At 40.0% G+C, this 72,089-nt stretch overlaps 2 long non-coding RNA genes across 2 annotated transcripts; both read right to left on the reverse strand.

The window, feature by feature from the left end:
* Positions 1 to 9,968: 9,968 nt before the first annotated feature.
* On the reverse strand, positions 9,969 to 22,148 carry LOC142741538 (uncharacterized). The gene is made up of 3 exons (XR_012881176.1): positions 22,100 to 22,148; positions 10,515 to 10,589; positions 9,969 to 10,093 (listed from the first exon to the last, which is right to left on the reverse strand). It is a non-coding gene; the product is annotated as an uncharacterized LOC142741538 (long non-coding RNA).
* Positions 22,149 to 48,928: 26,780 nt separating this feature from the next.
* On the reverse strand, positions 48,929 to 49,842 carry LOC142741539 (uncharacterized). Its single transcript, XR_012881177.1, has 2 exons — positions 49,765 to 49,842; positions 48,929 to 49,044 (listed from the first exon to the last, which is right to left on the reverse strand). It is a non-coding gene; the product is annotated as an uncharacterized LOC142741539 (long non-coding RNA).
* Between the last annotated feature and the right edge of the window lie 22,247 nt (positions 49,843 to 72,089).

The following is a 72,089-nucleotide window of genomic DNA, read 5'->3' on the forward strand; positions in this document are numbered from 1 at the left end:
GCCTGGACATGCTGGGAGTTGTAGTTCTCTCCTCTTATACCTCCTCCCTGTACTGTCCTCCGATATCCCATAATAACAGCCTGGACATGTTGGGAGTTGTAGCTCCTCAGAACTAAGCAAAATTTTTGTCTGTGATAGTCACTTTACTAGGGGGGCTGATGGTCACTTTACTGTGAGGGGGGGCTGATGGTCATTTTACAGGGGGGCTGAGGCTGATGGTCTTTTACTGGGGGGGCTGATGGTCATTTTACTGGAGGGGGCTGATGGTCATTTTACCGTGAGTGGGATGCTGATGGTCACTTTACTGGGGGGGGGGGCTGATGGTCACTTTACTGGGGGGGGGGGCTGATGGTAATTTTACTGTGAGTGGGGGGCTGATGGTCATTTTACTGTGAGTGGGGGGCTGATGGTCATTTTACTGTGAGTGGGGGTCTGATGATCACTTTACTGGGAGGGCTGAGTCTGGTGGTCACTTTACTGGGCGGGCTGATGGTCATTTTACTGTGAGTGGGGGTCTGATGGTCATTTTACTGTGAGTGGCGGGTTGATGGTCATTTTACTGTGAGTGGGGGTCTGATGGTCATTTTACTGTGAGTGGCGGGCTGATGGTCATTTTACTCTGAGTGTGGGGCTGATGGTGTTTGAGTGGTTTTCGCCTCTGACCTCCCATTGAAATTAATAAAAGGCAGAAAAAACCTGCGGTTTTTGCATAAACTTCAACAGCTTAATAAAAATGTGGGCAAAAAAAAAAAGCATCAAACAACGCTGTCAATTCAAAATCTGCCAGATTTGTTTATTCTGCCTTACAAATAAATGCTGTGTGAACATACCCTAAGGCTGGATTCACACGACCATGTTATGTCCGTAATGGACGGAACGTATTTCGGCCGGAAGTCCCAGACCGAACACAGTGCAGGGAGCCGGGCTCCTAGCATCATAGTTATGTACGATGCAAGGAGTCCAGGCCTCTCCATGGAACTACTGTCCCGTACTGAAAACATGATTACAGTACGGGACAGTTGTCCTGCAGCGAGGCAGGGACTCCTAGCATCGTACATAACTATGATGCTAGGAGTCCGGCTCCCTGCACTGTGTTCGGTCCGGGACTTCCGGCCGAAATACGTTCCGTCCAGTACGGATGTAACATGGTCGTGTGAATCCAGCCTAAGAGTGCAGTGTTTTTTTATTATTCCAGTGTCAGTCAAAAAAACACATTGGAAAATTACTCCTATTTGGTGTGTATAGTACTTATTTTCTACTTATTGGGTTGGGCCCCTACGTCTGCACCCACGTGAAAACCTAGTTTATAATATATTACGTCAGTATAAATTGCAATATTTAAAATAAATTCATAAAGTACAACATAAAAGCATATACATCATAACAGACCATTCCCCAACTTTGTAAATTGACACTACCTGCCTTACAGTCCCGATTCATGTTTTGGCAACAGCTTCAGCAGGGCTCAAAGATGCAATATTAATATTCAATATTAAATAAATATTAAATAATAATAAGTGAGCAATCATGAGATTGATATAATTAAAAATAAGAAAATTTACAAACCCAAAGTAATTTGAAATGTAAAATTTGCAATATGTTACAAAGTGACATTGACCAGTAGAAAGGGCCGACCAAATAGAACTTTTAATACATCTGATTGGTTTGAAAGATTCTACTCCATGGACTTTAATAGGAGCTGGGTAGTTTTACCCATTTGGCCAACATTCAAGGTGCATTGGGCAATTTTTCTAGCATGAATATTTCCAATCACTCCACTGCAATGGAGACACAATGGACAAACTGACTTAAAGGCTATGTACAACTTTGAAAAAGTTTTTTTTAAAAAAAAATGTGTACCAGTATGTTTGGTGCAACTTTCTAATTATTTTTTATTAAAAATTACTTTTCCTTTTTGAGATACAGCTGCTTTGTATTCTGTATACAAATCAGGTGTATCGTGCGCTGAGACCTGATTCCATCAAGTCAGTGGCACTAACGGGTTTAGTGACTGTGGGTCCTGCGTGTCTCTGAACTTAGATTTCATCGGTAACAGCTTGATCCTGCGTGTCAGAGTCACGCAGGACCAGCTGACATGGAACCCGTCAGTCCCGCTGACCTGAAGGATTTAGGTTGTAGCACAAGATACATCTGTTCTGTATACAGAATACAAAGCAGCTGTATCTCAAAAAGTAAAAATAATTTTTAATAAAAAGTAATAACAAAGTTGCATTAAACACACTGATACACAATTTTAATAATAAAAAAAACTTTTTCAGAGGTGTACATAGCCTTCAAACTGAATGACCACTAAAATATGTTTACATTTTTTAATTCATCTTTATTAAGTTTGATTCAATTGACTTTCAATAAGCAAACATCACATGGTTCCATAAATATTACTTAAAACAGTTTTTAAATAGTCACTACCTTTTAAACAATTTATGCTAATCTAATAGTATATGTAGTATAGAACAACTTTGTAATTTATTTGTTGTTACAATTTAGATGTTTTAATCATACAAGTTCTGTGTGAAGTTACTGCCACTAGTTGTCTCTCTTCCTGTATCCTGCTGTCCACCCCTTGTTGTCAAGCAAAGTCGATTCCTGGTTACAGAACAGAATTGACTGACTGCAGAAGGTGGGGGTGTGTCTCTTCAATGCCTGCCTAAAAAAGTATATGGAATGGGGAGGAGGCAGCAGGAGGAAGTAGCAGAGAGAAAAAGAGTGAGTCAGCAACAAACATGCTGAATGCAAGTCTATGGAATGGGGAGAGGTTAGCAGGGGGAGGATAAAGAATAAACACACAGACATGCTGGTAAGATTTCAATGTCACCCCAGTGCTGGATTCACAGCTACACTCCTAATTACTGCTGTATAATCTCCTCCATGCTGCTGCTTTTATATATATATATATATATATATATATATATATATGTTATAGATAGAGATATGAGAGCAGGATTCTGCTCTCCTATGTGTGCAGTGTGTAGAAGACATGATAGTCGTTAGGCTCTGCCCACTAACTTTGAGACAACTGACAATTAGAGATTGAGCCTGTAGAGAATGCAGAATAAAATTAATATAAAGGCCAGAAATAGTTTTATTCCTCATGTACACACATATAACAGCTTATTTTGAAAAGTTAGGTACAGTTAGGTATACTTTAAGTATGTTGTACTGCATATTGCCTTACTTTCATCATTGTGACTAAATATCTGAATATTTAAGATATGAAAAATACAAAATATATAAAAAGTGGCAATAATACTGAATATCGAAAAAAAAATAATCTAATTTTGATATTATAAAGATAACCTACAAGGTGTACAGGGAAAATAAATCAATCTAACCCAGCACATACAACCTTAGATGTCATACAAATAGTCTGTTCCAAGTACAAATGTAATGAAAAAATAAAAGAAAGGTATAACTGCATTATAGATGCAAAGTGCCTAACTTCAGGACAGAAAGCAAACAGATGCTGAAACAAAATTAAAAAGATAATGGAATGTTCACAATGTTCACACAATACATTCAGGTTTTTTTTTCTTTTTTCCATGAATGATTAAATGGAACCAACCTGAATATAATAATATAATAATCTGTTAGCTTACTTTAACATGCGTTTTAACCCCTTCCCGCTTTGGCCACTCTTGACCTTCCTGACAGAGCCTCATTTTACAAATCTCACATGTTTCACTTTATGTGTTAATAACTTCGGAATGCTTTTACCTATCCAAGCGATTATGAGATTGTTTTCTCGTGACACATTGGAATTTAAGTTGTGGCCATAAATGGCTGTTTGGACACAGGGCAGGGCTTAGAAGGGAAAGAGCGCCATTTGGCTCTTGGAGGTCAAATTTAGCAGGAATGGTTTGCGGAGGCCATGTCACATTTGCAAAGCCCCTGAGGGGACAAGACAGTGGAAATCCCCAACAAGTGACCCCATTTTGGAAACTATGCCCCCTGAGGAAATTATCTAAGGGTATAGTGAGCATTTTAACCCCACAGGTTTTTTGCAGAAATTTTTGGAAGTAGACCGTGAAAATTAAAATCAAAATTGTTTCTAATAAAATGTAGGGTTAGCTAATTTTTTTAAATTTCCACAACGACTAAAGGAGAAAAAGCACCACAATATTTGTAAAGCAATTTTTCCTGATTAAAACAATACCCCATATGTGGTCCTAAATGGCTGTTTGGACACACGGCAGGGTTTAGAAGGGAAAGAGCGCCATTTGGCTTTTGGAACTCAAATTTAGCAGAAATGGTTTGCGGAGGCCATATAGCATTTGCAAAGCCACTGAGGGGACAAAACAGTGGAAACCCCCAACAAGTGATCCTATTTTCTAAACTAAACCCCTTGAGGAAATTATCTAGGGGTATAGTGAGAATTTTGACCCCACAGGTGTTTTACAGAAATTATTTGAAGTAGGCCGTGAAAATGAAAATCTAATTTTTTTTCAAAGAAAATGTAGGTTTAGCTAATTTTTTTTCATTTCCACAAGGACTGAAGGAGAAAAAGCACTGCAACTTTTGTAAAGTAATTTCTCCTGAGTAAAACCATACCCGATATGTGGTCATAAACTGCTGTTTGGACACACGGTAGGGCTCAGAAGGGAAGGAGCACCATTTGGATTTTGGAATGGTTCCTGGGTGCCATGTCACATTTGCTGAGCCCCTGTAGTACTAGTACAGTGGAAACACCCCAAAAGTGACTCCATTTGGGAAACTGCACCCCCTGAGGAATCATCTAGGGGTATAGTGAGAATTTTGATCCCAAAGGTTTTTTGCTGAATTAATTAGAATTAAGCAGTGAAAATGAAAAAAAAAATTTTTTTCCAATAAGATGTAGTTTTAGATCAACATTTTTCATTTTCACAAGGAATAAAGAAGAAAAAGCACCCCAACATTTGTAAAGCAATTTCTCCCGAGTACAGTAACACCCCATATGTGATTATAATCGGCTGTTTACATATATAGGAGCATTCAGAAGAAAAGGAGCGGTATTTAACTTTTGTAGCGTTAATTTTGCTGGAATGGCTTGTGGACGCCATGTTGCATTTGCAAAACCCCTGATCTACCAAACAAAAGTGACCCCGTTAGAGAAACTACACCCCTAAAGGCATTTATCAAGGGGTGTAGTGAGAATTTAGACTCCACAGGTGTTTTTCAGAAATGAATACGCAGTGGATGATGCAAAGTGAAAATTGCAATTTTTCCACTGATATTCCTTTTCACCGCACAATATCTTGTACCCAGCTTGTGCCACTGGAGAATCTTACCACAAAAATTGTTACGCAGGTTCTCCCAGGTATGGTAAGGCCTTAATTGTGGACATAAATTTCTGTTTGGGCACACTGTAGGGCTAAGATGGGAAAGACTGCCATTTCGAGCATGGATTTTGCTTGGTGGTTTTGATTGAGTTTTAGGGTATGTGCACACACACTAATTACGTCCGTATTTGACGGACGTATTTCGGCCGCAAGTACCGGACCGAACACAGTGCAAGGAGCCGGGCTTCTAGCATCATACTTATGTACGATGCTAGGAGTCCCTGCCTCACTGCAGGACAACTGTCCCGTACTGTAAACATGATTACACTACGAGACAGTTGTCCTGCAGCGAGGCAGGGACTCCTAGCATCGTACATAAGTATGATGCTAGGAGCCCGGCTCCTTGCACTGTGTTCGGTCCGGGACTTGCGGCCGAAATACGTCCGTTAATTACGGACGTAATTAGTGTGTGTGCACATACCCTTACTGGTACTTCAGTTTATAATGTGGTGGCATATGTAATCTGTGCAGAGTACATCAGAGCATAATAAGAGGGTATAATAATGGGGTAAATAGAACAATTATCCATAGATATGTGTTACGCTGTGAAGCAATCCGTTATGCGCAGGTCGGTGTCACACTGATAAACGGTTTTCTTTCTTATCCCCCTTTTGTAACGCTCTGCAAATTTTGGGGACTTTTTCTCCTTTGTAGTTTGGGAAATTTTGCTGGGAAAGTTTTGCGCTGGTATAATACGGGAGCCTTCGCTTCCAACAGATGTGCTATAGCCCTCCCCTTCCTGGTTCCTAAATACTAGTAGGGCCCTGAAACTGAAGGAATGTTCCCCTCCGGCCTGCGCATTGAGATGTTTTTTCATCACAGCATTACTAGTTTGGAGTTAACTCAGATCCCCGTTGTTTAACCACATAGATGCCGTTGTCAATAGCAACTGCAGCATCTAAGTCATTAGAAATAGGCAACCATTTCCCTGTTACGCGATCGTGCCCTGCAGATGGTTGTTATGGCAGCCATGAGACTTAATGAAGGCCCCTTTGGTCTGCCATCTTTCTGCACTCTGACAGGGCTTACCAGGAGCCGGTTCAAAGCCCAAGACACTGCAACACATAGATATTGCAGAGTATAGTACCAGAGATCAAACGATCACTTGTTCAAGTTCCCTGAGGGGACAAAGATAAGTTGAAAACAGTTAAATAAGGGCAATTTAAAAAAGAACATAATTAGTATTTCTGCATATGTAAAAGTCTGAATTATTAAAATATCACTGTATTTAATCCCCCAGGGGGAATGCAATAGAAAACTAAAAAATCACACTGTCAGAATTGCTGTTTTTCGCTTCCCCCAAAAAAATTAAATAAAAGGTAATCAAAAAGGTTTTTGCACCCCAAAATAGTACCAATAAAAACAACAGCTTGACCTGCAAAAAACAAGATCTCACAATGCTCCATTAACAGACAAATAAAATGTTATGGGTCTCAGAATATGATGACATAAAATATATATTTTTTAATAATAATTTTTTTCTTTGTAAAAAGAGTACATCATAAAAAAATACCTAAATTTGATGTCTCCTTAATTGTATTGACCTGCAGAATAAAGTAAACATGAAGTTGAAAGCCGTAGCAACAAAACCCAAAAAACAATGGAAAAATTGCCGTTTTTCACCAATTCAACCCCATGGAGATTTTTTTTTCAGTTTCCTATTACATTATATGTACTTTAAATGCTGACATTAAAAAGTACAACTCGTCTCACATAAAACAACCCTCATATGGCTATGTCAACCGAAAAATAAAAAGATATGGCATTTGGAAGGCGGATAGGAGAAAATAAAAATGAAAAAATGAAAAATGGCTGCAGCGCAACGGGGTTAAAGACAATCTTGTGACATTAACCAGCCTTTCAGTAGCTGCACTGCTGAATAGATAGATAGATAGATAGATAGATAGATAGATAGATAGATAGATAGATAGATAGATAGATAGATAGATAGATAGATAGATAGATAGATAGAATACTATACATATATAGATTGATTGATACAACAAATGATAGATAGATAGATAGATAGATAGATAGATAGATAGATAGATAGATAGATAGATAGATAGATAGATAGATAGATAGATAGATAGATAGATAGATAGATAGATACATAGATAGATAGATAGATAGATAGATAGATAGATAGATAGATAGATAGATAGATAGATAGATAGATAGATAGATAGATAGATAGATAGATAGATAGATAGATAGATAGATAGATAAATAGATGTTTTCCATCTAGGCTTAAAATAAAGTAGTAGTGTTTCTGAAAAAGTTCTTAATTGAGATTTATTTGTCTTTTAACAAGTAGTCCAGCAGTCTAGTCTAGCTGCACAGTAGCTTTAGTGCTTCACACAGATGCTGATTAAAATGTGCATTGAAGTGGGAAACAATGAGAGAGAACTGTCTCTATCTCTCAACTCACATATCCAGTACTTCATTAGAGAAAGTTTCCAGTAGCCCTAAGCTAACCCTGCAGTCCTCCAACAACTCAGAGGAAATCACGACAACAGGACTCAGAAAAGTCCGCTATTATGTAGATTAGTGCAGATTTCTGAACTGCCTCAAGTTACATCTAAGCTTCATCTGTCTGTTTCAAAAGTATTTGGAAAATGGCTTCACACAATTTTCTCTAAAACAGCAAAGCTGTGCAATCTTTTCTGCCCAAAGAACAAGCTAATTAGACGGTTTCACCTCCAGGGAGGATATCTGTAACAATTTGTGAATAAACAAGACTGACATTTTATTTTAACTACATCCTCCGCCACGTCTTCAACGAGCACAGTCCAATACTTAAGAGGTTTTTTTGTTAGCAGTTGGTGTGTTACGCTGTAAATGTTATGGTAATGAATTAAAGCTAAACTCGGCAGTCAAAATGTATTTCAGCCTGGAAACGATTCCCCTGCTAGGTCTCATTTATTCAACGGAGATCTGGACATTATCCTCCAATTAATGCAAAGTTTTGGTAACAACTTAAATTTAAGAGTCCATAATAAATACACTTATTTGTAAAATTGGCCGCTCCATATTTTCAGATAATAACCTATGACCTGCAAAATCTTCAAACTGTTACTAGAACACTGAGCAGTAAGCAATTGTTTCATTATCTGCTTTGTTCTCTGTTTCTCATTGAAGAACTTTATAAACTGATGGGTATTTTGTTGCCATGCTATTAATTCTCTGTCTAGTGGGATTAAGCGCACTGGATAACTGTCTTAATTATTAAACAGGTTTTCTGACATTTTTAAATACACTTTAACATGACGTAATCATGAAAATAAACCAGTTTGTAATATGTTTACCTTAGTAATTGTATGCCATTCACACACCTCCAGTATCCACCTGTGCCCAACTGTCCCCAATCCCTCTGTTAACCTTCCTTATTTGATGATGTCACATTCATGAAGGGCCGGTCTTAGGTTAAACGGCACCCTAGGCAAAAAAAATGTGGAAACGCCCCAACCATCATTGGAAAAAATAAAATAAAGAGTGATGTAAACAATAATTTTAATCGAATTAATAAAAAAGTATTACTATATATTATAATCTCCGTCAGTCCCATTGATAGTGAATAGAGTGGTAGTGTGCATGCCTGATTACTGCTCCAATCAGTCGAGGAAACAGGACCTTCATTCTCATGATCGGTGGGGGACCCAGCTGTGCGATCCCCAGTAAAGATACATTTATCACCTGTGGATAAGTGATAAAGGTTTTTCATGGGCCAACCCATTTAATTTGACCCCAGACCAGACCCCAACATTTTCTTACCGCTCCTTGCTGGTTTCTCTTTACCCCCAGATGCTGGCCAGCTTCAGGACTTTGTGTTTGGCACTGGACATGTAAGGACCTACTGTGATGGTACTTTGAGGTGGAGAGGAGCGAAGAGCAGTAAGTGATGGTGGCCATTATCAATTGGATTTGATTTGCATTAGTTCTGCAAATCAAATGCAATAGATTGCCAACAGTACTGGGCTCTTTTGGTAAAGGTACTTCTATGGCTTTGACGGCACAGTCCTTTAGAATACATATTTGCACTTAATCTATATGTGATGGATAATTTGCTAATGCCAGTGTTCTGATAAGAGCAGCTCTTCTGTGAAGAAGAAGAAGTATTTTTATGCAATACAGAGTGAGGAAAACTGCTGCTGTAATAAAGAATATCCGAGAGAGAGAGAGAGAGAGAGAGAGAGAGAGAGAGAGAGAGTAGTCTTGAGTGATATTCAAGTATGTGAGCCTGCAGGAGATCAGCAGTTAGGTCCTGGACTGTTAAAGGTAGGCCCAGTATTAAATGCTATTGCAATATAATTTAGCATTAAAAATTCATTTGTTTTGTAATTTATATTATGTCACAAAAAAGCTCTAGTTGCAAGATATTCCTTTTACTTCATTATAATGGCGCCCCCCTAATGCTAAGTCTGTATACTAATGTGCACGTCCTCCTACTGAGCTGAATGAGGGAGGATGTACATGCTTAGTGCCACCAGCCAATATAAAATGCCTTCCCTGCTTGTCAGTAAAGAAGTAGAGAAGAATCTTTTATTCAGAACACAGCTAGTAGTGTGGATGGAGACTAACACAGTAAGAAACACACAGGAGAGCCAGCAGTTTATTTAGATGAAGAGAGAGAGAGAGCCAGCATACAGCATTGCTTACATACGGCATTGAGCTCTACCTTCTCCTGCTTCTCCTCTCACAGTGTGTAAGCTGCCGGCTCTCCCTCTATTTGAGTTGTGTAGGGCTGGGCTCTCCATCTAAAAAGACATGTAATGGAAGGCATTGTAAAGCTTCTTCTAGAGAGGAGGCAGAGGCAGTGAAACACAACAATCTACCTATACAAGTTATGACCGAGGGGGGAGGAGCTGCAGCAGAAAAGACATGCCCCCTGAGCTGCCAGCCAGAGGAATGGAAGCAATGAAAAGGGAGATCTCAATGTAAGATACAGGGCTGGTTCTCACTTTGTTAGAAAGAGATTGTCATGGACTACATTATGTTTGATTTCTTTTTTTATTAATTCTAGAACAAACACTTAAAGCAATAGATTGTGGGAAGGATAAATGGCTGACTAATGGCATAATGGTGAGATCCAGCTGTCATTTACTCTGTTTGGATTGTGAAACTCTAGACCTTTCTTGACTGTGTAAGACTCTTGTGTAACAAATAATTCCACCTTACCTGGACATGTGTCTAAAGACACTGGATGACTAAAAAGCTGTTGTATGACCTTCATTTGCTGTCAGATTATAGCCACTAAAGATATAGGACAAAATATTACATGTTTTTATAAAGAGGATATAACAAAAATCTGCATTGCATTACTTATTGAGTCAAGTTTGCCTCTTACATTAGAAAGCATCTTTTGTGAATCACATATCTATCACCTTGTACTACTTTCCAAACTGACAAACTACTGTATGTACAGTATATTCACCCAGAGAAAAGGTGTTAGGTAAAGGTAAACTATTAGAGCACCTCAGGGATCAATAGAAAAACGAAGGAGGGTGGATCCAGCGCTTCTGTAGGTAAAAAGGAAACTTGTTCCAAGTTTAATTGATCATGTTTAAAATAGGATCAAACGAAGTGATGTCCTATAGTGCGAGGAGAGGTTTGCAGAAATGAAGGAAGCCTACGCGTTTCAGATGCTTCCTGCGTCCTTATTCATGGCTGAAATTGACTGACTGACTTGTGTGTCTGGTATGTATATGTGGTTTCACATGTGTGTATATTGATTGCGTTCCAGGTGGCCAAGATCTCCTGGAACGCAACCAGGAAGTGAGGATTGTTCCGGGCTCTGCCTTGCGGACGTGCCTTACTCGGAGATGGACTGGTAAGTGAATATAGTAAATGATACCATTATTTGAGGGGGGGGAGTGGTGCCAGTGTAATTTATTTAAGCCCCATGTAGATTTAAGTATTTTAGGAGAAGGGAGCTGAATATGACTACTGACCAATACTGGGTCCGGTTGGAGCTGAGGTCACTTCCGGTCTCTCATGTGTGTTGCTGTTTGCGTTTCAAGATCACGTGGATCATGTGGAGCGCAAGGCAGGAAGCAGAGCCGCATATGGTCATTGGAGAACGGGGCCTGAGCTTGCTTGGAACCGATTGGTGAGTATATTGTATTTTATATTAGTAGACATGTGAAATAGTTGTGTTTCAAAGAAATGGAAGATATATATGTTTCTCTATATATGCGGAAACACAAATTGCTATATGCTAAAATAGCCAGACTGATGGTAAAATTGAAATTTAGTTTTTTGCTACAAACATTAGCAATTGATTATTTGTTTGAGTCGTCAATAATATTGATTGGTTGAGGCCAGATAGAAGTAAAAGGTGAGAAAGAAATAGATAGTAAATAAGAAATGGGTGGGCTAAAAAACTTATACATGTAAGAAGTATGTATGATGAACATGTATAGTTAGTTTGAAAGATAAAACGAAGAAATGCTTGGAGATCAATTTAGTGACAATAATCATTAATGACCCTAGTGGTAATATGTAAATAGTGTACCCTGTCACTATGAGTATGGATCAGTTGAGGCAGAGAAGAAACTTAATTGAGTATCCATTTAATTGTTAATTATCTATGAGATAGAAATCTAAACCAAAGCTATAAGCGGGTGTTTTGGTGAATGCCTGCTGTTTAGAGATAGGAAATATTCTTAGTGAAAAATGCTCGGATTTAGTGTCTTGTATAATTGGTAAAAGGATGAGGGACCACTATTGGCGGAGTAAATACCATTGGAATTATTTAGTAGTGGAACATCAGTTCCTTTTTTAGGTTAAGACCATTAGGGACTCGGGTGTTGAGTCTGTAGATCCAATATGCTTCTCTTTGATGGATCTTGTGTTGCAGGTCACCGCCTCTTTTGGGGGTGTGGACTTTTTCTATCGCGTGACATTTTAATGATTTTGTTACTCTGTTATGATAAAAGATTAAGTGTTTAGCCACGTTGGAGGTATTGCTGATGTTAGGGTTTCTGATGTAACTTAAATGTTCCAAAATTCTGGTTTTGAATTTTCGACTGGTGCATCCGACGTATTTTAGATTACATTCAATGCATTCAATTATGTAAATAACTGATATGGTGTTGCAATTGATATAGTTTTGTATTGTGAAAACGTCAGAGTTATTTGAATTCGAAAAGGTTTTTGTGGGATGAACATAGGAACATGTTTTACAAGGATGTTGTCCACATCTATAGAAACCTTTGCTTTCCAGCCAGGTCGTCTTGACTTCGTCCGAGGTGAAGAGGGAAGGGGAGAGAATGTTACCAAGCGAGGGTGCCTTCCGGGCTACTACTTTGCAGCCCCCTGGAGAATGGAGCGTAGCCCGTCGTCTTCCATCAAGATAGGTAAATATTTAGTTACGATTTGTTTAATTTCAGAAAACTGATTGCTCTGTTGTAGGACTAAGATGGGTACATTTAAATCTAGTTTTCTGTTTTTGTTAGATTGTTTTAGTAAGCTGGCTTTAGGTATCTTGGTGGTGATGTGGTTTGCTCGATTGAGTGACCAGTTAGGGTATCCCCTATTCTGTAGTCTGGATTGTATCTGTTTTTGTTCCGTGGTGTATTGTTCATTTGAGCTGCAGTTTCTTTTGGCTCGATACATTTCACCAACAGGGATGGCTATGATGGTCTTTTTTGAGTGGTTGCTGCTAGCGTGTAGTATCGTATTAGCAGTTATAGGTTTTCGGTAGGTTTTGGTTTCTATAATTGACCCTTCCTTCCCTTTCAATTCTAAGTCAAGAAATATGATGTTGGTTTTGTCATAACTATGAGTAAATTGCAGATTGTATAGATTATGATTCAGAAATTCTGCAAATGTAGGGATACTTGAGATGTCTCCACTCCAAATGAATAGAAGGTCGTCAATATATCTTCCATACCATTCAATGTGGTCTCCGAAGGGGTTGTCAGTCGAAAAAAATGGAGTGTTCCTCCCACCATGCCATGACTAAGTTAGCTATGGAGGGGGAGAATTTTGCTCCCATTGATACACCTTTTAGCTGTAGATAAAATTTTCCGTCAAACTGAAAGTGATTGTGTGTCATTAGGAACATGGGTATGTCTAGGATGTAGATTTGGAAGTTTTTACTGTAAGTACTGTGGGTGGCTAAATGATGTTTTAGTGCAGCATGAGCAACTTGGTGGGGGATAATTGTGTACAGTGCGACAACATCACATGTGAGCCATACATCATTTTTATTCCAGATTCTGTTCTGAAAAGAGACCAGAAAGTCTCTTGTGTCTTTGAGAAACCCCGGTGTTCGTTGGGCTAAGGGTTGTAGCAGAGCATCTAGCCACTCCGATAGTTTTTCCAAGAGAGAGCCGATGCCTAAGACAATAGGTCGCATTGGTGGAGGATGCTTATTTTTATGTATCTTCGGAAGAGCATGAAAAATCGGCATGATTAGTTGTTCAATAAAGATGTATTCTGCTTATTTTTGATTAATAAAGCAGCCTCTCACGCCTTAATTTAGAAGTTGTTTCATTATATTTTGAATTTTTTCTGTAGGGTTATTGTCTAGTCGTTTATAGGTATTTTCATCTGACAGAAGATCTAGAATTTAATTCTTGTAATCGATTTTGTTCATTACGGCTGTGCCACCTCCCTTGTCAGACATTTTGATGATTAATTCTTTATTGTTTTTGAATGATTTGACGGCATTTTTTAGGCGGAGGGGAAGATTGAATTCATGTTTGGTTTCCTTGAGTCTATCAGATAATTCTTGGAGTTCTTTTTCAACTGTTGTCTGAAAACAGTCCATGGACTCCGTCCTTGATTTTATAGGATAGAATTTCGGATTAGTTGTATGGAAATTTATAGAATTATTGATAGATATGTCCGGATCTTCTGTACACAGACTTTCTAGACAGACAATAGTTTTTTGCTCTTGGAAGGAAAAATTTGTTAATGATTGTTGAGATTCTTCTCGTGATTTTTCAGTAGAATCCATTAATCTGTTTGTTTTTGGAGATAATTGTGCTGTATTATCTTGTCCCAAGGTCTCAGGTTCATATGTGAGAAAATGCCTCCTAATGGTGAGATTCCGAATGAATTTATTGATGTCAAGGAGAGTGTTGAAAGGATCAAAATTATTGTTTGGAGCAAAATTGAGTCCTAACGAGAGTGCTTCAGTTTGTGTTGGTGTAAGGGTATGTTCACACGGCGGGGGTCCGTAACGGCTGAAATTACGGGGATGTTTCAGCCTGAAAACATCCCCGTAATTTCAGCCGTACCGGCATGTGCAGGCGCTTGAACGCCGCGTCAATTACGGCCGTAATTAGCGCTGCTATTCATTGGAGTCAATGAATAGCGGCTCCAATTACGGCCAAAGAAGTGACAGGTCACTTCTTTGACGCGGGCGTCTAGTTACGCGCCGTCATTTGACAGCGGCGCGTAAATATACGCCTCGTGTGAACAGACAAACGTCTGCCCATTGCTTTCAATGGGCAGATGTTTGTCAGCGCTATTGAGGCGCTATTTTCAGACGTAATTCGGGGCCAAAACGCCCGAATTACGTCCGTAAATAGGCCGTGTGAACATACCCTAAGAGTGAAAGATCACAGGTTGATGACATTCAGATCTAAGACTGGAATTTGCGGGATCGGAGGTGACGGCTTTGGACCTGATCTAGTCGGTCTGTGTTTCCTACCGCCCCTCCTTCTTCGTTTTTTGACGTATATTGGATGTTGTCGTGTCTGTAGTTGGGTTTAGCACGAGTCCTGGTGAAGTCATCTTCTGAAAATCCGTCAATTGAATCCGGTTCTGTTGAGCAGAAGCTGACTCTGTTAAAGGTGTCTCTGTGTTTTTTGTATTGGCTCAGCTGCTTTAGAATAGGTTTTGGTCTTGTTCGGCTTCTATCTCTATTATTCCAATTATAGACTTCGTTAGAGTTGTAATCTCGTGTGTCTCGTTGGAATTTTGTTTTTTTGGTTTCAGCTATTGCTCGATCTAATTTATCGATATATTGTGAGGTGCGGGTGTTAAGAAGTGCAAAATCTGGTGAGCTGGGAAAACCATCAAGCTTGGATTTAGTCTCAGATATTTTGGCTTCCAATTCTATCAGTTTGATTTCTTCTTGTTTGGTGATTAGTTTCATAAGTTTTATGGAGCAATCTGACAGGGTTTGATTCCACTCTTGATTGAAGGCTTCTGAGTAGTTAAAAGTGGGTATTTTCCTTATTCTCAGACCTCTAGGGATCATATTCTTGGATATATAATTGTTAAGGGTGGTTAAGTCCCACCAGATTTTGGCTTGTTGTGCCATGTGCTTCTCCAGGTTGTGAAACAAATCTTCTAAGTCATGGTCATGTATAGAAGTGCTGTCTGTATTTCCAAAGACCTTGGCGGCCATTTGGGCTCTTGTTAATTGTACTTCATGGGTCATGTTTATAAATTACGTGTTTTCTAACACAGATAGTGTCTCCAAGTAAAGAGAATATTTAGTGAATTAAAACCAAGGATAAGAAGTTTAGCCACTGCATTTATATATGAAATAAAGTTGCGTTGTTGCTTTTACTTATAAATGACACACATTAAAAGTAACTCTCCTTAGGCACTGTGATACGCAGACAGATATTTTGGTGCATTTATTATTGGATGAGAAGATGTGATCCTGATGGTAGGTGAGCACGTGAGGTACAAGCCGGATATGTATTAGAAAAAAGAGGGGGAGACGAAACCTCCAGCTCACCTTTTGCGTAGATTTGCACGAATGGCCCCGCACGGATCCTCATGTCGGCACACGATGTATGGACAATAGAAAAACAAAGGAGGGTGGATCCAGCGCTGCTGTAGGTAAAAAGGAAACTTGTTCCAAGTTTAATTGATCATGTTTAAAATAGGATCAAACGAAGTGATGTCCTATAGTGCGAGGAGAGGTTTGCAGAAATGAAGGAAGCCTACGCGTTTCAGACGCTTCCTGCGTCCTTATTCATGGCTGAAATTGACTGACTGACTTGTGTATCTGGTATATATATATGTGGTTTCACATGTGTGTATATTGATTGCGTTCCAGGTGGCCACGATCTCCTGGAACGCAACCAGGAAGTGAGGATTGTTCTGGGCTCTGCCTTGCGGACGTGCCGTACTCGGAGATGGACTGGTAAGTAAATATAGTAAATTATACCATTATTTGAGGGGGGCGGAGTGGTGCCAGTGTAATTTATTTAAGCCCCATGTAGATTTAAGTATTTTAGGAGAAGGGAGCTGAATATGACTACTGACCAATACTGGGTCCGGTTGGAGCTGAGGTCACTGGATGACTAAAAAGCTGTTGTATGACCTACATTTGCTGTCGGATTATAGCCACTAAAGATATAGGACAAAATATTACATGTTTTTATAAAGAGGATATAACAAAAATCTGCATTGCATTACTTATTGAGTCAAGTTTGCCTCTTACATTAGAAAGCATCTTTTGTGAATCACATATCTATCACCTTGTACTACTTTACAAACTTACAAACTACTGTATGTACAGTATATTCACCCAGAGAAAAGGTGTTAGATAAAGGTAAACTATTAGAGCACCTCAGGGATCAGTACTGGTTCAGGTTCAGTACTGGGTTGATATCACTAAAGAAGTAAAGCAGATATGTAGTGATTGTAGCAATAGATTGAAACTTTGTTCTTTAAATTATTTAAAATGTAAGATAATACATCTAGAAAACCAAAATCTAAAAGCATTGTACACATTTTAAGAAATGGCAATAGATTTCCATGGCAGCAGGAAAAGTACACATCACAAATTATATGAAGACTGGCAAGTAGTGTGGTAAAGCAGTTAAGATAGCCAGGATAATACATGCTGCATGGTAGAGAAACATTGTTATTAGCATTTTAGGGAGTTGATATTATTACTTTGCAGATCATCAGTAAGGCCTGACCATAATTATTGTGTGCAGCTTAGGAGGCCTAACTCAATTCATTCAGAGAAGTGTGACAAAAAATATATATGGACTTCAAAACAGAACACATAGAAAAAGACTTAACGTGTAGCTAAATGTTTGACAAACTTCTGACATGTCATAGTGACATGTCAGAAGTTTGGATTGGTTTGGGTCCGAGCACTGAGACCCCCACCAATCGCTAGAACTAAGCAGTTTGAGCGCTCAACTGCTTCGTGTCTGTTGGGCTTTTTCCGGAAAGCCGATGTATCGGAGTACGGGCTCATGGACTTTTGAGTCCATACACCGATACATTTATTTCCGGAAAAAGCCGAACAGACACGAAGCGGCTGACGCTCACACATCGTTCTAGCGATTGGTGGACCCCCACCAATCCAAACTTCTGACATGTCACTATGACATGTCAGAAGTTTGTCAAACATTTAGCTACACTTTAAAGAGCTAAACATGTTTAGTTTAGAGGAGAGAAGAGACACGGTTCGTCTGAAAGATACATTTAACGATATTAAGTTCAGGAGGGGTTTTAAAATAAAAATAAGGAAACACTTTTTTTGTGAAAATGAGGTAGAGCAATTAAACAGCCTGTCCTGCCGGAGCAATATAAGCAACACTGACCATATATCAAGGTCTGAAGCATGTTCGAAATCAAGTGGCTGAAACGATTGGACAGGGCGGTGATAATGGCAAGAGTTGTCAAGTAACTGTTCAGGTTTGGTACACAGATAAGCAGCAATAGGTTGTACCTTGAGGCAGAGACATGGTCAGAAAACAATCCAAACTCAGTACACAGATAAGCCACAACCGGTTGAAGCGTAAGGCAGAGATTAGGTCAGGAAACAATCCATGTTCGGTACACAGATAAGCAGCAACAGGTTGAAGGATGAGGCAGAGACCTGGTCAGGAAACAATTCAAGTTTGGTACACAAATAAGCAGCAACAGTTGTAGAGTTTGGCAGAAGGGACTAGACTACAGGCAGAAAGCTCAATAGTCTGGCAAGGAGGAAGTGCAAGAGGCCAGTCTTATGTAATAGAGAAAAAGGGTGAGCCCAATCTAGAAATTAAGGCAAGATATGCAGAGAGCAACCAAAAAACATAGGGGACATAGCACGCAAATATGAATATGAGAATATATAGCTGACACGTATCGTCAAAAAGTATAAATCTTTATTAATACATAATAAACAACAATACATGATATAAAAAATATATACACACAATAAAATAGGTCACATTCGAAGAGCAGCATCAGAAAGGTATAGATGTAATTATACCCAAGGGTAAACGGAACAACCCATCTAAGACAGTATGTACCATATCCTAGCTCACCATGTAATGCAAAAACATGTGTTGCTAAAGAACAACAACAAGGGACCAATGCCCAAATGTAAATCTATAGGTATGCAAAAAATAAATGGTGAATACATGTAAAGTACAAACCTAAATATAATAGTATCAATATAGGTAAGAGTATACCACCAAAAAATAATAAAGAACCATACCTAAAGACATGGTGGAGGGAAATGGACATGTCAATTAGATGTGGCACAAAAAATAAACGCCTCGACGCGCGTTTCGCCTGAGACCGGCTTCGTCAGGAGGCTGACTGTCCTAAAATAACAGAGGTTTAAATAAGAATGCTGGAAGCACAGAAATGTTTTTCACCTGTGGGTGATCTTCAAATCGGCGCGTAATACACATGATGATGAGCACCGCATCGCCGGAAATGCCATGTGTCTGCTGGTGACAGAGCATCCCATCAAAATGATGTCAGACACTCATCACCATGGTGATGCAAACAAACATTGAGGCACTACGGAATACGGTGCTCTCAGCGCATGCACAATTAAGCGTCTGTGCATAAAGCACACAGGTGAGAAAGAGAAAGTGGAGCATGATATCAACTACAAAGAACGAAAATCACAGATACAGATCTTTAACCCCTTAATGACCAGCCTATTTTAGACCTTAATGACCAAGCTATTTTTTACGTTTTTCAATCGTCGCATTCCAAGAGCTATAACTCTTTTATTTTTGTGTCGACATAGCTGTATAAGGTCTTGTTTTTTGCGGGACAAGTTGTATTTTTTAATAACACAATTTTGAGGTACATATTATTTATTGATTAACTTTTATTAACTTTTTTGGGGGGGGATAGAAAAAAAACTGAAATTTCACCACTCTTTTTTGCGTCCTAAATCTACGCCGTTTACCGTGTAATATAAATAACACAATAACTTTATTCAGCGGGTTGTTACGATTGCAACTATATCAAATTTGTATAGTTTTTGTATGTTTTACTACTTTTACACAGTAAAAACAAATTTTTTTCAAAATTATTTGTTTTTGTGTCTCCATATTTGAAGAGCCGTAACGTTTTTATTTTTTTCGCCGATGCGGTTGTACGAGTGCTTTTTTTTATTGGTACCATTTTGGAGTAGATGCGACCTTTTGATCACTTTTTAATCACATTTTTTTAAAGTCAGGATTCACAGAAATAATGTGATAAGGTAATAAGGTTAAATAATGTAATAGATTTACAGTCGGGGTCGTTACGGACGCGGCAATACCAAATATGTGTAACTTTTTTACTTTATTTTGTTTTTTTAATACTAAAGCAGTTTGTAAGGGGAAAAAGTGGGTTTTTCATTTTTTTTTTCAATTTTTTTTTTAATGAACTTTATTAAACTTTTTTTTTAACTTTTTTACTAGTCCCACTAGGGGACTTCACTATGCGATTCTGTGATCGCTATTATAATACACTGCAATACTTTTGTATTGCAGTGTATTATTGCCTGTCCGTTTAAAACGGACAGGCATCTGCTAGGTCATGCCTCCGGCATGATCTAGCAGGCATTCATTACTGGCAGACCTGGGGGCCTTTATTAGGCCCCCGGCTGCCATTGGAGACACAGACACTCGGCGATCGTATCGCCGGGTGTCGGTGGGAGAGAGAGGGAGCTCCCTCCCTCTCTCCAAAACCACTCAGATGCGGTGCTCGCTATTGAGCACCGCATCTGATGGGTTAAACGGGTGAGATCGATACTAATATTGATCTAACCCGGCAGAGCATGGACGCTCCCAGCCCTCAGCTGCCTCTGGCAGCTGAGAGCAGGGAGATTTGACAGCTCCCTGCTCTGTTTACTTATTCCGATGCCGCGACGTAGAAACACGATGGGCCGGTCACTAACTAGTTAAAAGTGTCGGTTTTGAATGTATATCAGTATGGTTTTGTTATATATACTGTCTTAATGTTTACTCATTATGCTAATGAGACACTCACTATATATGGTTCACACATTGCTTGTATCACTATGCTTGATAAAGGTCCTATAGCAGGACGGAAACGTAGCTTGTGCTGGCTTAATAAACTACCATTTTTTTCACTAACACGGAGTGCTGTGGGATTTTCTTCAATATTGATCTATATACCCTGGATCGGGATTACCTGCTTGCACCTGAGACCATCTTGGAATTGCATTGTGAGTGCTGCTGCTTTTCCATTGTGTATATATATTTATTTATTTAGTTTTTTCTAGTATCGATCTCACCCGTTTAACCCCTCAGATGCGGTGCTCAATAGCGAGCACCGCATCTGAGTTGTTTTGGAGAGAGGGAGGGAGCTCCCTCTCTCTCCCACCGATACCCGGCGATACGATCGCCGAGTGTCTGTGTCTCTAATGGCAGCCGGGGGTCTAATAAAGGCCCCCAGGTCTGCCTGGAGCGAATGCCTGCTAGATCATGCCGCAGGCATGACCTAGCAGATGCCTGTCCGATTTAAACGGACAGGCAGTAATACACTGCAATACAAAAGTATTGCAGTGTATTATAAATGCGATCGCAGAATCGCATATTATAGTCCCCTAGTGGGACTAGTAAAAAAGTGAAAAAAAAGTTTAATAAAGTTAATTTAAAAAAAAATGTGAAAAAAAATGAAAAACCCAGCTTTTCCCCTTACAAAATGCTTTGCTATTAAAAAAACAAAATAAAGTTAAAAAGTTACACATATTTGGTATCGCCGCATCCGTAACGACCCCGACTATAAATCTATTACATTATTTAACCCGCACAGTGAACGCCGTAAAAAATGTAATAAAAAACTATGGAAAAATTGCTGTTTTCTGTGAATACTGACTTTAAAAAAATGTGATAAAAAGTGATCAAAAGTCGCATCTACTCAAAAATGGTACCAATAAAAACGACAAGTCTTCCCGCAAAAAAAAAGCCCTCATACAACCGCATCGGCGAAAAAATAAAAACGTTACGGCTCCTCAAATATGGAGACACAAAAACAAATAGTTTTGAAAAAAAAGCGTTTTTACTGTGTAAAAGTAGTAAAACATACAAAAACTATACAAATTTGGTATCGTTGCAATCGTAACAACCCGCTGAATAAACATATTGTGTTATTTATACCACATGGTAAACGGCATAGATTTAAGACGCGAAAAAGAGTGGCGAAATGTCAGGTTTTTTTCTATTTCCCCCCAAATAAAAGTTAATAAAAGTTAATCAATAAATAATATGTACCTCAAAATGGTGCTATTAAAAAATGCAACCTGTCCCGCAAAAAACAAGACCTTATACAGCTATGTCGACGCAAAAATAAAAACGTTATAGCTCTTGGAATGCGACGATGGAAAAACTTAAAAAATGGCTTGGTCATTAAGGTCTAAAATAGGCTGGTCATTAAGGGGTTAAAAAGATTTCTAGTGATCAGTTGCCAGTGTTGACAACAGCGAATACAAAATTACAAAAACATGAAAACATGCAAAATCTGTATGATTGTGATGAAATTGAAAATGCAACAATATGTGTGTGGGTGGAGAACATCCGACCACTCACCAGTCCGGGCTGGTGTATGTAAATTAGTGAAAGGAGAGGCACGTCTGTTCCACCTGTTGAATCCACAAGCTCATTAGAGTCCTCACCCTTCTACTGCGCATGCTCTCATAAAGAAGAATGAAGACTGCAGTTGCATAGCAACAATTGACACTCAAGCCAGTTAGTGAGTTCCACACAGCAAGCAATACAGGAAGTAGAAATGAGGTGTCTCAACTCGCATCTGAATCTGCCAGACTGCAATCCAGGACTGATATTTAAATGATGATGACCTAATATCTGAGACAGAGCACTGTACAACATAACAGTGCTACATTTATGATATTAGTAGTCCCCTTGGGGTAAGAAACGGAACTCATATAATCAAGATGGTCAAACAATTTTTTTATATATATATATATACATCTGATTATGTACTACTGGACTAGCAGGATTAGTCGTGCAGATGTGGATGTGTATCATTATATCCCGGTACATGTAGAGCTGGTGAGTTGTCACGATGTTACAATGGTTATCTGAAAAACATTAATAATTTATATAAATAAAACATTATTCAACAAGATTGTCACAATAAATATGACATTTTTGTTGTATAACATGTATCACATATCGCATGCTATTACATGCATGCGTGTATAAAAACATTCAATAAGGAGGACACTGCATGGGCACCCAACATTGCAAAAGCCATGTGTTAATTAATTCAATCTTGCCACATTAAATTCGATATTAAGGTCCCTAGGATGTAAGGAACCCAATAAATGTATCCATTTAAGTTCACATTTATGTAAAAGTCTGTGTCTATCTCCCCCCCTGTAAGGAATGGGAATGTGTTCATAGATCATAAATTTCAAATCCTTCTCTGAGTGCCCTAAATCACAGAAGTGTTTTGCCACTGGCAAATCACGTCTCTTTTTGCGAATGGATTGCCTATGGTTGTTAAAACGGATTTTAAAGTCGCAAGTGGTTCACCCACATAAAGCAGTAAACAAGGACACCAAAGAACATATATAACCCACCCAGTATCACAAGTAAGAAATTGTTTGATTTTATGTTGTTTGTGAGTAACAGGATGCACATGAACCGACAATTAACACATTGCAGGCAAGGGAAATTGCCCATTTTTCTAGGTCTGAGGAATGTTTGTTGGCCTGTCACACATGTTTTCCCACCTATGTTATTAACCAATTTGTCCCGTGAATTTTGTGGACATCTGTATGACATAAGAGGTTTGTTCTTGAATGGCCCAATATGTTTGTAGCTATTTTGTATGATGCCCCAATGTTTATTAACAATTTTCTACACCTCTCCACTTAAATCGTTATATGTGGCAACAAATGGAATACGTTCATGTTGTTTGGAAGATTTTGTTTCAGCGAAGGTACCAGCGTTGGAAGAAGATGCAATCTTGTCCCTACACGTACGTAATAATTTCCTGGGATAACCTCTTTGTGAAAAATTAACCACCATCTGATCTAATGTTTGATCTAGTTTGACTCCATCATCGACAATACGTGTAGCTCTAAGCATTTGGCTGTGTGGAAGAGACCATACCATTTTTTTAGGATGGCAACTGTCAAATCTAAGTAACGTGTTGTGATCAGTCTGTTACATGTAGAGACTGGTTTGAAATGCATTGTCTGTAATGTCCACCAAAACATCCAAAAATTGAATAGTGGTGTTAGAATATGTAATAGTGAACTGAATATCTGGGTCTATGTGATTCAAAAAAGAATGAAAATCACGTAACGATTCTGCTGTATCCGTCCAGATGAGGAAGATGTCATCTATGTACCGCCACCATCTCAAAACATGAGCGAAATGGTGGGATACATAGATCGACATCTCCTCAATCATGTCCACAAAATGTTAGCATAGGTAGGCGCCATGTTGGAGCCCATGGCTGTACCTTTCTCCTGCAAATAAAATTTGTTGTCAAAAGAAAAATAATTTGAAGTGAGAATCAAATCCAATATAGAGATAATCAGTTCACAATATGGTGCACTATATGTAGATGTAACAAGTCTACGCCTAGCCACTTCTATGCCTCTATGGTGTTGAATGGAGGTATAGAGGGACACCACATTGAAGGAGACTAAAAATGCTCCCTGAGGTGGTGTCACTTGTTTTAATTTAGTGATGAAGTCAGAGGTGTCCCTAATATATGATCTAGTGTTGATGGCATAATCTCGAAGTGTCCTATCAACAAAGATGGCTATGTTGTTCAATAAAGAGCCCCTGCCCGAAACAATTGGACGCCCTGGGGGCTTGATCAAACTTTTGTGTATATATATATATATATATATGACAAAAAAGTGAATTAATGTGCAAGAAAATCGTGTATAGTGCTATAAGGACAGGGCATAATGGATACAATTGATAGAAAAATATAATATAAAATAAATGATAATAAAACAAAGAAAATAAATAAATAAATACATAATCCATAATTAATAAATAGTAATAATAAAAATAAAAATATATTAATGCCATACATGGTCAGACATTATGTAATACAATTCCACCCCACAAAAATCTTCAAGGAAGATCCGATGATGGTCTCATTTTATAATAAGTAGTACCAATACTATATGTGGAAAATAGTATTCAGTAGATATCATCATCACTATGGTATAACCAGCAAAACTGAAATATAAGGAACATAGATTAGAAATAAATCTACAAAGGAAAACCCCCCTTTTTTTTTCATAAAAACAAAATAAAATGTGCAGAGGTTGTGACTATTAAAGAAAGGGTTTGAAGCTTGTGGCCTCATTCAGGCCAAAAGGTGTGGTGGTATTAATCTGATCCATTTAATTTCCCTTTTCAATAAAGCTTTCGGAGATCACCACCCCTACATCCCAAACTCACCCTATCAATACCCCGAACCCTTAGGCCTCTAGGGTCGCAAGAATGATGTTGACGAAAATGACGAGGGATAGGTTGAAGTTGGTCTAGCTCCTTTGCATTAATAGCTGTTTGAATCCTGCTCACATGTTCAAGAACTCGTGTCTTCAGAGATCTACTAGTCATCCCAATATAAAATTAGGTCACAAGGACATGTGGCAAAATAAATTACAGCTTCAGTTTTGCACCTAATGTTAAACACGATTTTATAGTCCCTGTCCCTTCTAGAGTTGTGGAAAGAAAACAAACGCAAGATGTATTTACATGCGGCACAACTACCACAATTAAATAATCCCTATGGAGGACCACAACTGCCAAATGGGTTGGTCTGGATTTTAGAGATATAATGACTAGAGGTCAAGAAATCACGCAAATTCTTGGATCTCCTCCAAGTAATGGAGGGATTTTGAGGCAAACTACTGGATAAATCTTGATCAGTGAGGAGTACATTCCAAAGCTTTTGCAAGATTTTACAAATTTCTACCCATTGGGAATTAAATGTAGTGATAAACCTAACATTCTGATCAAACATTTGTTTTTGTTTCAGCTTACTCACCAACAGTCCCTCACGAGAAGAATATTTGGCTCTCAAGTACCCCCGTCTAATATCTCTCTGGTTAAATCCACGATCACTAAACCGTACTGACATGTCAGATGCTTGATGCTCGAAGCTGCTTAAATTGGAGCAGATACGCCGGGCCCTTAAAAAGTTGTTATGGCCTTCTTGACTTTCGGGTAATGGAATGAAGTGGCATGGAGTAGTGTATTGGTCGTGGTTTCTTTTCTAAAAATGTCTGTGGAGACAACACCATCCTAATTCTTAGAGATCAAAACATCCAAAGATTCCACAGATGACCTACTATACTTCCACGTAAGTCTGATGTTCACGTCATTGATATTAAGAGAAGACAAAAAAGACTCTAAATGTTCTGTGGAGCCCTGCCAAATAAACAGAATATCATCTATGTATCTTGACCATTGGATTACGGCGTCATGACCAGAGACATTTTGGACTATCTCTCTCTCCCACAGCCCCAGGAACAGGTTGGCATAGGGGGAGCCCATGTCACCCCCATTGCCATGCCCTGGAGCTGCAGGAAGAACCGGTCCTTAAATGTGAAAAAATTATGTGTAAGGGAAAAATCCAAAAGAGAATGAGGTCAGAATCGTAGTTGGTCATACGTCAAAAATATTTAGACGCCCATACCCCATGGTCATGACAGATAGACGTGTACAGGGACTCCACGTCACATGTGACTAAAAGCATATCATCATCAAGATGTAAACCATCAAGACATCTCAGCACATAACAACGTCTCCACACATTTCTGGAGTAAAAAGTAAACAAATCTGCGGATGTTTTTGCAGAGGCCACCGATGACCGAGACGATCAGACAGCCTGGGGGATTGGTGGAATTCTTGTGGACCTTAAGTAACAGATATAAGGTCAGTACAATTGGGAAATCAACTACCAAACCCTCTCTAGGTTTAGAACTGATTATCCGCTCATCAACAGCTCTTTGTGGTAAACTGTCAAGTTCTCTTTTAAAAGGCAGAGTGGGATCAGAAGATAAACGGTGATAACAGTGTGACATATTCAACTGCCAAAAAAGCCTCACCTTCATACATCTGTGCTGGCCAGATCACAACATTACCCCCCTTATCTACAGGTTTTATTACAATCTCTTTAAGATCGCGAAGCTGTTTAAAAGCTTGTCTTTGAGTATAATTGAGATTGTGAGACAGCCCAGTATTCGGCATTAGTTCCAAATCAGGCTTAACTAACTTGAAAAATATGTCAATTGGGATATCTGGAAGATATCCAGAGAGGCAGAAATCAAGAGAAGCTGGACAATAGATTCAGCAGTGGAGCTGTTCAAAATTTCAGATGGCTCAATAAGAAAAGCTACTGCCTTGGACACAGAAGTTTCCAGGGTTAAAATCCTGACACCATAGTTCTAAGGAACATATAGTTTAAATATAGTACAAATTGCAAAATTAAAGTACATATAGTTGCTTTGCCAATTAACACGCAATAACTTGATGTAAACCCTAATTACAGTTTGTTTACAAAGAGTAGGGAGACTTTATCATTATCCTGACAGTCTTTAACCTACACTTTTTTTTCCATATCTATAGTAATAAAATTAATGTTGTCCTTTGATCATCACATGTAAGGAAGGAATCAATGACATAATTAAATTGTATTGTCTTACCAAGATAAGCATCTTTCTCACTGACCATAGCAAAACTGGTGATAATACTGTATATACATATATCCACTAGTTTTTCTATTTTCCTTATAGCTATTGATAGAGATGAGCGAACTTATCAAAAGTTCGGTTCGGCTAGTTCGCCGAATTTCACAAAAAAGTTCGGTTCGGACCGAACTAGTTCTGACCGAACCTGTCACTTACGTGCGCCGAGCATGCTACTGTCCAGGGTGCTGATAGAGTTAATGGGCTGCACTAACTCTTTCAGCAACCTTCACAGTACATGCTCGGCGCGCGGAAAATACCATTTAAATGTAATAAAAAAATAAAAATTATACGTTCGTACTTACTTTCCTCCTGTCCGGCCTCCAGCGATGACGTTTCATCCCTTTCGCCGCTGCAGCCAATCACAGGCTGTAGTGGCGGTCACGCACGTCAGGATGACGCTTCATCCCACGTGACCGCCTCTGCAGCCAATCACAGGCTGCAGCGGCGACATGAATGAAACGTCATCGCTGGAGGCCGGACTGGAGGAAAGTAAGTATGAACGTATTATTATTATTTTTTGGCATGTATGTATGTTGGCATGTATGTATGTATGTATGTATGTATATATATATATGTGCATGTATGTTTGCATGTATGTTGGCATGTATGTATATATGTGCATGTTTGTATGTATATTTGCATGTATATATTTGCATGTATGTATTTTTGCATGTATGTTGTCATGTATGTATGTATGTATGTATGTTGTCATGTATGTATATATGTGCATGTGTGTATGTATATTTGTATGTATGTATGTATGTTTGCATGTATGTTTGCATGAATGTATGTATATTTGCATGTGTGTATATATATATATATATGTATGTATGTTGTCATGTATGTATGTATGTTGTCATGTATGTATATATGTGCATGTATGTTGGTATGTATATATGTGCATGTGTGTATGTATGTATATTTGCATGTATGTATGTTGTCATGTATGTATGTATATATGTGCATGTATGTTTGCATGTATGTTGGCATGTATGTATACATGTGCATGTTTGTATGTATATTTGCATGTATATATGTTTGCATGTGTGTATGTATGTTTGCATGTATGTATGTTTGCATGTATGTATGTTGTCATGTATGTTTGTATGTATGTTGTCATGTATGTATGTATATATGTGCATGTATGTATGTTTGCATGTTTTTATTTTTGCATGTATGTTTGCATGTATGTTTATATATGTGCATGTATTTAATTATGTTTGCATGTATTTATGTTTGCATGTATATTTGTGCATGCTTGTATATATGTATGTATGTATCTTTGCATGTTTGTTTGTATGTATGTATGTTTTCATGTGTGTGTGTATGCATGTATGTATGATAGTTTGCATGTATATATGTATGTATGGCCATGTATGATACTGTCTGCTGGCGCCCTGTATCTAAGTCAACTTCGCGGCAGGCTTCTATACATGGTATAACAGTCAGTATCACACATTAAACTGAATCTAAGCCTACAACATGTTTTATTTCATTATTTTATTTTTTTTACAGGTTTGGTGTTTGGACTACGTCGGTTTCGAGGACTACTTCGATGACGGTTTTTTTTCTACAATAAAATGGTTAATGAGGGTTGTGTTGGGGGTGCTTTATTTCAATAAAATATTTTATCTATATCTTTGTCTTTTTCTTTTCAAATTTTATTATTACCACTTTAGTAATGGCCGCTGTCTGAGTGACAACATCCATTACTAATGCGAGGCTTAGTGTTAGCCGGTGCAGAGGCTAACACTAACCACCATTATTACCCCGGTACCCAAAACCACCAGGGGTGCCGGGAAGAGCCAGGTACGATCCAGTACCCGACCATCTGTTGTGATGGTCGGGCCCTGGGGCGGCCGCAGGCTGGTATTATGAGGCTGGGAAGGGCCAAAAACAGTGGACCTTCCCACCCTTGTAATGCTAGGCTGCTGCTGCTGTGTTGTATCTGGCTGGTTATAAAAGTGGGGGGGGGACCCCACGTCATTTTTTTAAATTATTTATTTATTTACATTTTTTTTTTAAAAAAGACATGGGGTTCCACCCAATTTATCATAACCAGCCACATACAACACAGTGTTATTAGCCTGGGAATGGACAAAACCAGTGGCCCTTCCCACCCATGTAATGCCAGACTGCTGCGGCCTTGTATATGGCTGGTTATTAAAAATGTGGGGGACCCGTCTATTGCTAAATTTGTTAAATTCCAAAAAAAAACGACGTGGGGGTCCCCCCCATTTTTATAACCAGCCCGATACAACACAGCAGCAGCAGCCTAGCATTACAAGGGTGGGAAGGTCCACTGATTTTGGCCCTTCCCAGCCTCATAATACCAGCCTACGGCCGCCCCAGTACCCGACCATCACAACAGATGGTTGGGTACTGGATCGTACCAAGCTCTTCCCGGCACCCCTGGTGGTGGTGGGTACCGGGGTAATAATGGGTGGTTAGTGCTAGCCTCTGCACCGGCTAACACTAAGTAAAGCCTTAATAATGGACGCTGTCAATCAGCCAACTGCCATTATCTAGGCACTAATAAAGTTTGAAAAAAAAAACACAAAGACAATTCTTTTTTATTGAAATAAGAAATCCCCAACAAAACCCTCGTTAACCATTTTATTAAAATTTGAAAAAACGCAGATCTACGCAGTAGTCCAACGAATCGTAGATGTAGTCCAATCGGTACATCAAAATCTGCAACAACATAAAAAAACAGTTATCAATGTGAACAATACCAATACTTCTACTCACCTACACACATATATACACGCACACACAAACAAACAACCATACACAGACACACACATATATACACAAACACAACAAGATATACACACACATAAACAGACAAACACACACATATACACGAACTCACACATATACAAACAAAAACACACATATCCAAACACACACACACACAGTTATACACACATACACGAACACATATACACAAACACATATACAAACAAAAACACACATACCCAAACACACATATACACAAACACATATACACAAACACACCCATATATACACACAAACACACACCCATATACACACATATACACATATACAAAAACACACACAAACATCTACACACAAACATATACACAAATAAACCCATATATACACAAACATATACACAAAACACATATACACAAACACACCCATATATACACACACACATATAAAAACAAAAACAGACAAAGTCACATACCCAAACACACACATACACAAACACGGTTTCTTTTAAATGCTGCTGGGGAACCCGCTCGATCCACTATATACGGCTGCGCTACAGTGCAGCATTTAAAAGAAACAGGATCCTGACCTGTCCATAGAGTTTAAGGCAGCACAGAGTATTTCAGGAGATGAGCGTGCAGATTCAGTGCTGCTGCGAACTCTGCTCTTACCATTACGTAGCTCTCAGTCTGTTACCTCTCCTCCACTCCTGTCCTCCAGAACACCTTCACATGATTGGCAAGTCACCACGTAATGGTAAGAGCAGAGTTCACAGCAGCACAGAGTATTTCAGGAGATGAGCGTGCGGATCTTGTGCGGGGTGGTGACTTGCCAATCACGTGAAGGTGTTATTGAGGACAGGAGTGGAGGAGAGGTAACAGACTGAGCTACGTAATGGTAAGAGCAGAGTTCACAGCAGCACTGAATCTGCACGCTCCTCTCCTGAAATACTCTGTGCTGCTGTGAACTCTGTTCTTACCATTACGTAGCTCAGTCTGTTACATCTCCTCCACTCCTGTCCTCTATAACACGTTCACATGATTGGCAAGTCACCACCACGCACAAGATCCGCACGCTCATCTCCTGAAATACTCTGTGCTGCTGTGAACTCTGCTCTTACCATTACGTGGTGACTTGCCAATCATGTGAAGGTGTTCTTGAGGACAGGAGTGGAGGAGAGATAACAGACTGAGAGCTACGTAATGGTAAGAGCAGAGTTCACAACAGCACTGAATCTGCACGCTCATCTCCTGAAATACTCTGTGCTGCCTTAAACTCTGTGGACAGGTCAGGATCCTGTTTCTTTTAAATGCTGCACTGTAGCGTAGCCTTATATAGTGGATCGAGCGGGTTCCCTAGCAGCATTTAAAAGAAACAGGATCCTGACCTGTCCACAGAGTTTAAGGCAGCACAGATTATTTCAGGAGATGAGCACGGGCAGCCGTTCGTTTTTCCGAGCCGTGCTCCCATCATGCACACGACCGTAAAAACACCCGTTATTGCGGGTCGTAATTACGACCCGCAATAACGGGCTCATAGACTTCTGTTACCCACGGGTACCTTTCCGTATTCTCACGGGAAGGTGCCCGTGCCGTTAAAAAAATAGAACATGTTCTATTTTACGGGCCGTGCTGCTATAATTATAATGACAGCACGGTTCGCAAAAGCGGCCAGCTGCCCGTGGCCGGCCGGCCGTGCTCGTACTTACGAGTCGTAATTACGAGCACGGCCCGTAAAATAAAAAAATAGAACATGTTCTATCTTTTTAACGGCACGGGCACCTTCCCGTGAGAAAACGGGAAGGTACCCGTGGCTAACAGAAGTCTATGGGCCCGCTATTTCGGGTCGTAATTACGACCCGTGATAACGGGTGTTTTTATGGTCGTGTGCATGAGGCCCCGTAATGATGGGTGGCTACAGGTGTGCACCCGTCATTACGGCAGCGTTGCTAGGCGACGTCAGTAAGGGTATGTGCACACACACTAATTACGTCCGTAATTGACGGACGTATTTCGGCCGCAAGTACCGGACCGAACACCCTGCAGGGAGCCGGGCTCCTAGCATCATATTTATGTACGATGCTAGGAGTCCCTGCCTCTCCGTGGAACTACTGTCCCGTACTGAAAACATGATTACAGTACGGGACAGTTGTCCTGCAGAGAGGCAGGGACTCCTAGCATCGTACATAAGTATGATGCTAGGAGCCCGGCTCCCTGCACTGTGTTCGGTCCGGTACTTGCGGCCGAAATACGTCCGTCATTTACGGACGTAATTAGTGTGTGTGCACATACACTAAATAGTCACTGTTCAGGGTGCTGAAAGAGTTAACTGATCGGCAGTAACTGTTTCAGTACCCTGGACAGTGACTACCGATCACAGTACCTGTAAAAAAAAAGACGTTCATACTTACCGAGAACTTTCTGCTTCCTCCAGTCCGGTCTCCTGGCCGTTGCCTTGGTGACGCGTCCCTCTCGACATCCGGCCCGACATTCCTTGATGACGATGCAGCCTTGTGAGCGCTGCAGCCAATCACAGGCTGCCGCGGCCTCTGCAGCCAATCACAGGCTGCAGAGGCCTCTGCAGCCAATCACAGGCTGCCGCGTCAGAAAAGGTCGGACTGGAGGAAGAAGAGGGACTCGTCAACAAGACAACGACCGGGTACGTATGAAATGCTTTTTATTTTATTTTTAATCAGCAGCCTCTTTTCTCTATCAGTGATTGATAGAGATAAGTGGCTCCCGATTTGTATAATGTTTTTGACCGGGTTCGGTCAAAACGGGTTCGGCCGAACCCGGTGAAGTTCGGATTCGCTGCGAACCGAACTTTACCGGAAGTTCGGACCGAAACCGGGTTCGGTTGTCCCGGTTCGCTCATCTCTAGCTATTGATGTTAGAATTGAATAGGAATTTCACAAAAGAAAAAGAAAGACATTCAATATGTTGTGACAAGAAAGTCATAAGTGAATCACTAAAAACTAATTTCTAAGAGAAAAGCAAGCAAAATGTAAAAATTCGGTAGCTGATATAGTCCTAGTGCCTCAAGGCAACAACGAGAACATTTAAAGTAAGCAATTTTTAAGTCTGTAATTTTTGCTTCAATCATTTTTGTCAAGGCAATATAAGACACTGAACAAATACATAATTCCAAAGAAGTTTTATAACAAGAATAATTACCAAAGATATTTTTCCAAAACATTATAAAAAACAATTGACCAATTTATTTGTGCTTAATAAACAAAAGCTCTATTAGGCATTGGGCTTATACCAGTCCGTTAGCAATACAGTGATTTCCTTAGCACATTGTTGCCTGAGAAATTGATGGAGGGACTGTGGTTGTTTGGTAACAGCTATAAATGTGATTCACTTGCAGCCTTCTGTCTGCTGAGTAATTAGGGCTCATACAGAGAGGTGTCAAGGGAGCACTGAGGGATAGAGGAGTTTGTAGATAAATCTTATTCTTGTTCATGTTAAACATTTTGGCAGTCTGGAAGTTGTGAGGCACTTGTGAAAGTTAGAGCTGATTGTTTATTTATTTTTCAATATTTTTTACCTTTTGTTTTACATTTTAAGTAATACAAATAAACTCATAAATGACTGTAGTTTTGTGCAAATCCTTTTTGTGTTTTTGTTTTTTATATTGGACACTTTAGGCTTTAAAAAGATGAGGTTCAAAAAAATGTGACCCTCACCTTTGTTTTTTTTGTTTTTTAATAGATTCCATACTCACGTCTGTTTATTTTTTTAATAGAGTCCATGCTTTCACTTTTTTCAACTGGCTAACATGATACAAAAATCTTTTTTTTCTTTAACGCTCTAGTTTTGATACATTTGCCCTTTTGTCACTGATAGGTTTATTTGCTACTAGTGTACATTATTCTGTTGCTAACTAGTGGATCGTAATGGTAAGCAGTCTCCTCTGTAGTCAGATTCAATAGAAACTACCCTGCATCTCTTCAGCACAAAGAATTTTCTCGACAGTTAATCCTCTAGCATCGCCATGTGCTGTTTGGCACATAAAGTATGGATTAAATGGTGCCATATTACAGGTTATTCTCATGTAGAAGCAATTATTCTAGGGTAGAATATCGCTATAATACAGCATCTGATGGAGGATGGCACTCTTTATTTGATTTTTTTTGCAACATTCTTACGGAATTCGACCCAAATTTTTTTTTATATGACACTATGAAATTGGAGGCATATAGAGGTACAGTAGGGACCCATAAAATTCTATGGGTGCTATATTATGGCCGAGTACAACTTGGAGGTTGTATGGAGCTGGTATACAGCCATGTATATAAGCCCATAGGTAAGCATTCTGGCACTAGCTTTCATGCAATTTACTAATATTTGTGGCACAGTAGTTCCATAGATAGAGAAACACCATAAATCAAAGTAAAAAATAAATGTATGAAAACATATCTCTGGAGAAATGATTATTCCTCAATATACAATAACTTATTATGAAAGATATGTAACCCATTTTCCAGTTAACGATGGCCAGTTGGAGTTTCTGAAGCCACAGTAACAAAGCCTTGACCTCACATCTAATCACTCCTTGGAAATATTAGTATACCTACTTATTTTTATTTTATTATTTTGCTCATTTTTATAGAATTTTCCAAGAAATCCAATTACAAAACTGACACGATACAGCCAGTGTAATTTGTACTTGGAAGATACAGAGTAATGAATTAAAAATCTAAAAAGTAGGCAAAATTCAGCTTTATAGGGAGCAAGGGGGTTTTAAAAACATTGAAGTCATCGAGTTAAGTAGTTTGCTTGATTGTGATAAATGGTACTTATCTGCTCCCAATTTCTGTTACTATTATTCCATAGGAGTGATTACTGCAGAATAATTGGATTATTTTAGATGCTGTCTTCCAGAAAGGAAAACTCAGGAGAGATAAGGGAGAATGCTGATTAAGTGTTCTCCATCTCCGCTTGACTACTATTGGGCTATGTAAGGATGATCTTGCTACGTTTCCAAATAGACATAATACATCTTTCTGCTAGGAACTTCCATCCCTCCTGACAATTGGCTGAGTGTCCATTTAAGAATTATGACAGCTAGCGCTGAATTCTGTGTAACTGTAAAAGAACACCAACTTTTAAAACATTATTCTGAAAACTTTGCCAGACACTTTATATTAAAGAGCATAAAATGTGATAAAATTATAACACATTATTATAGCAGCCAGTGAGTTTAAAAAAAAAATCAGTTGCTTAAGAAATAATTGAACACTGTTTAATGTATAATATTTTAGAATCACAAAGCTAGATATGAAATAAATAAATAAATAGAAAGATAAGTCAATGGCTAAATAGATGATAAAGAGTTAAACATTAAGAAATCTATCCGACATACACTATGTTGGGAATCTATGGTCTATTTGTCCTCTTCACACACCACAGTTCTAATTCTCAAATTAGAAGAGAATTATATTTTTTCCAAATTACATTTTTACCTTATCCTCATCGACTTCAACATCCTTTCTCATTTTTTTCTTAGAAATGTTAAAACATAGTTATATGGGTGTTGGAGTGGTAGCCATATGTTTTTTATTTGGTCAATCTTCGTCCTTTACTTTCACCTCACCCTTATGGTAATGTTATAGCTCTCATCACTGAGCAGTACAGGAGGGTATTAACCTTACAGCATCAAGTCCATTACATTTTGATGGTGTTGGGCCATCCCCCACGGGACCTTATGTTAAGCTTTAGTGTCAAATTGAGTCCACGTCTCTATTAGTAATAGCGATTTATACTGGTTACTTGTGGATAGTAACAGACATAAGTCAAGTTTTTTTGGACATTCTGAAACTTGCAATACTGGGATGATTTCAACTTTTAATATTCCTGTCGAGCTATTTGCAGATGGTACAGCACAGATGTTCTACTTGTCAATGAAATAATAATAGTAAACAGCATAAAGACAATAATTCCAATGCTTCACACTGCAGCATACCAAAACAAATGCATTTTGCCCATTGCAACTAACTATATTATTGCATTTTCATTTTCTAGCTGTTACAGGGAATCCAGATTTGCATATTGAGAATAACATTCTTATATAATGAAAATGATGGCTCAAGTTTTATTTTTGCCGTCTTGTAACTGAGAGTTTATTGATACGAAATTAAAATAGGACATTTTGAAGATAGACAATGACTTTCCATAATGATAAAATCACACACACAAAAACCTTCAAATTGGGATTACATAATTGTTAATTCAGTGTTTGCTTATGGTAATTCACAATGCTTTGCTCTTTTTATATCCTCCAACCCCCCCTCTGAAATACTACACTTCCCTTATAGAAAATTAAACCCTAGTTTTATATTTACATCATCCATTTCATGTTACAGTATATTCTATAAAATATGTGCTTCATAGTTCAGTTCTAGCCGGTTTCAGTCGATCAACTGAAAGGAAGATGACTTGCTCTGACCATGGTATGATGCCATTATTTGGGCGCTATTTATTGGGTATTGTAGGGAAATTGTATTTGGGTGCTATATGGACTAATGATTTAGTCCCAATTGTACTGTTATTTTGTTCACTATATGGTACCAATATTTATAATAGCATTGTAGGTATATTTCATAGTATTATTTAGGTGCTGAGTGTTTGTACATATGTATGGAGTGGGAGGGGCCTCAATTACAAATGTCCTACACAGTGTGCCATCTAAGGCCATTCTCATTCATAACACTTGACAACCTTTCCAGGAGTTTTATCAACTTAGATACATCAATTCACCCAAAGCAACGGTTGGCAAAACCTAAATTTTTCAAAACAATTTGCTAATCTCTAAAAGAGATCTTTTATATAAAACTAGCTATAGTTTTAACTTCGCTTAACTTTACACTTAACACGTTGAATACTGTACACTGTAGCAAGAAACTTTCATTTGACTTCTTTAATGACTTTTGTTGTTTTAAGTGATGTCATCACGCTGCAGCAAGTTATGAGGTTCAAGCTAAAGTTTGCTACATCTGACATAAATTCAGTCACCAAGGACTGAATTAATACTACAAAGCAGGTTTATGAGGACTTATTGTACATTACATAATTCTCAAACCACATTTCTATAATCTAATAGCAATAATCTCAGAATGGTGCCATTCAGATCAGTTATTTCTTAGGAGTAAGCAAAGCTCCACGGGTCTGGCTAAAAGCAGAATTTTCAGGTTTTATTAATGAGTTAGACTCATACTGTATAATAATAATAATAATAATAATAATAATAATAATGTTGGATACAAATTTAACCCCTTCCCCCTGCTGGCATTCTGGGCCCTAATGTCCAAGCCATTTTTTAGATTTTTCCATTGTCACATTCGAAGAGCTGTAACTTTTTTATTTTTGCGTCGGCATAGCTGTATAAGGTCTTGTTTTTTTGCGGGACGACTTGCAGTTTTTATTGGTACCATTTGAGAGTAGATGCGACTTTTTGATCACTTTCTATCACATTTTTTTTAAGTCAGGATTAACAGAAAACAGCAATTTTTCCATTGTTTTTTATTTTATTTTTTACGGCGTTCACCGTGCGGGTTAAATAACATAACAGCTTTATAGTCGGGGTCGTTACGGATGCAGCGATACCAAATATGTGTAACTTTTTTGCTTTATTGTATTTTTTTTTAATAGTAAAGCATTTTGTAAGGGGAAAAGCTGGGTTTTTCATTTTTTTTTTCACTTTTTTTTTTTATTAACTTTATGAAACTTTTTTTACTTTTTTACTAGTCCCACTAGGGGACTTCACTATCCTCCGATCGCTATTATAATACACTGCAATACTTTTTTATTGCAGTGTATTACTGCCTGTCCGTTTAAAACGGACAGGCATCTGCTAGGTCATGCCTGCGGCATGATCTAGCAGGCATTCGCTGCAGGCAGACCTGGGGGTCTTTATTAGACCCCCGGCTGCCATAGAAGACACAGACACTCGGCGATTTTATCGCCGGGTGTCAGTGAGATGAGAGGGAGCTCCCTCCCTCTCTCCAAAACCACTCAGATGCGGTGCTCGCTATTGTGCACCGCATCTGAGGGGTTAAACAGGTGAGATCGATACTAATATCGATCTCACCCGGCAGAGCAGGGACGCCCCCAGCCCTCAGCTGCTTCTGGCAGCTGAGAGCAGGGAGATTTCACGGCTCCCTGCTCTGTTTACTTTATTCTACAGCAGCGACGTAGTTTGGCGGCGCTCTAGAATAAAGCCCACTAGTGACCGCCGTAAAAAGACGTATCGGCGGTCATTAAGGGGTTAAATTAAACTGATCCTTCTGCAAAGAAATTAATGGATGATCTTGAATGGAACAAATACTGTATATACACTAGGTCCATTCAAAGCTCAAAAATAGTTGCAGAAGAATTTTTTTTTTCCTGAAAATAAGAAGTATTGTGTATACACTTCAAAATTACATGGATCTTAAATGAATATTTTACTTTCAGCAAATAAATCTTACTTTGTGAATTATGAAGAGTTATGACATTTTCCAATGTACTTTTTATGATAATTCCTCACCGTTTTCTAGATCTCTGCTTGCTGTCATTCCGTAGGAGACTTCATTGTTTCCTTTCACTGGATAAAAAGCTGTCCATGGTCATGTGATGGACACACAGGTGCACATCTCGTTACAAGACACAGCTCTAATACACATAATATAATCAATCCTGCGCTTGTGTGCACATCCCATGACCATGGACAGATTTATTTCCAATGGAAGTAAACAATTATGATTCCCTTTGAATGAGAGCAAGAAGAGATCTTGAAAACCATAAGGAATTTGTACAGAAAGTATATTAAACAACTGTATATCTATTAATTATACAAAGTATAACATTTATTTGTTGAAACAAGCATATTTTAATTTTCATTGTGGAAATTGGTAGAGAATGATTGTGAGGAGGCCATATAAGGATTTGATAAACCAATTTATAATAAACAATATAAGTTAACTGAATCTTCATTGAAATTATATAGTCATAGATTATCCCAAAGATACATTGGGGCAAACAGAATAATAAAGAATGAAAACTGAGGCTACGTTGCAGTATTTCCTTGGAAAGCATTAGTATAGCACTGTATGTAGAAGCTGCACTTCATGGTGATATAAGATCAGCTCTCCAGAGCAATCACCAGGCTCTCAAGTTAATACTTGATTAACAAATGAACATATCTCTAATTATCACTGGGAATTTCCATCAAGGAATGTTGACTGTTGATTGCATGCTCTTCACTTTAATTCCAATGACAGCTACTTCAATTAGATGTACAGGAGAATTTTTATTGTTGAATATTGTGCAGAAAATGCATGAATGGACTGGATGTTCAGTCTGGTGAATGATAGCAAATTAACTATATTCACATTACTAAACATACAGAATAATGCAATATTTTTTAAATAAATGTAAAATACTGTAAATTACCTATTTTCCAGGTATGCGCGACTTACATTGACCTCTATAAAAAAGGCTCTCTGCTTTGGATAAGCTCTTGACACGTGCCTTACTAGTCCATGTTGCTTAGAACTTTTCCTTGTATTAGCTGAAGCCAAGGTCCCCTTCTTTGTAACCAAAGAATGAGTACTCTTCCATAGCTGCCAACTTTTGAAAATTTTCTAGGGACAATTAGGGTGTGGCTTATATGGTGGCTGTATCTTATGGGTGTGTGTGGTTTATCTAGTGGGTGTGGCTAATGGGGCGTCTCTTTCTTCCCAGAATGTCTTCATACAAACAATGAATAAAAATGTCTGCACTAGTTTTGTAACTACTTTGACAACTACTTTGGTGGCCAGTATATCTCCCTTGTTATCTGGTTGTATACGGGCAGGTGATGTCTCACTTTATCACTAGGGCTGGGTGATATGTGCTGACCACTACTGGTAGAATCAAAAAAAACAGCATAGATAGTGCCACACTCAGTGCCCCTTGTAGATGGTGCCCCATACTGCCCCAAGCAGATAGTGCCATGCACTTCTCCCTGTAGATATTGCCACACACTGCTTCCTGTAGATAATGCCACAGTGCCCCCTGTAGATAGTGCTACACGCACACACCCCTGAATATAGTGCCACACCCGGATGCACATAGTGCCACACAGCCCCTCTCTAGAAAGTGCTACATTGCCCCCTGTAGATAGTGTCGCACACACCCTTTTTATAGATTGCCACAGTGCCCTCTGTAGATATTGCCACAGTGCCCTCTGTAGATAGTACCACTCACACTCCCCTGTAGGAAGTGCCACAAAGCCCCCTGTAGATAGTGCCACACACCTCCTTTTTAGAAAGTGCACAAAGCCCTCTGTAGATGGGGCTCCACACAGCCCCCTGTAGATAGTGCCACACAGCCCCCTGTAGATAGAGCCACAAAATACCATGTAGCTATAGCCACAGTGCCCTCTGTAGATAATGCCACAGTGCCCTCTGTAGAAAGTGCCACACACAGCCCCCTCTAGATAGTGCCACACACAGACCCATGTAGAAAGTGCCACAAACACTCCCCTGTAGATAGTTCCACACACCCCTGGTAGATAGTGCTACACTTCCCCCTTTATAGATAGTGCCACACTCCCCTTGTAGATAGTGCCACACATCTCACTTTATAGATAGTGCCATACATTCCCTTTTATGGTGTCACACATTTCCCCTTTATAGATAGTGACACACTTCTCTCTTTGTAGATAGTGCCACAAAGCCCCCTGTAGATAATGCCACATATCCTCCCTGCAGATAAAATAAAAGAACCTTATGCTCACCTAGCCCCATTCCAATTAATCACTGGTTCTATACCATGACTGGTTATATCAACCCTGTGGTAATAATACCTTCACTGGAATAGGGTATCTGCTAGTACTAATAAATAACTTTTATTAGATATACTTTAAAATAAACAAAACTTGTGACTTAAAAATAGTACACACTTAGCTAATTCAGGTTACAAGTGAGTGGGATATGCTCTTATTCACAACTCCCACAATGGTGGGTAGGTTAGGAATAGGTAGCTGTATAAAGGTATATTTAAAGCACCATTGTAGTCATTTTATGCATGCTTTTTTTTTTAATTTTTTTTTTTAAACATAGATGATCTTCAACACCTATCTCTTTTAGGCAGTCTGATGTTGTGCAGGTAGTAATTATATGTGGACTGTTAGCTTACCAGCACCCCATAATTCAGTTATTCGGTGCTGTTAGCATTTACAGCCAGTCTCACATCATTTAACACCCTGAATTCAAGAGTCACCATGGAGGATAATAAATTCCTACTATCTCTTCAAAAATGCCCTAGTCCAAGCTATCTCCTAGCACCCTCAAAAGGGTGCTCTGCCTCACCTGCCAATTACTAACATGTCCCTGTATTCAATTTCAATTCTTCCTAGACTCTCTTACATGTTTCACCCTGCATTCAGGGATCATCAGGGAAAGTTTGGCTAAAAGTATTATTTCATGCAGGCGCAGTGCAATGGCTGCATGCAATCGGAAACGCCAAGCTTTTAACTCCTATGGACCTCCCGCAGAGGGGACAGATCAGAGATGTCACAGCCAATCAGCAGAGGGGCCTTTCTCTGATGATGCTCATTCGCACCTCCCGCTCATCGTCTCCTCCGTGTGTTCAGACCGTTATCATGGGAACCTACAGCGTATACCCGGCCGCATATCATGTAGTGGTACATACTACCTACAGCTACATGGCTTATTTACTACTTCTTATATGTCCAGGAAGGCATATACAATTAAATACATTTCTCTGTCAAAGGCATCAGATTGTAGTACCTAAGACTTTCGTATAGGGGCAAGTGTCTATATACATAACAACATGCCTAATATACCTCGTGTTCTAGGGTCCAATATACAGATGCAGGTTCAAATAAACAGAGCTTATACCTGCATCGAAATGCTAGATACTTCGTGTTCTAGACCTTATTGAAAATTGTGGGTTCGGGTGGATGGAAACCAGGAGTACAGGGGTGCAAATTATATGGGTATCTTTTTTAGATGAAACATGTTAAACTATATTGTTCTTTAAACCCATAGGAGAGAGTGTCTTTATCCTATGGATCTGCATGCATTCCCTCTGTAGAATCCGTTTATTGGTGTCACCTCTCCTCACGCTTTGCGGCACATATTCATAATACGTGCCACTGGAGTATCCCTTTTATGCTTTATATCTCCAAGATGGTCCCCTATTCTCCTCCTGAGTTCCCATATAGTTTTGCCTACATAGGCCAATGGAGAACTACAAGTCATAAGATAGACGAGGCCTTTGGTTTTACAGTTGAAAAAATCCTGTATCTTATACGTTTTACCAGTCGTCAAGCCTGAAAAAGTTTTACCTACATGCTTATGCTTGAAAGCTATGCATCCTCAACATCTATAGTTGCCTACAGTATTAGTTGGTAGCCATGTATGAATAGTTTGTCTATCAGATGTAAAATGGCTTTGTACCAGGCGATCTCTTATAGATCTCCCTCTACAATAGGTAATTTGTGGGGTGGAATCAATAATTTTTTTTAGATCGGGATCTTCAAGGAGGACTTAAAATATTTTATAGATGAACAGTTTCTTCTCATTCAAAGGTATTGACCCTTTGGTATCCCCCTTTTAAGTGCTACTGGGTGATGACTCTCCCATTTAAGAAGACTGTTGGTGGAAGTGGGTTTCCTATATACTGAAGTATGGATATTCCCCTTGATGTCATTTTTCACCAATATGTCAAGAAATGCCAGATGTGTCATGTTACACTACGTTAAGATGTTGTACAAATTTGCCAAAGTCTGATTCAGATCCCTGCGATAGTATAAAGATGTCATCAATAAATCTACACCATGACAGGATCCTGGAGCACCACTCCTGGTTTCCATCCACAAAAATTATATTTTTCTCCCACCAGCCCAAGAAAAGGTTTGTGTACAATGGAGCACACAGGCTTCCCAAAGTCATATCCCAAAGCTGGTGGAAGAACCGACCAGCAAAGAGAAAATTTCAGACAAAATTTCCAGAACAAATTCATTATGAGGTATAAATTGATTACCTCTCATTTCACCTAGCCCCATTTCATGAAGAACGGAGCTCCACAGTCTCCTCAGTCCTGCACACTAAGAGGCGCCGAGACAGGATCCTTGCGCGATCCGGTGACATTATCGCGCCGGCATGCGCTGGGATCATGTCCCAGCATTTTATAGGCTGCATGCCTAACGTGGCCTGTAGCCTAGTGAATGGCAGAGCAAGGACCAAGCTCCCTTCTCTGTAATAATATTAAATTGTATCTGCATATACAATTGAATACAGCAGTCGCCAGTTCAATTTGCCAGGACACGGTCCGGGCCAGTAATTTGCCGGGATTGTCTCTGTAAATTTGGGACAGTCCCGGCAAATTCGGGACTGTTGACAACTATGCACTTCCTATTTCTTAAAATTAAGAGTTGCAGGAAATTGTGTTGGATGACCCTTCCTGAAAGTGATAACAGTTATTGGTCTTCTGTTGCTGTGCTGTCAACAGCCATAAGCACTGGTTCTAGACCATCTAATTTTTGCCTTAGGCTATTGTCACTTTAGCACTTTGAGACTGTATTTTAGGATGGGGGAGTTGTTGCTAATATATTCTATTTTCCTGTTCATTATAAATAATGCCAGAGACAAGTTCTTACCATACAAACACTTATAGATTTGGAAAGTATTATATAAATATAGTGTATAATACAAACATTTAAGTGTCTTTATTGGTTGCTATTGGGCAATGTTAATACATTTTCATATATGCTAAAAACAAACAAACACATGGTCATGGAATTTGCAGTATAGCAACCTTTTACTATTTAAATGTAATAGTTTCACCTTTTACTTTGTATGTTCAATAATACATTACCAGAAGCAATCTAACAACCACACAATATAGAGCAATAATTTCTAAGTGAAAACTGTAAACAATGGAAATTACATCAGCGAACTGTACATATCCTTGTGTGTTGCTTTATATATATATATATATATATATATATATATATATATATACAGTGAAGGAAATAAGTATTTGATCCCTTGCTGATTTTGTAAGTTTGCCCACTGTCAAAGACATGAACAGTCTAGAATTTTTAGGCTAGGTTAATTTTACCAGTGAGAGATAGATTATATTTAAAAAAAAAAACAGAAAATCACATTGTCAAAATTATATATATTTATTTGCATTGTGCATAGAGAAATAAGTATTTGATCCCTTTGGCAAACAAGATTTAATACTTGGTGGAAAAACCCTTGTTGGCAAGCACAGCAGTCAGACGTTTTTGTAGTTGATGATGAGGTTTGCACACATGTTAGATGGAATTTTGGCCCACTCCTCTTTGCAGATCATCTGTAAATCATTAGGATTTCGAGGCTGTCGCTTGGCAACTCAGATCTTCAGCTCCCTCCATAAGTTTTCGATTGGATTAAGGTCTGGAGACTGGCTAGGCCACTCCATGACCTTAATGTGCTTCTTTTTGAGCCACTCCTTTGTTGCCTTGGCTGTATGTTTCGGGTCATTGTCGTGCTGGAAGACCCAGCCACGAGCCATTTCTAATGTCCTGGTGGAGGGAAGGAGGTTGTCACTCAGGATTTGACGGTACATGGCTCCATCCATTCTCCCATTGATGCGGTGAAGTAGTCCTGTGCCCTTTGCATAGAAACACCCCCAAAACTTAATGTTTCCACCTCCATGCTTGACAGTGGGGACGGTGTTCTTTGGGTCATAGGCAGCATTTCTCTTCCTCCAAACACAGCGAGTTGAGTTAATGCCAAAGAGCTCAATTTTAGTATCATCTGACCACAGCACCTTCTCCCAATCACTCTCAGAATCATCCAGATGTTCATTTGCAAACTTCAGACGGGCCTGTACATGTGCCTTCTTGAGCAGGGGGACCTGCAGAATTTTAATCCATTACGGCGTAATGTGTTACCAATGGTTTTCTTTGTGACTGTGGTCCCAGCTGCCTTGAGATTATTAACAAGTTCCCCCTGTGTAGTTTTCGGCTGAGCTCTCACCTTCCTCAGGATCAAGGATACCCTATGAGGTGAGATTTTGCATGGAGCCCCAGATCGATGTCGATTGACAGTCATTTTGTATGTCTTCCATTTTCTTACTATTGCACCAACAGTTGTCTCCTTCTCACCCAGCGTCTTACTTATGGTTTTGTAGCCCATTCCAGCCTTGTCCAGGTCTATGATCTTGTCCCTGACATCCTTAGAAAGCTCTTTGGTCTTGCCCATGTTGTAAAGGTTAGAGTCAGACTGATTAATGGAGTCTGTGGACAGGAGTCTTTTATACAGGTGACCATTTAAGACAGCTGTCTTTAATGCAGGCACCAAGTTGATTTGGAGCGTGTAACTGGTCTGGAGGAGGCTGAACTCTTAATGGATGGTAGGGGATCAAATACTTATTTCCCTGTGCACAATGCAAATAAATATATATAATTTTGACTATGTGATTTTCTGTTTTTTTTTTAATATAATCTATCTCTCACTGGTAAAGTTAACCTAGCCTAAAAATTCTAGACTGTTCATGTCTTTGACAGTGGGCAAACTTACAAAATCAGCAAGGGATCAAATACTTATTTCCTTCACTGTATATACAGTATTTATTTATTTCCTTCACTGTATATATATATATATATATATATATATATATATATATATATATATATATATATATATATATATATATATAGATGTCCCTAGAAAATGCTGTTATAAAATGCAATCCACTAGTGACTTCATGGGGCTCCAAATCTATTCTCCTCATACTGTGCAGAACATTTGCATTTATTATACCTTTTTCATGAGTTTGAACCCTTACATTATGTGCACATACACTACCGTTCAAAAGTTTGGAGTCACCCAGACAATTTTGTGTTTTCCATGAAAACTCACACTTATATTTATCAAATGAGTTGCAAAATGACTAGAAAATATAGTCAAGACATTGACAAGGTTAGAAATAATGATTTTTATTTCAAATAATAATTTTCTCCTTCAAACTTTCCTTTCGTCAAAGAATGCCTCATTTGCAGCAATTACAGCATTGCAGACCTTTGGCATTCTAGCTGTTAATTTGCTGAGGTAATCGGGAGAAATTTCACCCCATGCTTCCAGAAGGCCCTCCCACAAGTTGGATTGGCTTGATGGGCACTTCTTGCGTACCATACGGTCAAGCTGCTCCCACAACAGCTCTATGAGGTTTAGATCTGGTGACTGCGCTGGCCACTCCATTACAGATAGAATACCAGCTGCCTGCTTCTTCCCTAAATTGTTCTTGCATAATTTGGAGGTGTGCTTTGGGTCATTGTCCTGTTGTAGGATGAAATTGGCTCCAATCAAGCGCTGTCCACAGGGTATGGCATGGCGTTGCAAAATGGAGTGATAGCTTTCCTTATTCAAAATCTCTTTTACCTTGTACCAATCTCCCACTTTACCAGCACCAAAGCAACCCCAGACCATCACATTACCTCCACCATGCTTGACAGATGGCGTCAGGCACTCTTCCAGAATCTTTTCAGTTGTTCTGCGTCTCACAAATGTTCTTCTGTGTGATCCAAACACCTCAAACTTTGATTCGTCTGTCCATAACACTTTTTTCCAATCTTCCTCTGTCCAATGTCTGTGTGCTTTTGCCTTTTTCCTTTTATTAGCAAGTCTCAGATATGGCTTTTTCTTTGTCACTCTGCCCTGAAGGCCAGCATCCCGGAGTCGCCTCTTCACTGTAGACGTTGACACTGGCGTTTTGCGGGTACTATTTAATGAAGCTGCCAGTTGAGGACCTGTGAGGCGTCTATTTCTCAAACTAGAGACTCTAATGTACTTGTCTTGTTGCTCAGTTGTGCAACGGGGCCTCCCACTTCTCTTTCTACTCTGGTTAGAGCCTGTTTGTGCTGTCCTCTGAAGGGAGTAGTACACACCGTTGTAGGAAATCTTCAGTTTCTTGGCAATTTCTCGCATGCAATAGCCTTCATTTCTAAGAACAAGAATAGACTGTCGAGTTTCACATGAAAGCTCTGTTTTTCTAGCCATTTTGAGAGTTTATTCGAAGCCACAAATGTAATGCTCCAGATTCTCAACTAGCTCAAAGGAAGGTCAGTTTTATAGCTCCTCTAAACAGCAAAACTGTTTACAGCAGTGCTAACATAATTGCACAAGGGTTTTCAAGTGTTTTCTAATCATCCATTATCCTTCTAACACAGTTAGCAAACACAATGTACCATTAGAACACTGGAGTGATGGTTGCTGGAAATGGGCCTCTATACACCTATGTAGATATTGCATTAAAAACCAGATGTTTGCAGCTAGAATAGTCATTTAGCACATTAACAATGTATAGAGTGTATTTCTGATTAATTTAATGTTATCTTCATTGAAAAAAACTGTGCTTTTCTTGCAAAAATAAGGAAATATCTAAGTGACCCTAAACTTTTGAACGGTAGTGTATAGAAGACAATGGAATTTTTAAATATTGCATGCGAGGATGGCTCTATGGGTGTCTCGATACATGAGTTCTCTGGTGACTGTGCCATGTCGACCAACATTTCTGGTGGCTATAAAGATCCCATAATTGCTAGGCTAATATACCCATTATTTAGTACTGCTCTATTATATAGAAATTACAAGGTGCTTAGAGAGGACAAATCTCTGCAAGTTATGCATAAGAGATGAGAGAAAGGGCTACGGATTTTAAATCCAGAATGTTCACTCTAATCATTAAATTCAAGATTACACTTTACGCTCTCTAATGTACTGATGAGTTCTTACTGCAGACCACATTTGACTTGTCCTGCTTGCTCTCTAATGTACTGATGAGTTCTTACTGCAGACCGCATTTGACATGTCCTGCTTGCTCTCTAATGTACTGATGAGTTCTTACTGCAGACCGCATTTGACATGTCCTGCTTGCTCGCTAAAGTACTGATAAATGCTTATTGAAGACCACACTTGACATGTCCTGCCTGCTCTCTAACATACTGATGAGCTATTACTGCAGACCGCACTTGACATGTCCTGCTTGCTCTCTAAAGTACTGTTGAGTTCTTACTGCAGACCGCATTTGACATGTCCTCTTCCTCTCTAAGGTACTAATGAATTCTTACTGTAGACAGCATTTGATATGTCCTGCTTGCTTTATAAATTATTGATGAACGCTTACTGAAGACCACACTTGACATGTTCTGCTTGCTCTCTAAAGTACTGATGAACTCTTACTGAAGACCACACTTGACATGTACTGTTTGCTTTTTAATGTACTGAGGAGTTCTTACTGCAGACCTCACTTGTCTTTTTGCTCTCTTCTGTACTGATGAGTTTTTTCTATATCCGTTGCTGAAGGGATAAGCGGTCATTCCTTCAGCAGCAGATGTCGCATATCTGCAGCATTGAGTACATACCTAGATTTGAACTACTAGAGCAATCCGTGCGTCTGATGAAGGTCGTGTTAGAATGAAAATGTTTACATATATTGTGAAATGTCAAAAATAATCAGTGTGCCGTGTATCTCTTTCATAACATTTAGAAATATATCTTTATGTTCAGAGGAGGTGTACTTATTTATCCAGTGTGCAGTATAAGAGTAAGTTCACCAAAGGTAAAGCTACATTGTAACTTCATAATGACCTTAACAGATCACATATACTTCTGTTTACAAAAAAATGTACAATAAACTGTCTTACATTTCGTTTTGATCAAAGGAAGACCTTCAAAATATAGTGACTGCATTTAAATGTTTAATTTTTGTCCTCTTTAAATTCAATTAAGTTACCGGTTTTCATTATTTCCTATTTCCAATAAATTATGAACCATGCCGAACTAAGCAGTCACTGCAAATTCACAATCAGTACAAAATGTATTGCCGGTGTGACAGCATGCCCTACCATGTAATCATATGCTGTATCAATTATTCAATAGCTCTTTCAAGAGGAATTCTTTATTTACTCTAATGGATGGTACTTTGTGACAGTTGTCTTGGTTATCTCAGCAATCTTTTTTTTTATACTTCACTCCGTTTTTTTTTTCTTCGTTTCCTTCTATAAAATGTAATACAAAAGAATCTACGTTTAAACACTCTAGTCGGTCAACTCTTTGTGATGTTAGCTTATAAAGCAAAGAGAGCATTTGACATAAGAAAGGAGATTATCACAAATACAACAGTATAATTTTTTTTCACTCAAATTGAGATTTCTAAAGCATTATAATTTCAATGTCTTTACACGTCTTAATGTACGTGCCAAAGCAAAGAAAAGGCTTTTTTTATTAATACCATTATAAAACTAAATTACCTGGCACTGAAGTGCAACTGATGAATTCTGAAATGTGTTATACAGGCTGAAGTGGAACGGTAAATACCAGCATACACTTTATAAAAGTAAAATGTACTATTAATAGACGGACAAAAAATATTAATTGCGTATAACGGATATACTTTGTATATTATGCATTGAAAAATCTTAAATACCATATGCATTACAAAAGTACAATAGTAAGTGTCTAAGCTCTCAGCCATAACAATTAGGCCAAAGTTAAATGGCAATTCCTATTATTATGCAAATAGAGTAATGATTGCAAATGGAATAGTAAAAGCCCCAATCTATTTAACTGTACCATGGCATATTTATTAAATATAGGCTACTTTGATTCAAATATGTTTTCAAGCAACAATATAAATGTATTTGATCATTTTTGTGACATATGCAAAAGACATACCAAATGCATAAAACCACACACAATATACTACTAATACATAGTACCTGCAGCCACAGAGCCACATCTGGCTATCAACCTCTCCCCGCCATCCTGCTTACATAAATTCCAAAGGACAGTGACCCGATTGACTGTTATGATCATGTAGAGTGATGTCTCAATGGATGTGACATCACTAGCCAGAGGACTGGCAGCAGGGCAAGTATCAGACCCAAGTGCTTAAACCAGTCTTTTTCAAGAGTATTTTTTAAATATTTCATTTTTTTTATGTCCTGTGATATTTTCCAAGATGCCAGTGTTGTGGATGCTATAGAGGGGATTTGAAAGCACAAGCCCCTTTTTATTCAGAACAAAATGACAGAAACCTTGACAGAACCCTGATGAACCCTGATAATTACCATTATAAGTCAATAGAGTTCATTGGTCACCATTAGGATCCGCTGGACCATTGATCTGCCACATTGTCATGGTTTCCATTAAAAATAGAAGCCATGGCAAAAGTGTCAATGGAGCAAACTGAAGACCACACTTGACATGCCCGGCATGCTCTCTAATGTATTTGCCTCCCCTTTTGTGCCTCTCTACATGTATTAAATTATATTCAACCCCTTACTCTGATCAGAGGAAGATTCTGGTGCTACTATGGAGCCTAAGAAAAGTCATCATAAATATGAACATGACTTATTTTTCTCCAGTTATATCAACTTAACAACTTGTCAGTTGCACCAATCACACTGACTGAACTTTTTATTTAAAAAAATATGTAATTCAAAGGTTTACACAGCCTTTAAGTAAACAAAACTTGCTCTGAAGCATTGAATGTAGGAAATAGGCTACCTGTATGTAGCGTAGCGTACATTGTATAGACTCTGTTGCATTCTAAGCTAAGGGTCATTATTTATTTAAGATTTAATTGGGGTTTAACACTACAGGATAGATTCTCATTTGCTCACTCTCTTTGCAATAATCTATGTTAATAATACTGTTTAAAGAGTGATATATTACTCCTCTATGAACAAGGCTAGCATAAATTTAGTTGAGAGGATTTAACATGCCATACTGCAGTATAATTTACTGCACTTTAAAAATAAAATACAATTAAAGTTAATAAGGTATAGATTAGATTTAGGGAGTCATCTATTAAACCAGCCCATGCAAGCAACATATTAAATATGAGGAGGCTGTTTCTCAAAATCAAACACATATAACTGGGACATTGTCGCACATGTATTCTCTGGTGTTATCTAGTACGAGATAGTCTAGGTTTTCTTTCATAAATACGTCTTAAAATAGTGCCGTTTGCCGAATATAGATATATCTCGCATTCTTACTTTAGTAAATTGGTGTGGAATTCTATCATGTTCTTGAAAATGAGCTTTGATGTGTACTGAGACCACTTTTTTCTATTTGGATTTTTCTGTAACAAGTAACTGGAGAACTGAATAGCTGCGTGCTTTTGCTAATTTGTATTGGCCTTGATATTCAGATCTGTGTGGAATTCCCCTTGTTATAGAAAAATTGAAGTGCTAGCAAAGGCCTCCTGGTATCTTTTTTTTTTTTTTTTTTTTTATATATACAATAGTGATGAACGCCTTATACAGGAATCTAAATAAACCCAGGTAAAGAATGGTCAATTCTGTGCATTTGCATTTTAGATTGTACCTAACAATTTATCAAAATCCTAGTTTAATATAATCCTACATCATTACGTAAAATTCATTACATATGTGCAATATATGAGTTATTTATTAAATAATTTACAGTGTTAAAAAAACTTCACTTTAAACCTCGATTTACTGCTTAAACATAGTTACAATCTACATTAAAAAAAAATGAGTTCTGTAACCCTGCAAATATATTCCATATCTTATCTTTACAGTTTATCTAAACTCTCATAATCTAGTGGAACAGTTAGCAGTGCCAAGTATAAAGACAATATTGCCTATAGCCAGAGCAAAATTAGTACAGACATAAGAAGCAAGCTGTGCTACAAAAATTTCGGAAATATTACATCTCTTTCCTAATAACAGTTAGGTCCAGAATTATTTGGACAGTGACACAATCTTCATGATTTGGGCTCTGCATGCCACCACATTAGATTTGAAATGAAACAACTGAGATGCAATTGAAGTGTAGACTTTCAGGTTTAATTCAAGGGGTTGAACAAAAATATTCTGTGAAACGTTTAGGAATTGCAACCATACAGGCTTCTCATTTCAGAGGCTCAAAAGTAATTGGACAAATTAACATTACCATAAATAAAATGTTTTTTTTAAATACTTTGTAGAGAATTGTTTGCAGGCAATGACTGCCTGAAGTCTGGAACACATGGACATCACCAAACGCTGGGTTTCCTCCTTTATGATGCTTTGCCAGGCCCTTACTGCAGCTGACTTCAGTTGAATCTGAGCAGAAAGTATATCCCTGAACACTTCAGAATTCATCCGGCTGCTTCTGTCTTCAGTCACATCATCAATAAACACCCATGCCACCACACTGAGTCTACCATGTTTTACAGAGGATGTGGTGTGCTTTGGATCATGAGTCGTTCCAAGCCTTCTCCATACTTTCCTCCTCCCATCATTCTGGTACAGGTTGATCTTAGTTTCATCTGTCCATAGAATACTGTTCCAGAACTGTGCTGGCTTCTTTAGATGTTGTTTGAGAAAGTCTAATCTGGCCTTTCTATTTTTGAGGCTGATTAATGGTTTGCACCTTGTGGTGAACCCTCTGTATTTTCTCTCATGAAGTGTTCTCTTTATGGTAGACTTAGATAATGATACACCTACTTCCAGGAGAGTGTTCTTCAGTTGGGTAGATGTTGTGAAGGGGATTCTGCGATTATCCACCACTGTCCTCCGTGGACATCCAGGTTTATTGGAGCTCACGAGATCACTAGTGCGCTGTTTTTTTCAAGAATATACCAAACTGTTGATTTGGCCACTCCTAACATTTGTGCTATCTCTGATGGATTTCTTCATTTTTTTCAGCCTAACGATGGTGTGTTTCACTTGTATTGAGAGCTCCTTTGACCTCATGTTGTGGGTTCACAGCAACAGCTTCCAAATGCAAATGCCACACATGGAATTAACTCCAGACCTTTTACCTGCTTAATCGACTATGGATTATTGAGGGAATAGCCCATGCAACCCAATAAACAGCTTTTGAGATAATTGTCCAATTACCTTTGGTCCCTTTGAAAAAGAGGCAGCTACAAATTAAAGAGATGTAATTACTAAACCCTTCCTAAAATTAGGATGTGCATACCCTCAAATTAAATATGAGAGACTGCACTTTAAGCCCATATTGATTATATAACTGTATATTCAATATGTTTTGGTAAACAGCTAAAATGCGAAAACTTGTGTTACTTTCCAAATAATTCTGGACCTTACTGTATCACCCAATTGCTCCCAACAATGGAACAATGTGTAAAGGATCTGCCAGGCACAGCTTCGGGGTTAACGCCCATAGATAATCAGTCTGCACCTGCTTCTATGTCTGTGAGACTGACTCCATCTTCCACCACTCAGGGTGGCAGGCTTAGGAGTGGGAGAACCTATCACAGCCTGGCCAGACAGAGCAAGCTCCCGCCCTCTGTCTATTTATACCTGCCTTTCCTGTTCCTCCTTTGCTTGTGATTCTTTTCGTTTGGTTTCCTGGCCCTGCTGCAGCGTCTTGTACTATAGTCCTTGCTTCATATTGACCCCGGCTTGCTGACTACTCTCCTGCTCTGCGTTTGGTACCTCGTACACTCCTGGTTTGACTCGGCTTGTTTACTTCTCTTGTTGCTCACGGTGTTGCCGTGGGCAACTGCCCCTTTTCTCCCCCTAGCTCTGTGTACCCTTGTCTGTTTGTCTGTCCTGCACTTATTGAGCGTAGGGACTGTCACCCAGTTGTACCCCGTCGCCTAGGGCGTGTTGTTGCAAGTAGGCAGGGACTGAGTGGCGGGTAGATTAGGGCTCACTTGTCTGTCTCCCCACCCCCCATCATTACATAATCGCAAGCCCATACCTAGTCTACCCTGGTCCCTGTCCTACTATGGACCCCCTTGAGACCCTGGGTCTCTCCCTACAGGTCCAGGCCCTGGCTCAGAGGGTCAACCAGCCTGATGCTACCTTGGTAGTCCCCCTCACCTCACCTCTTGAACCCCACCTCAAGTTGCCCGACCGGTTCTCAGGGGACCGGAAGACTTTTCTCTCCTTTCGGGAGAGTTGTAGGCTCTATTTTCGCTTAAAGCCCCACTCCTCAGGTTCTGAGAGCCAGCGGGTGGGTATAATTATGTCCCGGCACCAGGAAGGGCACCAAGAATGGGCCTTCTCCTTGGCTCCTGACGCCCCTGAACTTTCCTCCGTTGATCTTTTCTTTTCTGCTCTCAGACTCATCTATGACGAGACTGACAAGATTGCTTTTGCCGAGAGTCAGCTGGTGGCCTTACGTCAGGGTAAGAGACCTGTTGAGGAGTATGAAAAAGCAAAAAGGAGACCCCCTAGTGGCTGGCAGGGATAATTAAACAATGAAGAGAAATGTGCCGAGGCACAGAGTCCCAATTTCCCAGCCACCAGTCGACTAGTCGATAAGTGTCAGTAAAGGCAGTTAAAATATAACTTTTATTAGGTATCAAACAGACAGACAACACTGAAGAGTTAAAATTATATCAAGAGACGGCCAGTATGTGTCGCAGAAGTCAGTGTGCATGCACCCAGTACAACGCTGGACGCAGTGAGAGAGACTGATTCGGCAGCTGCAGACTGCCGTGCATAGAAACAGTCCCCCACGAGTGGAAGCAATGACTGGACCGTCAGTGATAGATTAAAATGGCGATAGCCCCCCCGACATGTTTCGCTGCAGAAGCAGCGTCCTCAGGGGATAACACGGGGCTAATGAGCGCGCGTTTGAAAAACTGCTCCCTATATAGACTCGTGTGTCTGACGTCTGCATGACGTGTAGCGGCAACAACTCTCCTCAAGGCCAATCAGGTAGTCGCAAATGACAAGCCCCCACGTCGAGAAGAGTGGCATGGCAACAGGCCAATAGAACACCGTGATCAGGCATCCAATCACCACGGGAGCTGGGCGCAAGCGCACACCAGTCAAAACGGGTGATAGTCATTCAGAAAGCTCTATGTGCGGGGAGATTGACAACAAGGGCAGCCAGTAAAGAATACAGAACGGCGCCCAATCGAAATACACAAATCCAAACAAGTGGATAACGCAGAGAGCCTCAATCAATGGTGACAGCAAATGCCAAGTAACACATAAACATGCATTCAATACAATATACACGTCATGATAGCCGCAGAGAGAGCATGAATATACCTACACAACGTAACATGCAGAGTCAATACACGCAAGTGCATAATAATACATTCACATAAACACGTCCAGTGGACAGAACTAAATAGTGGGAGAGAGCAGGGATCAGAGCAAGTCGTCTGTTGTATCGATAACAGCATCAATGGTAATAAACATGCTTATCAAGCATTAATATAGTATAACTAGATATACATCAAGACTGCATATGTGGTGATCAGTATATCACATACCTGTCATACCGACAGAAGTATCAAAAGGAAAGTATGTTCAGCAGGAAAGATAAATTCAGCGAAAAGGGTTTAGCAAAAAAAGTGTTTAGCAAAAAAGTTTATGACAACAGGAGAAGAGGGTTCAGTACCTCCTATAGAAAAGCCATGAAGGTGAACCCCTCATTTAGGCCATTGGGACTCAGAGAACTGAGCCTATGTATCCATCGTGCCTCCTCCTGCAGTAGCCTCCTATCTAAGTTGCCGGCCCTAGGTCCAAGTTTCAACTGCGTAATGCCCCAAAATTGAAGTACCTTGGAGTCGCTCCCATGAAAAGATCTCACATGTCTGGAAATAGAGGTGTCCTCTTTCATATTAATACTACTAACATGTCTAGAGATTCTTCTCCTGAGTTTCTGGGTGGTCTTGCCAACATACAATTTGGGGCAAGGGCATCTGGCGACATATACAACGCCAGTGGTTTGACAGTTAATAAAGTGTCTGATGGTAAATTGACAACCATTTAGGGGGTTGGTAAAACACTTGGTCTTGGGCATATATGTACAGAAGGAGCACCTACCACAGGGGAAGGATCCCACCGTGGGGGCTGAAAGCCATGTATCACGAGGGATAAGTGGTCTGGAATAATGACTCCGCGTGAGAAATTCACGAAGGTTCCTACCACGTCGAAAAGTCACATTCGGAATGTCAGAAATAGCGTCCGCTAAGTCAGGATCAGACCGCAGAATAGCCCAATGCTTCCCCAAAATCTTAGATATCTGAGTGGAACAGGTGTCAAAGTTACCAATACACCTAATATTAGAACCTACAGGTCTTACCTCAGCATTAGTTTTTCTGCCATAGAGCAGTTCCTCTCTAGGAGTGGCCTTAGCTCTGGCATAAGCTCGATGTAGGATTTTTTTGGGGTAGCCTCTTGCCAGAAATTTATGGAAGAGGGCATCACATTCTAATTTGAAAGTGTGTTCCTCGGAACAGTTCCTTCTGGCCCTAAGGTACTGACCGATAGGTATCCCCCTCTTAAGTGCTGGTGGATGAAAGCTACCATATTGTAAAAAACTATTGGTAGCAGTCTTTTTTCTAAAGACATTAGTGTGGACACCGCCACCAGAATCCAGAGAGATCTGAAGATCAAGAAAATCAATAGTGTTTTTATGTATGTGGTGAGTGAATTTCATGCCAATGTCATTGTGATTAAGTATATCCATGAAATCATGAAAAAGTGTAGTGTCACCATCCCAGAAGACCAGTATATCATCAATATACCTCCCCCAGAATAGTATGTGACACGTGAAAAAAAGTAAATCTTCATTAAAAATTAAAGTGTCCTCCCACCACCCTAGAAATAAATTTGCATAAGTGGGTGCGCAAACTGTGCCCATTGCTGTGCCTTTTACCTGGTGGTAAAATTTACCATCAAATAAAAAATAATTGTGAGTTAATAGGAATTTAAGAAGTGAAAGTATCAAAGTGTTGTGTGCCTGGAATTGTATTCCCTTGGTGTTCAAAAAATACTGTACCGCCTGTAAACCCAAATCATGCTTAATATTAGTGTAAAGTGATTCTACGTCAATAGTGGCGATTAAGGTAGTGTCAGTGACATTGATCCCCTGGATTCTGGTGAGGGTGTCCTTGGTGTCTCTCAGGAAAGAGGGTAGGGCCTTAACAAAAGGTGCCAACATTTCATCAACATATGTGCTGATGCCCTGTGTCAGGTTGTCGTTTCCAGAGACAATGGGTCTCCCAGGAACTGGTCTTGTATCCTTGTGAATCTTTGGAAGTGCATAGAAAGTTGAAATAGTCGGAGTGGAATTGTACAGGAATTTGAATTCGTCTGAAGTGATAAGTTGTCTAGACTTAGCATCATCCAATAGGGAGCATAATTCAGATGTAAAGAGATTCGTAGGGTTCCTTTCCAGGATGACATATGTGGATCTGTCATCAAGTAATTTGTGGACCATGGATGTGTAATAAGTACGATCCATGACAACAATATTACCACCCTTGTCTGAGGATTTTATAATAATTTCATCATTATTACAGAGTGTGTCTAGTGCATCCTGTTCCATTTTATTCAAATTATGATTAGTGCCATGTTTGTTGGCTTTAAGTTTCCCCAATTCGGAGCTCCGAGGAACACACTTTCAAATTAGAATGTGATGCCCTCTTCCATAAATTTCTGGCAAGAGGCTACCCCAAAAAAATCCTACATCGAGCTTATGCCAGAGCTAAGGCCACTCCTAGAGAGGAACTGCTCTATGGCAGAAAAACTAATGCTGAGGTAAGACCTGTAGGTTCTAATATTAGGTGTATTGGTAACTTTGACACCTGTTCCACTCAGATATCTAAGATTTTGGGGAAGCATTGGGCTATTCTGCGGTCTGATCCTGACTTAGCGGACGCTATTTCTGACATTCCGAATGTGACTTTTCGACGTGGTAGGAACCTTCGTGAATTTCTCACGCGGAGTCATTATTCCAGACCACTTATCCCTCGTGATACATGGCTTTCAGCCCCCACAGTGGGATCCTTCCCCTGTGGTAGGTGCTCCTTCTGTACATATATGCCCAAGACCAAGTGTTTTACCAACCCCCTAAATGGTTGTCAATTTACCATCAGACACTTTATTAACTGTCAAACCACTGGCGTTGTATATGTCGCCAGATGCCCTTGCCCCAAATTGTATGTTGGCAAGACCACCCAGCAACTCAGGAGAAGAATCTCTAGACATGTTAGTAGTATTAATATGAAAGAGGACACCTCTATTTCCAGACACGTGAGATCTTTTCATGGGAGCGACTCCAAGGTACTTCAATTTTGGGGCATTACGCAGTTGAAACTTGGACCTAGGGCCGGCAACTTAGATAGGAGGCTACTGCAGGAGGAGGCACGATGGATACATAGGCTCAGTTCTCTGAGTCCCAATGGCCTAAATGAGGGGTTCACCTTCATGGCTTTTCTATAGGAGGTACTGAACCCTCTTCTCCTGTTGTCATAAACTTTTTTGCTAAACACTTTTTTTGCTAAACCCTTTTCGCTGAATTTATCTTTCCTGCTGAACATACTTTCCTTTTGATACTTCTGTCGGTATGACAGGTATGTGATATACTGATCACCACATATGCAGTCTTGATGTATATCTAGTTATACTATATTAATGCTTGATAAGCATGTTTATTACCATTGATGCTGTTATCGATACAACAGACGACTTGCTCTGATCCCTGCTCTCTCCCACTATTTAGTTCTGTCCACTGGACGTGTTTATGTGAATGTATTATTATGCACTTGCGTGTATTGACTCTGCATGTTACGTTGTGTAGGTATATTCATGCTCTCTCTGCGGCTATCATGACGTGTATATTGTATTGAATGCATGTTTATGTGTTACTTGGCATTTGCTGTCACCATTGATTGAGGCTCTCTGCGTTATCCACTTGTTTGGATTTGTGTATTTCGATTGGGCGCCGTTCTGTATTCTTTACTGGCTGCCCTTGTTGTCAATCTCCCCGCACATAGAGCTTTCTGAATGACTATCACCCGTTTTGACTGGTGTGCGCTTGCGCCCAGCTCCCGTGGTGATTGGATGCCTGATCACGGTGTTCTATTGGCCTGTTGCCATGCCACTCTTCTCGACGTGGGGGCTTGTCATTTGCGACTACCTGATTGGCCTTGAGGAGAGTTGTTGCCGCTACACGTCATGCAGACGTCAGACACACAAGTCTATATAGGGAGCAGTTTTTCAAACGCGCGCTCATTAGCCCCGTGTTATCCCCTGAGGACGCTGCTTCTGCAGCGAAACATGTCGGGGGGGCTATCGCCATTTTAATCTATCACTGACGGTCCAGTCATTGCTTCCACTCGTGGGGGACTGTTTCTATGCACGGCAGTCTGCAGCTGCCGAATCAGTCTCTCTCACTGCGTCCAGCGTTGTACTGGGTGCATGCACACTGACTTCTGCGACACATACTGGCCGTCTCTTGATATAATTTTAACTCTTCAGTGTTGTCTGTCTGTTTGATACCTAATAAAAGTTATATTTTAACTGCCTTTACTGACACTTATCGACTAGTCGACTGGTGGCTGGGAAATTGGGACTCTGTGCCTCGGCACATTTCTCTTCACTGTTGAGGAGTATTGCTCTGACTTTAGGAAGTGGTGCGTAGCTTCTTGGTGGAATGACCCTGCCTTAAGTTGCCAGTTTAGGTTGGGTCTGTCAAACGCCCTGAAAGAAGTGCTAGTTAGCTATCCCTCTTCTGACTCCCTAGACCAGGTTATGGCTTTAGCGGTATGACTTGACCGACGTCTCAGGGAACGACAACATGAAAGTTTATGTGTTTTCTCCTCTGACTCCCCCATGATGCCTCCCGAGGTTCCGTTGCTTCGTTCTCCCCAAAAGACTCGGAGGTACCTATGCAACTCGGGGCCTCCGTGTCCCCCCAACAACGTAGAGATTTACGCAGGAAGAATGGTCTCTGCTTCTATTGTGGGGATCACAAGCATCAAGTGAACAACTGTCCTAAGCGTAAGAATGCAGCTGGAGAACTTCCGCGCCTAAGTGATCATCGGGGAGGTCACTTGGGCGCACAGGTATTTCCCGTAAATATGAAACGTAATAAAATCTTGCTTCCCTTTCAGGTCTCTTTTGGTGGTAGGTCTGCTGCCGGCAGTGCCTTCGTGGATTCAGGGTCTTCTGCTAATATTATGTCTGTGGAATTTGCTATGTCTCTAGCTATGCCATTTATTGATTTGCCTAAACCTGTCCCGGTAGTGGGTATCGACTCCACTCCTCTTGCTAATGGTTATTTTACACAGCATACCCCTGTTTTTGAACTCCTTGTTGGCTCCATGCATTTGGAGCAGTGCTCTGTACTGGTGAGGCAGGGATTATCGTCCGATTTGGTTTTAGGACTTCTCTGGTTGCAGTTGCATAATCCCACGTTTGACTGGAATACTGGGGATCTTACCAAATGGGGTAATGAATGCATGACGTCATGTTTTTCTGTTAATTCTATTTCTCCCCCTGAGGAGGTGAACACGCTACCTGAGTTTGTTCAGGACTTCGCTGATGTTTTCTCTAAAGAGGCCTCCGAAGTTTTACCTCCTCATAGAGAATACGATTGCGCAATTGATTTGGTACCAGGAGCTAAGCTCCCTAAGGGTAGGGCTGGGTCTAAAAATATTAAGGCTGATGCACTGTCGCGTAGCTTCATGGCCAGCCCTCCTTTGGAGGAAGATCCTGCTTGTGTTTTGCCTCCAGGTATAATAATTTCCTCTATTGATTCTGATTTAGTCTCTGAAATTGCGGCTGATCAAGGTTCAGCTCCCGGGAGCCTTCCTGGGAACAAGCTGTTTGTTCCCCTGCAATTCCGGCTAAGGGTACTTAGGGAAAATCATGACTCTGCACTATCTGGCCATCCAGGCATCCTGGGTACCAAGTACCTCATTGCCAGAAACTATTGGTGGCCTGTGTTGCCCAAAGACGTTAAGGCCTACGTCGCCGCTTGTGAAGTTTGTGCTAGGTCCAAGACTCCCAGGTCCCGACCAGCGGGCTTACTATGTTCTTTGCCCATTCCCCAGAGACCTTGGACCCATATCTCCATGGATTTTATCACCGATTTGCCTCCATCTCAAGGCAAGTCGGTGGTGTGGGTTGTAGTAGACCGCTTCAGTAAGATGTGCCACTTTGTGCCCCTCAAGAAACTACCCAATGCCAAGATGTTAGCTACCTTGTTTGTCAAACACATCCTGCGTCTCCATGGGGTCCCTGTCAATATTGTTTCTGATAGAGGGGTACAATTTGTTTCATTGTTTTGGAGAGCCTTCTGTAAAAAGTTGGAGATTGATCTGTCCTTCTCCTCTGCCTTTCATCCTGAAACTAATGGCCAAACTGAGAGGACTAATCAGTCTCTAGAACAATATTTAAGGTGTTTTATCTCTGACTGTCAATATGATTGGGTCTCATTCATTCCCCTCGCCGAATTTTCCCTTAATAACCGGGTCAGTAACTCGTCAGGGGTCTCCCCCTTTTTCTGTAATTTTGGGTTTAATCCACGGTTCTCTTCCGTTTCACCTGGTAGTTCCAACAATCCCGAGGTAGAGGTCGTTCATCGAGAACTGTGCACAGTCTGGGCTCAGGTTCAGAAGAACCTAGAGGCGTCCCAGAGCATACAAAAAACTCAGGCAGATAGAAAACGTTCTACTAACCCCTTGTTTATGGTCGGGGATCTGGTGTGGCTATCGTATAAAAATTTGCGCCTTAAGGTCCCGTCCAAGAAGTTTGCTCCCCGGTTTATAGGGCCGTACAAGGTCATTGAAGTCCTCAATCCTGTCTCCTTCCGACTGGAGTTGCCCCCATCTTTTCGAGTACACGACGTGTTCCATGCCTCCCTCCTTAAACGCTGCTCCCCGTCCTTGGCTCCCTCGAGGAAACCTCCGGTCCCTGTTCTCACCCCTGAGGGGGCAGAATTTGAGGTGGCCAAGATTGTGGACAGCAGGATGGTCCAAGGCTCCCTTCAGTACCTGGTCCATTGGAGAGGATACGGGCCTGAGGAGAGGACTTGGGTACCCGCTCAGGATGTTCACGCTGGGATATTGGTCAGGAGGTTTCACCTTCGTTTCCCCAGTAAACCAGGTCCACTTAGAAAGGGTCCGGTGGCCCCTCATAAAAGGGGGGGTACTGTAAAGGATCTGCCAGGCACAGCTTCGGGGTTAACGCCCATAGATAATCAGTCTGCACCTGCTTCTATGTCTGTGAGACTGACTCCATCTTCCACCACTCAGGGTGGCAGGCTTAGGAGTGGGAGAACCTATCACAGCCTGGCCAGACGGAGCTAGCTCCCGCCCTCTGTCTATTTATACCTGCCTTTCCTGTTCCTCCTTTGCTTGTGATTCTTTTCGTTTGGTTTCCTGGCCCTGCTGCAGCGTCTTGTACTATTGTCCTTGCTTCATATTGACCCCGGCTTGCTGACTACTCTCCTGCTCTGCGTTTGGTACCTCGTACACTCCTAGTTTGACTCGGCTTGTTTACTTCTCTTGTTGCTCACGGTGTTGCCGTGGGCAACTGCCCCTTTTCTCCCCCTAGCTCTGTGTACCTTTGTCTGTTTGTCTGTCCTGCACTTATTGAGCGTAGAGACTGTCGCCCAGTTGTACCCCGTCGCCTAGGGCGGGTCAATGCAAGTAGGCAGGGACATAGTGGCGGGTAGATTAGGGCTCACTTGTCTGTCTCCCCACCCCCCATCATTACACAATGACTGGTTGCCTGTCAAGGTACTGTACACATATAGCATATCTTTATTGCATCTGTTATGGATTGTATTACATGTAAAATTATGCATGAAAACGTTATCTAAAAAATGCTTAACCTGAGTTTAAGATTAATGTATTGGAATGTCCTTCTCATTGTATTCATTATAAAAATGTCGCTCAATAAACAGAGTTTTGAAAAGAAATGAAGCTTGCTGAATTCTGAATACAGCTCTGGACTACATATACAATCTGTTAATCTGGATTACTAAAAGATAAATAATGCAATGCATTTGCTAATTTAATGGTTCTACAGATTAAGGTCCAATGCCCGTAATCACAGCCCGTCATTGCAAAGTATTGGAGTATTGCCCGTAAAACACGAAAAAACTGGCATGCTCCATAATTCCCGGCACAGTTCTACGGCACGGACACCCATCCAGGGCGATACGGAAATGTGTCCATGGTCAATAGAACTGAATGCGGCCGTAATTATGGCCCGTAATGGGGCCTAACTCTCAAAAATCTAAGCTATAAAATGGTTCTAACTATAACTTTGCAATATAATGTCTTAACTTCTAGCACTGAGAGTGGATACAAATGTATGAGGTATCATGTGCTCTAATGGATTTTGGTCAATCTCGACCAACAAAGCAGCTTCCCAGTTATTTTTTTGATCCTCAAAGGAATATATCATGTACACAAGTGCCCATAGCCTTGCCATAATAAATTGGACTCGAGTAAGGGTACTATGTTCATGCTGTTACCTAAATGTGCAGTCCTGTTACTACTTGTGTATTCATCAGAATAGTATAACACTTCCTTAACCCCTTAACAACTGCCCATGCATGTTTTTATTCCTTCCGTTAGGATATTTTAATCTGTAGCGCCATAAAAATATGGCGCTGCCAAGTAGTGGATGCACAAAAAAATGTTCAGACTCAAGTCAGATACTGGCTGTCAGAGAAAGCCGGCATCTAGTAGAGAAGGCAGAATTGTTGTTTTTTTTTTTACCATTTCTGCCTTCTCGATCTTTGTATACACAGTGCTTCATGAGCACTGTGTATACAATAAAGACAGCGCTGGCACCGCTACCATTTTTAAATCCGGCGATCATATGATCGCCAGGACAACTGTCAGATGACAGAGCTGCTGGGAATAACTAGACCCAGCACAGCCCTGATTGTGACAACTGGCACATCATCAGGGCTGTTTTCCCTAGTAACTAAGGTTGCAATGATAGTCCCACTTAAAGAGGCTCTGTCACCAGATTTTGCAACCCCTATCTGCTATTGCAGCAGATAGGCGCTGCAATGTAGATTACAGTAACGTTTTTATTTTTAAAAAAACGAGCATTTTTGGCCAAGTTATGACCATTTTCGTATTTATGCAAATGAGGCTTGCAAAAGTACAACTGGGCGTGTTGAAAAGTAAAAGTACAACTGGGCGTGTATTATGTGCGTACATCGGGGCGTGTTTACTACTTTTACTAGCTGGGCTTTCTGATGAGAAGTATCATCCACTTCTCTTCACAACGCCCAGCTTCTGGCAGTGCAGATCTGTGACGTCACTCACAGGTCCTGCATCGTGTCGGCACCAGAGGCTACAGTTGATTCTGCAGCAGCATCAGCATTTGCAGGTAAGTAGCTACATCGACTTACCTGCAAACGCCGATGCTGCTGCAGAATCATCTGTAGCCTCTGGTGCCGGTGTGTCCTCGCTCGTCTGACACGATGCAGGACCTGTGAGTGACGACACAGTGTGATCTCTCGAGAACACGGCTGTGTCTGCACTGCCAGAAGCTGGGCGTTCTGAAGAGAAGTGGATGATACTTCTATACACAACGCCCAGCTAGTAAAAGTAGTAAACACGCCCCGATGTACGCACATAATACACGCCCAGTTGTACTTTTACTTTTCAACACGCCCAGTTGTACTTTTGCAAGCCTCATTTGCATAAATACGAAAATGGTCATAACTTGGCCAAAAATGCTCGTTTTTTAAAAATAAAAACGTTACTGTAATCTACATTGCATCGCCTATCTGCTGCAATAGCAGATAGGGGTTGCAAAATCTGGTGACAGAGCCTCTTTAAAGTCGAAATATTTTGTGTATATATTCACCGTGGGGTATAAATAACACAGTAACACAAGTATGTGTGTTTGTTTTAACCTTTTTTCCCTAATAAATGATTTTGTAAAGAAAATAGATTTTTACGTTATTATGTTTTACTTGGGAATTTTTTAATATTTTTTTTTACTATAAACGTAAATTTATCTTTACAATTATTATAAGTTCCACTAGAGGAATTTAAAATGTTGCCTCAATAACACGCTGCAATACTTCTGTATTGCAGTGTATCATGGCTGTCAGCGTAATACTGGCAGGGAGTCATTCAGCAGTGCTTGACAGACTCACATTGGTGGCAGTTCTGGGAGCCCTTGTTTGGCCCATGGCTGCCATGGCAACTCATCGGTGACTGCTTTGCTGATGCCCCAATTGGCTTACAGAGGGAGCCTGCTCCTTTTGTTAAACCACTTAGGTGCCACAGTCGCGATTATATGTATTGTACAGTGCAGGTAGGGGTTAAAAAAATAATAATAAACAATTTTAAAAATAACTAATTAGGTGTTCAAAGTACTAGCCCTGGTGCAATTCCACTAAACTGGGTTATGTTATAGATAAAAAATATATGTTAGATGCCAGTGGACCCAAATATAAATTCGAAGTTTATCTTTGTGATTTGAAAAAAAATAGTTTAAACTTAAAAAGTTCACACAATAATTATAAGAAAAACAAATACTATGTGTATAAAAATGCTAAAAAAAATAAAATCAAGCCATATCTTGTAAGAAAAATGTATGCAAAATGTACTTTACTAGCATAAAAAAGAAAAAGTTACATCCGTTTAGCCAGCACGAGTAGAAAATAGCTAAAAATGGCCAGGTTATTAAGGCCCAAAATACAAGCAGTATAAAAAGGTGAAAAGTCAATAAATAACCATTAACAGTCCAACAACTATTAAATTGTCACACTCGCATGTAAACACTATTCAATGCGAGAAAATGTGTGCTTATAAGTACTTGCTATCAAACCCATGCCTTTTTCCATATAGTAGGTAAGGATATTGTTTACTGTAGACTACAGATGTTCTACTGACTGTAGGTAGTAACAAGATTTTTGCCCATCTATATTGTTACGCCCACTCACCTTATGAAGATCACAGAGTACTATTAGAAAGTTAAAAATGCTGAATTTTCCTGGGTGCTTACGACTCTACCAGGCAAGCTGCCATTACATACTACAGCTCATGGCAAGAAAAGTTCATAGGGATTGGTATACCTACTGAGATATGAACAAGGTATTATTTAATGTTGCCAAGTTGTGTATTTATTATATTTATGTGGGAAATTGGGGGCAAAAATAACCATGTAGAAATAAAAAGAAACTACAATAAACTATTGTATTTATTTATTTCTGTTATTTATTATATTCTACCACACTATACAGATTTTGGAATCACTCACAAATTGAATTTCCTTTTAACAAACAAACAAACAAACAAACAATCACACACACACACACCAATTTCATAGAAAGTCAATTAACGTATCTATATGTTTTTAGAGTGTGGGAGGAAACCGGAGTACCCAGAGCAAAATCATGCAAACACTGGAAGAACATACAAACTCTATGCAGATGTTACCCATAGCATTTGAACCCAGGACCCAGTTCTGCAAGGTTACAGCGCTATCCACTTAGCCCCTCAACAGTGCTAACCATGTATTTCCCCCACCCTATAAATTGTTCCTGGATTGCATATTATGCAGATACCGCCTTGTAAAAAGATTATAAACATGAAACTTAACACATACATTAGCTCTTCCAATAAAAATACATATAAGAAGATGCCCTTGTTATGCCCATGCTTCAAGTCATTACTGAGATGCTATATCTCTACAGGGTCGTAGACATTTGTGGGACATTTCGTCCCAGGATCTAGCTTATGGACTGCTGTATTACATGACTGTTATTTCTGACCAACTTTTGATATCAACCTAGATAAATGTGCTAATGAAATGTTCTCAGACTTAATTGCTTTGTGATGAGCACAGGGAAGTGAATATTAATTAAGGAGGATTAATAAACCATGCTGTGGCATACTGAGAAAAACTTTTTAAAGACCAAGAAGCCAGAAAGCCACAAATGTAATGAGAAAATACAAATTTTTATTGGGACATACAACACAAAATCGCATAAGTTAAAATTTAAGGGGATCTAAAAGAACAGTGTGGGTTGTATCACCAAATGAGTCTAGGGTGTCCTGCGACAAATATATTCCATAGCTCTAATGTGCATGACAAAGTCCAGAGACAAATCAAATGTCTCAATGGTAGATTAAAGACATATAATCAACCTATCAGTGTTTCTACAGATGCATTTTAAAAGGCACATTTTAGTACATCACATCAGTATTTATGAGTGCCCAGAGTCAGAAACTTGCAAACCCTGTATTGCCAAGATAGGAGTAAATGAGAGAAGAACGGTCAGAGTCAGGCCAGTAGGCCAAAATAAGGAAATAGTAGGTGTCCAAAGCATATGTAGATCCAGAAGGATCTACTGAAAATACAGATAACTCTTGTAGCAGGCTTACCCATAGAGGTGAATATGTGTGTGATCCCGCACTGCGGCCCGAAGTGGTAGCGCCCCGACGCGCGTTTCGCCAAACTGGCTTCCTCAGGGGATAGTGTATAACAATGTAGCATTGTGTAAGCATATATATAGCTGGGTAAGTGGTAACAAAATCTGTTCCGGTGTGCATTCCTCCATTGCCGGTCCACGGCGCATGCGCGGGAGTCCGGCCTGAGCCGCGAGATCCAGACTGTCTGTCGTCACGCCCGTGCCTCGCATGCGCTCCCCCAGGGACGCGTATCCCTGGAGACGAGGCAGGCGCAGCACGAGCGTGAAGATGACAGAAAGCCGGGCTAAGCTCCCAGGCTCATCCGCGCATGCGCAACCCCGGAATATGGCAGTGTTCAAGTGAGTATGATACGAAGATCATTACTGTGATCCCGTTGCAAAAGAGAGTGACTGATGAATGTTGTGTTGTGTCACTAGTGTGAAAAAGGTGAGAGAAGACAAAGACGAGAATGGAGAAAAGAAAAGAAAGAAGAGAAAAGCCGTCAAAAAGAGTCAGACCAACAGAACAAGAAGTGGTAAGTAAAATAAGAGTGTACAGTGAAAGCCGTGGCAAATACAATGTTATTACAGACATAGTAATATGAACATAGTGATGAGACATAACAAATACATAAGTGCCATATTGATAATCCGAGATTATATTAGCGGATTACACATAAATCGGAGGGTAAGGCTGTTAATCATAAAAAACAGCTAAAGGGAAACAAATAATCACAATAAATAATACCCGCTACATAAGTGAATACGAGGATCATGAAAATCATGAATCGAAGACGCAAGCCAATATAAATGCTGGCGATAAGTGACAACAGGGAAAAAGGATATTAAAAAAATTATTATATTCCTAAGACCGTGAGGGAAAGGGGGACAAGACAGGTTACATCTCATTGTATAACAGAGAAAGGATCATTTGATGAGAACAAAGAGCACCGACACAATAATAAAAAATGGTGAAATCGATTGGTTTTCATCTCGTCCAATGGGGTTGGTTATTGCATATGGAATGTAAATGCCTATTCCAGGAACAGCGGATTGAAATCACCCAGTCATCTAAATATCACAATGCGACAAAAAACAGGCATTAATAACAGCTAAAAACTCTAAAAAGTAAAGGGAATATGTATAAAAGAGAGAATGAAAAAAATATATATAATGAAGAGATATAAGACAAATACCATGACAGAAAGAGGTTCTCAATATACGCTGAGAAGCTCAGGTTCTCATTGAGACCATAGGGGGTCATGGTGCCCAATGTAACAATCCACCTGCACTCTTTTTGTGCATGTGTCCTCTTGACATCTCCACCTCTGACACCGCAATGTGTTCGATCAATGCCCCGTACACGGAAAGTTTGAGGATCACATCCGTGTTTTAATTTGAAGTGTTTAGGAATGGTTTTTAGGGTTGTCAGATCGTCTATGTCCTTAGCTGTAATGATGTCCCGTACGTGTTCCCGGACACGTAACCTTAGTTGCCTAGAGGTTAAACCCACATACACCTTGGGGCAGTCACATGTAGCATAATATATCACATGAGTAGTACTACACAAAATATATTGCAAAATTCTGAAACGTCTGTCACTCCTAACAGAGTCGAAAGTTGTGGTACGTAAAATATTAGGACATGCCACACAGTCGCCACAGGTGAAACATCCCTGAGCAGGGCCTCTAGTTGAAAAAGGATTTTCTCGTTTCGGGACATAGTGGCTCTGTACCAAAAAATCTCTTAGATTCCTGCTTCTTCTCGCTGTCATTTGGGGATAGGGAGCTAAAACTGGAATAAGTGTTGGCTCTAGTTGCAAAATAGGCCAGTGTTTCTGCAGAATATCTCTCATGGTCTGCCATTGGTTGTTATGGGTAGAGATGAACCTAATCACCCCGGGTGTCTCGTCCTTTTGCTCTGACGGTAGTGGATTAAGCAGGTGTTTCCTTTCCACTTTCTTGGCCCTATTATAGCCCTGTTTAATACATCGGTGGCTATAACCCCTTTCCCTGAAACGTTCTTTTAAATCTAATGCTTGATTTTCAAACCTGGTCTCTGAAGAGCAGATCTGCTTCATCCTCAGGAACTGACCAACCGGGACAGCTTTCACAGTGGAATATGTGTGAGCTGATGTCGCATGTAATAGGGAGTTGACCGACGTCTCTTTCCTAAAGACGTCAGTCTGTAATCTCCCGTCGTTATCCGCTTCAATGGCTATGTCCAAAAAATCCACCTTTTGTCTGTCATTGGTAAACGTCAATTTTATGTTCCAAGTATTGATGTTCAAGTTATGCATGAAGTCGACGAGTTGTAACTCAGTGCTCTGCCAGATGATGAATACGTCATCAATGTAACGTAGCCAGCACTGCACATGGTTGGCGGCACAGGCGTCGTCACCATGCACAACCTGCCTCTCCCAGAGACCCAGAAACAGGTTGGCATACGACGGCGCGCATGCCGCCCCCATGGCAGTGCCTTGTTTCTGGACATAAAAGGTGTCCTTGAAGACAAACATGTTATGAGTCAAAATAAATTCCAGCAGGTAAATTATCAACTCACACAGTTGGCTGTCCCGGTTGCTCATCCCAAGAAAGAAGCGGACCGCTTTAATACCGTCTTGATATCTAATGCAAGTATACAGAGATTCCACGTCTGCTGTGACCAGTAGCATGTCTGCCTCCAAAGATATTCCGTCAATTCTTTTGAGTACCTCTGTGGTGTCCCTGACATATGAAGGCAGACACTCCACTAGAGGTTTCAGGTAAAAATCAATGAACTTGCACACAGGTTCACATAGACCTCCAATCCCTGACACTATCGGGCGGCCTGGGGGGTCTTGGATGTTTTTGTGAATTTTAGGGAGGAGGTAGAACGTTGGAATTTTGGGAAATTCCACGGTCAGACCGTCCAATGTTTTTTTGGGGATAATCCCTATCTCAAAGGCTCTATTCAAGATTTTTAATAACTCCATGGAAAAGGAGCTTAGGGGGTTGTAACTTAATTTACAGTATGTCTCTTTGTTTCGTAATTGGTGGAATGCTTCTTTTTCATACTGTTTATTTGGCCAGATCACAATATTACCCCCCTTGTCCGCTGCTTTAAATACTACATCCTTGAGAGATTGTAAAGACTGCAACGCAGTGCGTTGTGCAACTGTGAGGTTGTCAAATTTCTTGTTGATGGAGATCTGTTTAAAATCCTCCATCACAAGTTTTGTGAAAATCTCCACTTGTGGGCACAGGGACAAGGGGGGGAATCTTTTGGATCTGGGAGCAATCCAATTCGGAAACCCACCTTGCTCCAGGGGAATTTGTTCCCGTAAAAGTGCCTCCAAAGCCGACAGAGTTTCCTGTTCCAAAGGGCTATCCAGACCCATATGGCTATCACCCCTCCCATGGAGTTTACGTAACACCAACTTCCTTGAGAATAAATACAGGTCTTTTATCGCTGTAAAGAGATCGAATGTGTTACTTGGGGAGAATGTAAGCCCCTTACTTAAAATCTCACATTACGTGTCAGAGAGGATGTGTGTCGATAGATTAATTACCTCTAGGTTCCTAGGTTTTTTACCCCCCGAATAAGGGGATGGTGTTTTTCGTTTGCTGTGGCATACTGTCTACTACTGCTCAACACTTTTCCCCACTAAAAAATTGAACTTAAAATACCTACTAAATAAAATGTGTGTGTGTATATATATATATATATATATATATATATACACATATATAATTTTACACACATGTGCATATATATATATATATATATATATATATATATGTATATATATATATATATATATATATATATATATATATATATATATATATACAGTGAAGGAAATAAGTATTTGATCCCTTGCTGATTTTGTAAGTTTGCCCACTGTCAAAGACATGAACAGTCTAGAATTTTTAGGCTAGGTTAATTTTACCAGTGAGAGATAGATTATATAAAAAAAAAACAACAGAAAATCACATTGTCAAAATTATATATATTTATTTGCATTGTGCATAGAGAAATAAGTATTTGATCCCCTACCAACCATTAAGAGTTCAGCCTCCTCCAGACCAGTTACACGCTCCAAATCAACTTTGTGCCTGCATTAAAGACAGCTGTCTTAAATGGTCACCTGTATAAAAGACTCCTGTCCACAGACTCAATTAATCAGTCTGACTCTAACCTCTACAACATGGGCAAGACCAAAGAGCTTTCTAAGGATGTCAGGGACAAGATCATAGACCTGCACAAGGCTGGAATGGGCTACAAAACCATAAGTAAGACGCTGGGTGAGAAGGAGACAACTGTTGGTGCAATAGTAAGAAAATGGAAGACATACAAAATGACTGTCAATCGACATCGATCTGGGGCTCCATGCAAAATCTCACCTCGTGGGGTATCCTTGATCCTGAGGAAGGTGAGAGCTCAGCCGAAAACTACACGGGGGGAACTTGTTAATGATCTCAAGGCAGCTGGGACCACAGTCACCAAGAAAACCATTGGTAACACATTACGCCGTAATGGATTCAAATCCTGCAGTGCCCGCAAGGTTCCCCTCCTCAAGAAGGCACATGTACAGGCCCGTCTGAAGTTTGCAAATGAACATCTGGATGATTCTGAGGGTGATTGGGAGAAGGTGCTGTGGTCAGATGAGACTAAAATTGAGCTCTTTGGCATTAACTCAACTCACCATGTTTGGAGGAGGAGAAATGCTGCCTATGACCAAAAGAACACCATCCCCACTGTTAAGCATGAAGTTGGAAACATTATGTTTTGGGGGTGTTTCTCTGCTAAGGGCACAGGACTACTTCACCGCATCAATGGGAGAATGGATGGAGCCATGTACCGTCAAATCCTGAGTGACAACATCCTTCCCTCCACCAGGACATTAAAAATGGCTCGTGGCTGGGTT

This window comes from Rhinoderma darwinii, chromosome 2, assembly GCF_050947455.1.
Source record: "Rhinoderma darwinii isolate aRhiDar2 chromosome 2, aRhiDar2.hap1, whole genome shotgun sequence".
NCBI classification, from domain to species: Eukaryota; Metazoa; Chordata; class Amphibia; order Anura; family Rhinodermatidae; genus Rhinoderma; species Rhinoderma darwinii.